This window comes from Artemia sp. Qi Xiang Cuo, chromosome 6 (genome assembly GCF_049724085.1).
Source record: "Artemia sp. Qi Xiang Cuo chromosome 6, ASM4972408v1, whole genome shotgun sequence".
In the NCBI taxonomy this organism is placed as follows: domain Eukaryota; kingdom Metazoa; phylum Arthropoda; class Branchiopoda; order Anostraca; family Artemiidae; genus Artemia; species Artemia sp. Qi Xiang Cuo.
The window spans coordinates 27,133,015-27,205,103 of record NC_142799.1 but is presented as its reverse complement, the minus strand read 5'-3'; the positions used below and the strand labels follow the sequence as shown (position 1 = coordinate 27,205,103).

The window sequence follows — 72,089 nt, the reverse complement described above, 5'->3', positions numbered from 1 at the left end:
GTTATCACGTAAATCACTAAATCCAAGTATCAAAATATCAAAGTAACAATAATTAAGTTCTGTAGCTCAGAGCCATTTCTCCGGGGTGGGGGGGTCAACCCCGGAAGCATAGTTTTTTGGCCTTTGAACTATTTTGAACAAAATGGCTATCTCCAAATTCTTATTGGATGCATTTGGGGGGACTAGTTAACCTCCAATCACTTTTGACTCTTGAGAAGAACACTAGAAATTCTGATTTACAATCGAATAAGCCCCCTCCAAAGCATAAACGACCATCTCTTCCATAAAAACCTTAAATACACCCAGGGCACATTTTACAACACTTGCCCCCAGATTCTGGGGGCAAGTGGGCTGTTTTATCCCTGGAGTTTCTGTAATATTATCTTTGGTCTATTTTTGAACAAAATGGCTATATAAAATATTCGATTGGACGTATTTGAGGAAAAGAAGGTTGGGAGGAAGGGGGGCTAGTCACCATCGGATCACTTTTGACTCTTAAAAGGTGAAATTCCTGTTACATAGATTCACCCTGGCAAGCAGTGGTACAGCGAGGTCCACATTTCCAAACTTGAACGAACATACATAAAACTGAACAAAACAGCAAATTTATAATAGAAAGATACCGAAAAGAGGCTTCAGAACGCCTTTCGTTGGTGTGATACAATCTCTACCTCCTCAGAGCCCGAATTTTGTTTTGCAAAATGATCTCCACGCCTGGGTAACAGATGAAACCACTAAATTATAATACCTGACTGATAGATAATTGAGAATTCTTTGGTTTAGTCACTGCTATTACAACTAGTACTGTTAACTCATCTCAATAGCCAGGCTGCCAGAAGCGAACATAGCTGCTTGCACTCCTCTTTCACTCCAATCTATTCAGAGCGTTATTCTTTGCCCCCTATCATGGAGCTTCTATTTCCTTTAAATTCTTCATTATGACCTTTTCTCGTCGTATTAAAGAAAGTCCTGCTTTTCTTTGGCCCTAGATGGATTACCAAAAGGTAAAATTTTTATCTTACTTACTTGTACATACTCGAGTCAGGATAACGGCTGCGAGCCTTCCCTGGTATCCAATAGTTCGTGAAACATTGAGCTCTATCTCTGGCGGCCTAGGGTTCATTCCTGCGTGCTTTCGAGCCAGTTCTTGTCCCACCGTCGGCCAAAGCGGCTAAAACCCCCTTTGGGTTCGAGATCAGCTTTGACGCAGGCAAGCAACGTTTTGCGTTGACCCATTTGGCGTTTCATCCAGCCGAGGAAAGGCTGGTAGTGAAGAGCTTTTTTAGTCACCGCGTCAGGTGGTCGGCGTTGGATGTACCCGTGCCAGCGCAGATGGCGTTTCTTGATAACTGACCCGATGTCAAGGCACTGGGAGCAAGATCAACGGAGATCTAAAATGCTGACTCTGCCGATTAGTCTGACGCCAAGGATCCTCCGAAAACAAGAATGGTCAAAGACTTTTAGATCATCTACCTCCGATGCTTTAAGCGTCCGAGACTCGCATCCATATAGGAAAATTGATCTGAAGAGTGCATCGTTAAAAAAAGATGTCAATGGAAAACTGTCTAATTTAGAAAACCTTAATGATATTGATGTCCCTCAAGGTTCAGTATTACCTCCACTCTTACTTTTTATTTATATAAACAATTTATATTGTATATAAACAATTTTTATTTATATAAACAATCTTCCGCAAACTTTGCAGGGGAATATCAATCTTCCTATTTTATTTGCAGATGACACAGCTATGTTAAAGCGAGGGATTTAACTAAATTAATTGGAAATTTAATTGCAACTGTTACTTCAGTTAATCGATGGTTTGCTTGCAAAAATCTTGTACCAAATTTCACTAAAACTAAATTTATGGTTTTTGGTCGTTCAAAACGTGCCACTCAATTGATTTCTTGTCGTGATCAATTGATTTCAGGAGCTTCAAGTTGGTGAGAATGAAATTTGTAGGGTTCAATCATATCGTTATTTAGGATTTTTCTTAATCCATTGTTGTCTTTTCGTAATCACATTGATCATTTAAGGGTTAAACTTGCTCAAAATATGGGGCCGATGTACCATATGAAAAATACTTTTCCATTTTCCATACTAAAAATAATTTACCACTCTTTAATTGCTTCTTATTTAAGGTACTGCTCAACTGTTTACCTTAATACCTTTTGGACGCATTTAAAACAATTACAGGTACTACAAAATAGGGAAGTAAGGATACTCGGAAATTTTTTACATCGACCATCAAAACATGAAAATACATCTGAAACAAAAATGATGTTCTTTTTCCTAAAATTAATCAAAAAAAATGTTAGCACAAAACAAGTTTTTCAAAAAAAAAATTAAAGAACTCCATTAAACCATAAATAAACAAAAAAAGAATCAAATAATCTACCAAGCATGCAACTACCACAAATCAGTATCAATAAATAAATTAAACCCAAAACAAACAGAAATTAAAATAAGTCAAACTCAAAACAAGCAGAAATTAATCTGAGTAGGGTTCTAAACCCTATGCTTTCTAAAAGCCAGAAAATAATTTGTACTTTACTGAAAAAAATTCAAACAAATTTACTGAAAAAAATGCACATTGTCAGTTTAATATACATATGTTGATATTTATTCCTCAAAATCTTAATTAATTTTTGATTTCTTAAGTTTAAAAAAGTGAAAATATTTAAAAGAATAGACATAGTCTTTTTCAGGGAGAAAGACTGAGCCTATTCTGAAGTTCAACAACCATCCCTTCCATAAAAACCTTAAATACCCCCTGGGCATAACCTACTATCCTTACCCCCATTCTGAGATGGTTTTTCCAGCCCCTAAAGCCTTGTTATTTGATATTTAGACTATTTTGAATAGAATGGCTTTCTGAAAATTTCTATTGGACGCATTTTGGGACAATACGATATGTGTGTAGGGGGGAGGGGATACCTGCCGTTTGACCAGTTTTACTCTTAAAAAAAGCACTAGAGCGTCTGAAAAAGCACTAGAGCGTCCAATTCATTAAGCCCCTTCCGAAGTTTATATGACCAGAATTTCTATAAATACCCTATATGTCCCCACGGCATAACTTACACCCTTGCCCTGAGGGCAGGGGGGATTTATAATCCTCAAAGGCATAATTTCCAAACCTTTCTGATAGGCTGAACAAAACGACTAAATCCAAATTTTGATTGGAAGCGTTTGGAGAAATTATAGGCGTGGGGGGGGGGGTATTCGCCCTCTGACCAATTCTGACTAATAAAAAAGGCACTAGTCCTCTCAATTTCCAATCGAATAAGCCCTTTTTGAAGCTTCTACGACAAAACGTTCTATAAAAACCTTATATACCCCAAGGGCATACCTTGCAACCCTTGTCCTGAGGGATATGGGGGGGGGGGGGTCGTCATCCTCAAAGACATAATTTCCAGACCTTTCAACTAAGTTAAACAAAATAGCGATATCAAAATGTTGATCAGAAATGTTTGGGAAAATGATGAGTGTGAGAGGGGGGGGGGAATTCTCCCTCCGATTACTTTCGACTATTAGAAAGGGCAATGGCCAGCTTAATTTCCCATCGAAAGAGCCCTTTTTGAAGTATTTATGACAACACTTTCTATAAAAAACATTATATGTCCCCAGGGCAGAGCTTACAACCTTAGTCATCAGGGCTGTGTGAGGGTTGTTACACTCAAAAACATAATGTCCGGACTCTTCAAATACGTTCAACAAAATGGCTATACCAAAATGTTGATCGGAAGTGTTTGGAAAACTGATTGGCGTGGGGGGGGGGCATTCGCCCACCGATCGCGTTTGACTATTAATAAGGGCACTAGCCCTCTCAATTCCTCATTGAATGGGTCCTTTTTGAAGTTTGTACGACAACGCTGGCAAAGACCTAATTTCCAGAACTTTCAACTATGTTGAACAAAATTTCAATATCAAAATTTTGATCTTTGATCAAAAAATCACTTTCGACTATTAAAAAAGTTTGAACATTGGAATGTTTTATTTTAGTTATGCTGACTGTAACGTCTTTATTTAAATTATATTACAAAATTATCATGCCCATTACAGTTACTTCCCATGGGAAAGCTTGGGCTCTCTGACTGGCTTGTACAATTTACAAGCAATATTTGACTAATCTTAACGAGAACAATAAACTGCCCAAACCTCTAAAAAAAATACCAAGATCTTTACCTCTTGGATGGTATGGAAAAGAGGTTTTTTTAAACCTCTAAATTTTGATTGGATATTTTTGGGGGGTATGGTGGGCGTGAAAGAGGGGTTAGTTGCCCTCCAATCACTTTAGACTATTAAAAAGGGCAGTAGCCCTTTCAATTTTAAATCGAATGAGCACTTTTTGAAGTTTCTACGACAAAGCTTACTATAAAAACCTTATATGCCCCCAGGGTATAACTTACAACCCTTGCGCTGAGGGCTGTGGGGGAATTGTCATCCTCAAAGACATAATTTCCGGACTTTTCAACTACGTTGAACAAAACGGCGTTCTCAAAATAATTATTGGATGTGTTTGGGGAAATGGCGGGCATGGGATGGGTTTTAGTTTTCTTCTAATCAGTTTTGACTATTAAAAAGGGCAATAGCCCTTTCAATTTCCACTTGATTGAGCCCTTTTTGAAGTTTCTATGACAACGCTCTCTATAAAAACCTTATATGCCCCAGGGCATAACTTACAACCCTTGCCCTGAGGGGTGTGGGGGGTTTATCATCCTCAAAGACATAATATCCAGAACTTTCAACTACGTTGAAACAAAGGCTAACTCAAAATTTTGATTGCATGTGTTTCGGGAAAAGGTGGGCGTGAGAGGGGGTTTAGTTGCCCTCAAATCAGTTTTGACAATTAAAAATGGGATTAGCCCTTTGAATTTCCAATTGAATGAGCCCATTTTGAAGTTTTTACAACAAAGCTTTCAGTAAAAACCTTATATGCGCCCAGGGCATAACTTATAACCCTTGCCTTGAGGGGGATATCATCCTCAAAGACCAGATTTCCAGAACTTTCAACTAAGTTGAACAAAATGGCTATCTCAAAATTTGGATTAGATGTGTTTGGGTAAATGGTGGGCGTGAGAGGGGGGGGGGGATAGTTGCCCTCCAATCACTTTTGACTATTGAAAAGGGCACTAGCCATTTCAATTTCCAATGGAATGAGCCCTCTTCGAAGTTTCTACAATAACGCTTTCTATAAAAACCTTATATGCCCACAGGGCATAACTTAGAACCCTTGCCATTAGGGATGTGCAGGGGGGGGGGGGGTGGTCTCATTCTCAAAGACAGAATTTTCAGAACTTTCAGCTACGTTAAACAAAATGGTTATCTTAAAATTTTGATTGGATGTGTTTGGGGAAAAGGTGGGCGTGAGAGGGGGGTTAGTGCCCTAAAATCACGTTTGACTATTAAAAAGGGCACTGGCCCTTTTAATTTCCAATTGAATGAGCCCTTTTTGAAGTTCTACAACAAAGCTCTCTATAAAAACCTTATATGCGCCCAGGGCATAACTTAAAATCCTTGCCCTGAGGGCTGTGGGGGGGTGTGTCCTCCTTAAAAACATAATTTCTATCTGGAAATCAACTATGTTGAACAAAATGGCTATCTCAAAATCTAGATTGAATGTGTTTGGGGAAATAGTGGGCGTGGGAGGGGTGTTAGTTGCCTTTCAATCACTTTTGACTATTAAAAAGGGCACTAACCATTCCAGTTTCCGATCGAATGAGCCATTTTCGAAGTTTCTACAACAACTCCTTTGATACAAAGTGCCCTGGTCTAAAAAAAAAAAAAACAACACATTGTGCCATCATTGTTCTTTACTTAGGCAGCGCTATTGCACTGCCTATGATTGTTGGATTTAAAAGGTACATGTGATGTAAATATTTCCTTATGGCATTTTCAAATTCAAAATCCTAAGAATTATGTCTACAATAAATCTCTATTTCTACAATTTTACCCCTCTGTTTGCTCGTCGGTGGGCAGGATTATACTGAATTCCTTTTGTAGGATGTGAAAGGTCAAGGTTTTCACTTAGGTACCTTATGCCATTCATTGCGAATAAATATAAGGTAAATGATAAAACTCAGATTGATCAATCCCAAAAATCTCAGCTGTTTTTAAAGAGGCAATTACTAAAAATTGTTTTTTAATGTTTGTTTATTTACCTTTAATGATGGAATTTTAAAAATTTGTGATACTTATTTTTTTATGTGTTTTGTTTTTTCTCCACAATGGGATGACCTCCCATGCCCCTCCAGCATTTCTTTTCCTCCTTCCTTTCTTTTATTTCTCGTTTTCTAGAATTTTGTTTTTATTGTTTTTTTTTGTTAATCAAGTTAATTTTCCTATTATTACTATTATTATGACAAGTTGTTTTGTTTTGTGTATGTCCCATTATTTACACACTCAACCTTACGAGCTCTGTTCTCTGTTGGGAGTTAATGTTTTTTGTATTTTTAAGTATATTTAATAAAGTATCAAGTATCAACATGAGCAACTAAAAAAAAAGCTTTCATTCAAGTCGGGTTTTTTCTTTTACTTGATATAGATTACGTGTTGTTCTTTTGCATTTTACTCTATTGTTAAAGTTAGGAAAAAAAATCCAGAGTTACTTTTATATATTTAGGATCTTTCACATAAATTTTTGGGTGTATCCCTTAAAAAAGCAAGATAACACTAAAACAAATATTAGTCCACATTTAATTCTAGAGATACGTCAGAAATCAATCTATTGCAGAAACATTAGGGTTGTACTTTATTCCACATAAATTTTTCAGGGATGCAATTTGTTGTGGACACATTCTTCTTAGAATGAGAGCACAACAAAAGAGACATAAGAAGAATAATAAAAAACACAATGTTTTTTTTTTATATTCCTTTTCTATGCTTCTTTTTTACCTTTATCTTTGCATATTTCTTCTTCAGAATTATTTCTTGTTTGTTTCTACTCTTGAAGTAAAAAACAACTTACCAAATATCTAACTAAATTTCCATTAGCATTTGTTTCGTCCTCTCTTCTTTCTTTCCCCCCCCCGTCAATAAAGTTTCACCTCATTTCTTCTTCCAACCCTAAACTGGTTACATCATTCACAATAATAAGAATAGAAATGATAACCTGTAGAAACTGCTTCCCAAGTGTGTATGGTTCATAAAATGCTTTACGCCAGACTGCTTCTTCTATTCTTCCAAGTCCATCCAATTCCTGATTTTTGACAAGTCCTAAAAAGGTGTCAGTCAGTTGCCTTTTTCCATCCAGAAAACCAGGCGATAGTAAATCTTCAATATTTTTCAAATCTTTGTTTCTTGCATCCACTTTCTTGGCAACATCTAATGCATTTCTAGAAAAAATAAGGAAATAGTTTAAAGAAAAAGAAAGATTAAGAGAGTCCAATTAGCAATTGGCTCCAAACTTTGGAACCTGTTTGAAAACAATAAATATAATTATAGTAAACATTAACCAACAAAAACAAAATGCTTTGAACAAAAAGGCTCTCAACTGCACTAAAAAAAAAAAACATATTTTGCAGCATGACCAGTGGTGGTGCATTAGGTTTGATCTCAGCTAAGTAATACAGGATTTAGAATTAAAACCCAGCTGTAGCAAGTCACTGCAGGATACAAAAAAGGTGTGCAAGGCACAGGATGGCTGGCCCTCAGCCCCCCATTATACTTCCTTGCTAAAACAGAGATGGAACAGAGATAGGTACTACCAGTTTGGACTGTAGAGTCTAGAGCTATATTTTGCAACATAAAATGTAGTTGTAAAAACATACACTAAAGCAGTAGTCCAAACACCAGTAACTGAAAGAATATTTTTCCAAAAAGGGGAGGAAGGTTAACACAATTAAGAACTTTTTAAGTATCTTCACCAAACTAAAATTGAAGACAAAAATATTTTCTGCCCCTGCTAGATTTTTAAAACTCATTTTTGTCTTCATAAAAAAGTTTCTTGCTCCTTCCCTTCATATTTCGTAAATTGGCACTGCTTATTGTCCATATGTTTTATTTTAGCCTAAATTTGGACAGCGTGAAGAGGAATACAACCTTAGAAATCACTATATGACCACAATATTTTACTTGCCAAGATAACTAAACCAAAGATGTTCAGCTTTCATAGGCAATAAAACTTTCTGGATGATTACTTTCAATCTGAAATTCATCATGATATTTCAATTCAACATCAAAGTCATTGACACACTAACTATGACACTAAGAATAAAAAAATAAAAACATAAAGTGACCTTTTGGTTCAAACAAATAAAGCTATTTCTAAACGTTGTGCAACCCAGGTACAGAAATAGGTATGAAAAACTATTACCATTGTAATGGTAGTTCACAGAAGTTGTCCCTGCTCAATCAATAAGAACATGTGCTACACAAGGCATAAAAAATCTGTTTATATCCATTTTCGTTACGTTTTTACAAGTCAGACAAACATTTGGGTGGGGGGGGGTTCAAGCCCCTCTACCCCCCTCTCTGGGTACAGCCTTGGCCAGCATATTTTTTGACAATATTTTTCTAGAACCCCTAATTAATTTATTTTAATCAACTTTTAGGCGGATTACAACAAACATAATACTTTACTTATTTATGTTGTGTTTTTCCAGCTTAATATTAAGACAACCTTATTTTGTTTACAGCTATTTAACATTTTTTACAAAATCCAGTTCACCAGAAACTTCCATTCCACAAATATAACCTTTTAGCTCTGCAGAATGTAACCAACCCTAATAATATTACCAAGTTTATCTTGCTTATACTAAACTGCATACCACAACTACTTCTTTAGTAGGAAGCTAAAAATCTAGCCCCTGACTTTTTAAGCATAGACAAACTGCACCTCTTCAGTGGATTCAGTGGTCATTTAAGTAATACTCCAAAACAATTAAACATTACCTGCACAAAAAAAAACCTATATTAATAAATCTTGTTAACATGTGAAATTTGAGGAGACTTAGATCCACAGAAAGTATCTAACTAACTAAATAAAAATTTGCTTTGCTTATGAAAATCTTCTTTTGTCTTAAATTAGATCACAGATTCACCCCCAATAATTTTGCTCACCTATTTCACCAACCATACAAGACAGTAAGCACACACTTGCAAGTGTGGAAACTATTTATTTAAAAATATTTTAGCTTACTACAATTTTGTCTTAATAAACAAAGTCAACACAAAAATGGATATGCATTTGTGACACCTAATTTAGATTTGCTTATTTATATTTGATGTCTATTTTCATCAATTGTTATCCTTTTAAAATTTATTTACTTTTTCCATATCAAAACTACCAGGAATGGATCAATAGCCTAAATTAAGGGTTGAGAGAATGTATTTTAAGTATCCATGAGATATTTACTTGAACTTGAGTGCTTGATATGCCATAAATAGCTTTGATCCTTTATGCATTGAAAAAACAAACAAACAATGATGTGCTACCAAGGCAGTGCCATATCTTTCCTGGCTTGTTTATCAATGATATTTGGAACAATTAAAGTTGTCTTCATTTCAATTTCGTAAGAGGAGAACTGACTTTAAAAATAAGTTCTCAATAATTAAAGGCATGTTTAACGTGGATGCAAGTGTGTTTTTCTTGTTTTGTATTTAATTTAGGCACCACTCGTATGCCTGAAAGTATCAACAGAAAACTTATCATGACAGATATAAAATTGCCAACATTCTTTTGTTGATCAAGTGCAAAAAAAAGTTTAATATTTATCTACTTTTGCTTTTCTTTTTTAAATCGCTTAGTAGATTTGTTCTTTTTATTTTTTATTGCATGTACTTTTCTGTTGCAAGTAATTGGTTTACAAAATTTTTGACTTAATGATCAAAATATCAAACGTTAATGAGAACCCAATTAAAAAAAAAAAAAAATTCAGCCCAATATAACCAGTAAACTTAGAACTTACTCCAGAAAATAATCCAAGCAATAGAGAAGAGAAAAGGATGCAATTCAGCTCAAAGCAGTAATACAAACCAATTAGATATTGACTCTGCTAAGGATAGAGTAAGAATTTCAATAGTTTTTTCGAATCACCAGTTAATTTTCTAACTGAAAGATAAATATAGGCTATATATGATCTACCATTCAATTCTTGTTCTGAAAATAATAACCACTACTACCATAACTGTATGCTACCCCTCTCAATATGCCTGGACATACTTCTGGGTTGTATACAAAAATTTACTAATTTTGCTGTTTAAGTTGGCATTATAACCAATTGTTGATGAGAAACAAATACATAAAGTATACCAAACCAATAAAATTAGTAAAATTTTAAATTAACAAACTGTTATGATAGCTGGTTTAGAAGAGTAACCTTTGCAAAATATTACCTTAAATAGCGACATCCAGCAATCAAGCTTAACCTGTCAGTGTTGAGCTGATCAGGAACAGGAGGAAAATTTCATGCAGTTTGCCATGGTTTTGGGCAGCAGTCTTGATCAACTGTTTAAATCAGATGTTTAAGAAATGGTGTGAGAAGAAGTTGTTTCTCAACTTCATGTTTGCTCTTTTTTGAAATAACCATTAGGTGGTCTTTTTTTCTTGTAGTAGAATCCAACTGGAAGGAAAATCATTCAGAATTCAGTGGCTTGTAGGCAATAACAGCATTTCTAATGTCTCTTTTTCTTCTGTGGCTGAGGGTGAGAAGCTTGAGCATCTCTAGATGCAATGTGTAATTACTGTCTTTCATGTTTTTATTTTCAATTGGTGGTATGTCTTTGTATAGGCTCAAGAGTGCCTGTTGGTCTCCCTTGTTGATGGGAGTGGCAACACACACACCAGACTCTACTTTGAAGCAGATTAAGGTTTTCAAAAGCTTGGTCATAATAAAAGATTACTGACAACTGAAAGCCTGTTTGATTACATCCAGTGGTTTCTTAGCTTTTGCTACAATTGTCAGAGCAAGGCAACCAAATTTGATCTCTTCATCTGCAAGGATACACAGATCCTTCTTAGCCTTGATTGTCAGAAAGAGATGTTCTGATCTATGTGCTGAGGTCATGTAATACTGCTGCACTTTTTTTTTGTTTAATGAATGTGTTCCCTTTTTCTAAAGTATAGTAATAACAAATCTTCCTAATGTTAACTTGGTACTTGTTTGATATACCCTCTGCAGCTCAAGTAGTAAAGTTAGGTTAATCCTAATAAAATATAACTAAGTATGATAAAAATACAATACTTTGGAAACAAATTTGCACATTAGGGGGAGTGGGGGTAAAGTACAGCAGGTATGCATGCAAAATGTGTTAGCTATAATTATTCTGATATTATGAAGTGAGAATTGTTTTCTGACTTCACACTGTCCAAATACATTATGTCTACCCCCCCCCCCCTAATATGGAAACATATAGCCTAAATTATATATTTCCTGTCTATTCTGCAAATTCTCTTTGAGCATCAATGCATGGACAACTTGAGCTGAACAGCATATATCATACAAGTGCTGTTAACTCTTTCCTAATTACTAGGCCTTAGAAGATTGTAATGCTGACAAGTTGGTAAATATTTACCAAATCATATTATTGAGTAACAAATAAAGTGAATATACCATTTGATGTCTTTTTTTTATGCTGATTACAAATATAATAATCATTTCTATTGGAAATGAATTTTAGCCCCCCCCCCCCCGCCCTCCCTATATATGCCAATCCAGGGTATTTATTTCTACATTAAGGGGGGTGGGGGCAAATTTTATTTCTGATGTAAATGGGAGGTAAGTTTAAACTTTACCCCCCCCTAATGTAGAAATATATACTCTGAATTGGCATATATAAGGGGGGGGGCCTAAAATTCATTTCCGATAGAAATGATTGTTATATTTGTAATCAGCATAAAAAAGGGCATTGAATGGTATATTCACTTTAGTTCTTATTCAATAATATGATTTGGTAAATATTTACCAACAATTTTATCTAATGACAGGTTGCTTACCTTAATTTTGGGTGTTAGGCCTTGCCTAGCCTAAGTCTTTTTTCATAGGCTCAGGTTTAAAAAAAAAGTGATTCTAATTATTTCAGCAGGATTATAAGCAAAGGTATGAGGCTCAAAACATTTTCCCTGCACTTGGTAAAAGAAAAAATAGTGGAGCAATTTTAGCAATGATATAAATAGGTAGAGTAGCCTATTTAGTTGTTTTTTTTAAAGTTGTTTTCAGATATTTATGGTGTTTCATTATGAAGAGGAGTAACTGTAAACTGGGACCAAGATTGGTAAAGTTCTACAAAATCATATTATTGAGTTAGGACAAAAGTGAATACACCATTCAATGTCTTTTTTTATGCTGATTACAAATTTAATAATCATTTCCATCAGAAATGAATTTCAGCACCCCCCCCCCTATATATGCCAATTCAGGGTTAGGTTAGGTCTAGCCTATATAGGGGGGGGGGGGGCTGAAATTCATTTCTGATAGAAATGCTTATTATATTCGTAATCAGCATAAAAAAAGGCATTGAATGGTGTATTCACTTTATTCCTAACTCAATAATATGATTTCATAGAACTTTACCCCAAGATTTTATGTAAATATCCAACATATAGCCTAAGGGGACAGACAGTCACAAATACAAAGAAAAGCATTTCAGGCAGCAATTGGTTCAAGATGGTTTCTTTGGTCTAACTTAGGTAATAAGATAACTTAGAAGACAGTCTTGGTAAAATTATAATGTATTTAAATGGTGCGTTCTTTTTATTTGTGTTTTTGTTTTAAATTTAAATGGCATTGTTTTAGGTTAAGTCTAATTGTGTTCATGTTTATTTTAAGTTTATTAAATAAATCAAATCATCCCCCCCCCCCTCTATATACGTTGAACGTCATTAACCTTACGCTTTGCTTTTAACTACAATTTCTTAATTTATAAAAATCTTAGAAAAAGATAACTGCTTACATTACACAACTTCTGCTTTTAACCTTGTTCATTAAAATATATTCCAAAATCCTATTTAAATCCTAAGCCATTTAATTTTCAACCCATGCTGACTTGCTTTATGGTATATGAAACCCGGTTAGTTGTGATGTCACACTTGCCTTATCAGACACCCTTACCCTTAAGGGTAGCAGGCACATGCCAAACAACTCTGTTGATAAGACCATTTAAACTGTATTAATTAGGGAAAGGATTTCACAAGAGAGATCAGTAAAAATAACCTAATCCTTTTTAGAGGACAAATTATGTCATAGGAAGATGTTTAGTAAGCACTAATACATAGAGTGCTAAAAAAATCAGAATCAACTTCAGAGGACACCTTATATCACGGGAAGTGGTTTTGAAAATCCTCCTTCACCCATAACTAAAAAATTTCCAAAATTCTACTTTAAAAGCTTTTTTAAATATATCTAAAGCGATAAGACATAGAGTACTAAAAACATCAGAATCGACTTCAGAGGACACGTTATATCACGGGAAGAGGTTTTTAAAACCCCCTTCTTCCCAAACTCAAAATTTTCTAAAATTCTACTTTAGGAGCTTTTTAAATATTTATAAAGCGCTAAAACATAGCGTGCTTCTTTTATAGTATTTTAAAATACACCTTCTATGTGTTATTAAAATGCAATCTATATGAAGAGTTATTTAAAATCCTCCTTCACCCCAAACTCAAAAGTTTCAAAAATTATACTTTAGAAGGTTTTTGAAATATTTCTAAAGCGCTAAGACATAGAGTGCTACAAATATCGGAATCGACTTCAGAGGACAAATTATGTTATGGGAAGATGTGTTTGAAATCCCCCCTCCCCCAAAATAAAAAATTTACAAAATTTAACTTTTGTAGCTTTTTTCAATAGTTCTAAAGCGCTAAGACATAGAGTGCTAAAAACATCAGAATCGACTTCAGAGGACACGTTATATCACGGGACGTGGTTTTGAAAATCCCCCTTCCTCGCAAACTCAAAATTTTTCAAAATTCTACTTTAGAGGCTTTTTAAATATTTCTAAAGCGCTAAGACATAGAGTGCTAAAAACATCAGAATCAACTTCAGAGGACACGTCATATCACGGGAAGAGGTTTTTAAAATCCCCCTTCCCCCCAATCTCAAAATTTTCTAAAATTCTGCTTTAGTAGCTTTTTAAATATTTCTAAATCACTAATACATTGAGTGCTAAAAACATGAGAATCGACTTCAGAGGACACGTTATATCACGGGAAGAGGTTTTTGAAATCTCCCCTCCCCCCAAACTAAAAAATTTCCAAAATTTTACTTTAGAAGCTTTTTTAAATATTTCTAAAGCACTAATAGATAGAGCGCTACAAATATCAGAATCGACTTCAGAGGACAAATTATTTTACGGGAAGATGTTTTTGAAATCCCCCTTCCCCCCTAACTCAAAATTTTCAAAAATTCTACTTTAGATGCTTTATAAATATTTCTAAAGCTTTAATAGATAGAGTGCTAAAAACATCAGAATCAACTTCAGAGGACACCTTATATCACGGGAAGATGTTTTTGAAATCCCCCTTCCCCCAAACTCAAAATTTTCCAAAAATTTACTTTCGAAGCTTTTTTAAATAGTTCTAAAGCTCTCAGACATAGTGTGATAAAAACATCATAATCTACTTCAGAGGACACGTTATATAACGGGAAGTGGTTTTGAAAATCACCCTTCCTCCCAAAATAAATATTGTCCTATAGTATAAATGTGGATATTTTTTAATAATTCTAAAGTGCTAAGAGTCATAGGTCTAAGAACATCAGAAGTGACTTCAGAGGACACGTTATATAACGGGAAGTGGTTTTTAAAATCCAACTTCACCCCACTCTCCAAAATTTCCAAAAATATACTTTAGTAGATTTATTAATATTTCTAAAGCACTAAGACATTACGTGCTAAAAACATCAGAATCAACTTCAGAGGACACTTTATATCACGGGACGAGGTTTTTAAAATCCCCCTTCCCACCAAACTAAAAATTTTCAAAAAGTCTACGTTATAATATTTTTTAATGATTTTTAAAGCACTAAGAGATAGAGCTCTAAAAATTTCATAACGGACTGCAGAGGAAAAATTATTTTATGGGACGAGGTTTTATTAATCACCCGTCCCCCAAAACTCAAAATTATATTGTAGACGATTTCTCAATATTTCTAAATCTTTAATAGATTGAGTGATAAAAACATCAGACTCAACTTCAGAGGACACGTTATATCACGGGATGATGTTTTTGAAATCCCCCTTCCCCCCAACACAAAATTTTACAAAAAGCTACTTTAGAAGCTTTTAAAATATTTCTAAAGAACTAATAGATAGAGTGCTAAAAACATCAGAATCGACGAGGATATTTACATCTGTTAAGAAGCGACTATTTCAAATGCAGGAAAACCCATACTAAGTTGACCTATCTTTCCAATATATTCATAACCCAATTCACTGTTATCTTTGTTCAACTATTCCCGCCGTTTAACAATGAAAGAATTAATTAAAGCCGCAATAGATATTACGAGTTACAGCTTCAGTCTGTAAATGACAATTATTGAGATATGTCTTGCAATTTTTGTGAAATAAATTTCTGTGGTGGTATGATTCAATTTTCTACTGTTGAGGCAGTCTTAGAGTTGTATTATAACCATGGCATGTTATTGAGAAGCAGGAATTGCGATATTTGTGGCCAGATTTGTGTAAAATATAGAAAATCGTTCCGTTGCCAGAAGTCTAGGCTTATACCTATCCGAGGTGGCCGTGAATATTCTCAGGTAAAGTGTAATTTTTCAAAATCGATCTATGACAAAACATGGATGGCTCGTTCACACCTTTCTGAGCTAGAAAATTTCCGTTTTTTGATGATTTGGCTTCAAATACCGCCTCCAAGGGAGGATTTCATGACCAACAATGTTACTTGCTGTAAACAAACCTTTGTGGATTGGAGCCAGTTCTGCAGAGAGGTTTGTATGTACATATGTCATTCAAACTTTGCTCCTTTGGGAGGAGAAGGAGTCATTGTTGAGATAGATGAAGCCCATTTTGGGAAGCATAAATATAATAGTGGTCGGATTGTCAAGGGTAAATGGGTATTTGGTGGAATAGAGCAAGGAACTGGTAATTCATTCATGGTTTCTGTGCCGGATAGAAGTAGTGCCATGTTGTTGGGAATTATCCAAAACCAAATCCTGCCAGGGACAACAATTATCAGCAACTGTTGGAGGGCCTACGATTGCCTGGCTAGCCAGGGCTATCAGCATTTACGCGTCAACCACAGCATAAATTTTGTTGACCCTGCAACAGGTGCTCACACACAAAACATCGAAAGACACTGGCGTGACGTTCGAGACAATATACCCAGATATGGCAGAAGAGAAGAACATATGGAAGGATATCTGGCAGAGCACTATTTCAAAAAAAAATATTCAATCTCCTCGAGAATGCACCATTTCATGAAATATATATCGGAGCTTTATAACCCCAATTAATTTGTTTTTTATGGGTATTATTTACTAATTAATGTTTAAAACGTTGTAACAGGAAATTTGGCAATTTACAGTATCTAACCCCATTTGTTCTTAAAGCAATTCAAATGTTTTTGTCCAAATAGTTTAGTGTAGCAATCTTCATTCTTGAAGCTACAAGACATTATTAAAGTGTAAATAGAGAGGGGGAGAGAGGGGGCAGAAGTAAATATTTGACTATAGATTATTCGGTACTTGTGAATTATAAATAATCCACCAATATACAAGAAATAAGTTAAGTTTGTTTACTTTTAATTAAATAAAATAAAATAGTATTAAAATATAATATTTTATAAACATTTTTGGTCTATATATTTGCACATGAGGGGGTGGGGGGTAAATCATAGCATATATTAAATACGTAACCTAACCCAGGTACCTTTTTCCCTCCCTAAACCCAAAAAAAACACAGTTTAAATATTGTAAACGCAATAATAAATCACGCTTTGCGATCCATTTGTCTAACAAATACCCGTTTGTCTGGTTTCCTTGTACAGTCTATAGTGGTGGGCTATTTATAATGCACAAGTACCGAATAATATATATTCGTTTTTATTATTTTTTTTGGAAACCCCTTAACATTTTGAGTTGGGTAACCACATAAAAAATATTCAAATAGCTTAATACTATAATGTTGAAAAATTTTGATTTTCTTTTTTACATCCGCGATTTAAAATATGTAAAAAATGTTGGAACTTATATAAAAATTTTCTTTCGAGGGTTTGAAGGTTAGTTGAAAGGAGATTTGATAGAGGGGGGGGGGGGGGGGGGGGGGCGGTGGTCAGCAACCTGCTCGTGGTGCCCCTGCTTATACTAATCTAAGCTGACCATTTCGTTGCAACGTGTTGCACCGGAATAATACTCTAAAATCTGGTTGATAAATTGCCTGTGTAACAAATTTGTCTGAGTTTCCTAAAAGGGGAAACAACCCCTAAAAGTAAAAGATTTTAATAAAACTCATACCATCAAATTTGTGGTTCTTGGCGAATACCCGCCGGAAAATCCCCCCGGAAAATACCTCCCTGCAGAAAATACCCCCCCTCCCCACGAGAAATACCCTCACGGAAAATCCCCCCGCCCCCCAAAAAAATACCCCCGTGGGGAATAAGGCTTTTCAAATTTCAAATTATCAACCAGATTTTAGAGTATGAAGGGGGGATGGGCTGAATGGTAAGGGGGATTTCTAAAACTTTGAGTAACCTTTAAAAATTTGTGAGTTATAGCAACTGAACCTTGCAAAATATATCTTCTGTTTAAATGAAGTACAACAAAATTGTTTTCAGCTTCAAAATTTTTCTCAATCCCAACTTATAAGGTTTTAAATATATGCAAATACATTTCCTAAATTTTGGAAATAAAACATTGATATGGCTTAAGATTCTACTCAAATAACTGAAATTGCATTTTCAGAACTATAGCCAGAGAAAAAGAAACTGATAACTGAAAATTAAGGTAAAATGTTGTTTTGTCAAAATTTCAATGGGTAATGGGTATTTCAAAAACATCTTCCAATGACATAAAAAACATCTTCCCATAACATAAATTGTCTTCTAAAGTTGATTCTGATGTTTGTAGCGCTCTATGTCGTAGCGCTTTAGAAATATTTAAAAAGCTCCTAAAGTAGAATTTTAGAAAATTTTGAGTTTGGGGGGACGGGGGATTTTCAAAACCTCTTCCCGTGATATAACGTGTCCTCTGAAGTCAATTCTGATGTTTTTAGCTCTCTATCTATTAGTGCTTTAGAAATATTAAAAAAGCTACTAAAATAAAATTTTTTAAAATTTTGAGTTTGGGAGGAAGGGGGATTTTAAAAACCTCTTCCCGTGATATAACGTGTCCTCTGACTTAGATGCTGATGTTTTTAGCTCTCAATCTCTTAGAGCTTTAGAAATATTTAAAAAGATAATAAAAAATAATTTTTTAAAATTTTGAGTTAGGGGGGAAGGGGGATTAATAAAACATCTTCCCGTTACATAAGGTGTCCTCTGAAGTCTAGTCTGATCTTTGTAGAGCTCTATCTCTTAGTGCTTTAGAAATATTTAAAAAAGCTTCTAAAGTAAAATTTTGGAAATTTTTGAGTTTGGGGGGAAGGGGGATTTTCAAAACATCTTCCCGTGATATAAAGTGTCAACTGAATTATTTAATGAATTTTTTCTATAAATTTGTATTATTGATTTTTAATTTTATATATAGATACTAAAGCATAATTTTTTAAATTTTTAAGTTTTGGGTGAAGGGGGATTTTAAAAACCTCTTCCGGTGATATAACGTGTCCTCTGAAGTCGATTCTGATGTTTTTAGCACTATAAGTATTAGCGCTTTAGAAATATTTAAAAAGCTTATAAAGTATAATTTTGGAAATTTTTTAGTTTGGGTGGAAGGGGGATTTTCAAAACCACTTCCCGTGATATAACGTGTCCTCTGAAGTCGATTCTGATGTTTTTAGCACTCTATCTATTAGTGCTTTAGAAATATTTAAAAAGCTTTTAAAATAAAATTTTGGAAAATTTTGAGTTAGGGGGAAGGGGGATTTTAAAACCCTCTTCCCGTGATATAACGTGTCCTCTGAAGTCACTTCTGAAACTTGTAGCACTCTATCTATTAGTGCTTTAGAAATATTTAAAAAAGCTTCTAAAGTAAAATTTTGAGTTAGGGGGGAAGGGTGATTTTAAAACCCTCTTCCCATGATATAACGTGTCCTCTGAAGTTGATTCTGATGTTTTTAGCACTCTATCTATTAATGCTTCCTAAACATCTTCCTATTACATAATTTGTCCTCTAAAAAGTATTAGGTTATTTTTACTGTTCTCTCTTGTGAAGTCCTTTCCCTAATTAATACAGTTTAAATGGTCTTATCAACAGAGTTGTTTGGCATGTGCCTGCTACCCTTAAGGGTAAGGGTGTCTGATAAGGCAAGTGTGACATCACAACTAACCGGGTTTCATATACCATAAAGAAAGTCAGCATGTCAGCATGGGTTGAAAATTAAATGGCTTAGGATTTAAATAGGATTTTGGAATATATTTTAATGAACAAGGTTAAAAGCAGAAGTTGTGTAAGGTAAGCAGTGATTTATATTTATGATAGTAATATAGGATGAAATATGAGTTAAAAACAACTAGTAATGTGCAGTAATTTACCATTATATAGAGGGGGGATGAGTGGAGGTAGGTACTTCAAAGTACCTTCCCGGGACAAACCTTAGCATGTACATCCATCCCTGAAAGTTTCATTTTCCTAACCCAACTCCTTTCCAAGATAGCCAAAAGTAACTAAAGTAGAATTTTACCGACAGTCAAAGCTCACCAAACTGTAATAAAAAGTTTGATTATTAAAGATGATATTATCAATTATAGGCCTAGCCTAGTTCTAGAAATGTCTGATTGCAAGACAGTATTCTACCATTCTTTCCTAAAGTTACAAAGTAATATTACTCTACTAACTTAGCTGTTTGAAATGGTAGCCCCAGCCTTGAATCATTTCTTAAGCTACTTGATGGCATTATCTTAATGGCACTGGTGATTTGTACGTCTACCAACAATCTTTAATCTACTTGAGTAACGTGTCTGTTATTTAATTTCTTTGCCAGACTGCCAGTTGAAAGCATCGATTTTTTGCATTTTGGATCGTTCTTCCTGCAAGATTGATTAAAAAAAACTTTCCGAAAAAGAAGTTTTTCCAAGAAAAACAAAGACAATACTAAACTTAAGATTAGAAAAAATAGAAATTTATGTTATTTCAAACTCAAAATGACAAAATTACTACTAAAGTATAAATGAAATCGAAAAAGAACATAAATTAAATAAACAGTCATAGCAAACAAACGTACAACAGGTACCATAATCTTTTACTATTAAAAAATAAATAAAACTCAAACCAATCAGAAATTGAATAAAAAATTAAATCAAACAAACATTCAACAGGCAGGATAAAATTAAATCAAACAAACATTCAACAGGCAGGATACCAATATAAATGAATAAATAAATCTTAGAATGAGTAAAACTTAAATTGAATAGGCAAATCAAGCTCAAAACAAACAAGAATCACAATAAACAAAAGTTTGGCTACTGTCCCCTTCGCTAATTGTAAAACCTCACTGTGTCATTGGCGCTTTACTGGAAACTATATATGTCTTAAATAGTCTTGGAAAGAACTAATAAAATTAAACTGAATGTTTGATATAATGCTATTAATTGCTAAAAGATAAGTAGTTCACGATTTTATTTCATTGTAATTTTAATTTTGTTTCAAGTTGCAACAAGTACAAAGAAAATATTTCTATTATAATTTATTTTAAGTAAAGTGCCAATGACACAGCAGGCTTTGTACTTATATAGTTAGGGAAGGCAGCACTAACCTAAACTCTTGCTTGTAGGGATGTATGTTCGTTTTAAGCTTGCTTTTCATATTTAATTTAAGTTTTACTCGTTTTAACGTTTATTTATTCATTCATATTAGTACCTGTTGTATGTTAGTTTGCTATAATTACTTATTTAACTTATTTTCGTTTTGGATTTTGTTTATTCATTAACAGTAAAAGATTTTTGCTCGTTAAAAGTTTGATTTGCTTATTCAATTTAAGTTTTACTCATCATAAAATTTTTTTATTCATTTATATGGTACCTGTTGCACGCTTGTTTGCTATGACTGTTTATTTAATTTTGCAGAAAAAAGATCAATTAGATTAATTAAAAAAAAGCTCTCTGAAGAAGAAGTTTTCAAAGAAAAATTAAGGCCATATTGAACTTAAGGCCAGTAGAAACAGAAATCTATGATAATTAAAACTAAAAATGACCATAAAGACCATAAATTACAATTAAAGAATAAATTAAACTCAAAACGAACAGAAATTGAATAAACAAATATAGCAAACAAACATACGAAAGGTGCCACATAAATAAATAAATTAATCTTAAAACGAGTAAAACTTTAATTGAATACGCAAATCAAGCTTATAAAAAAAATCTTTTACTATTAAATAGTAAATTCTACTCAAAATGAAAAGAAATTGGATAAAAATTAAAGCAAAACAAACATACAATAGGTAGGCTACTAATATAAATGAATAAATATATCTCAAAACGAGTAAAACTTAAATTGAACCAGCAAATGAAGCTTAATTAATTTACTTATTCTTGGTACCTTTTGTATGTTTGTTTGCTATGACTATTCATCATAGTTTGCTAAGACACTTTTTCTTTAATGGTAATTTTTGGTGGTTGGAGTTTGATTTGTCATAGATTTTTATTTCTCCTGAAAGTTGTTTAATTAATTTCTGTTAATTTTTTATCGCCAATATTTCAAGTTTTTTAAAATTCCCTATTTAAAAATAGTTTTTCTTTAAAATAAAACTTTCAGAAAAGTATCAAAACTAATCACAATTAAAATATCGAAGTAACAAAGCATCAAAGTAAAGAAAGTAACAAAGTAAAGAAAACATCAAAGGAAACGACGTATGAAAGTAATCATAAGCAGCCTGCAGAACTTACAACCCTTCCCCTGTAAGTCAAAGTCCGCACATTATTCACAAGATCAAAGTATCATAAAAGCGCAATCGCAATGCCTAAGTAAAGAACGATGCTGGCACAATGCATTATTTTTTTTTCCTTTTTTTTCCGTACCAGAGCACTTCGTATCGAAAGAGTTGTCGTAGAAACTTGGAAAAGGGTTCATTCGATAGGAAATTGAAATGGCTAGTTCCATTTTTAGTAGTCGAAATTGATTGGGAGGCAACTAACACTCTTTTCGCACCCGCCATTTCCCCAAACACATCCAATAAAAATTTTGAAATAGCCAATTTGTTCTACGACGTTCAAAGTTCAGGAAATTATACCTTTGAGCAGGAAACAGCTCCCACAGTCTTCAGGGCAAGGGTTATAAGTTACGCCCTAGGGGCATATAAGGTTTTACTAAAATCTTTGTCGTAAAAACTTGAAAAATGGCTCATTCGATTTGAAATTCAAAGGGCTAGTGCCCTTTTTAATAGTCGAAAGTGATTGGAGGGCAACTAGCACCCCCACGTCCATCATTCTCCCAGATACATCCAATCAAAATTTTGAGATAGCCATTTTGTTCAGCGTAGTTGATTTCCAGATTGAAAATATGTTTTTGAGGAGGTCACTCCCCCGACACCCTTAGAGCAAGGGTTTTAAATTGTGCCCTGGGGGTATATAAGGACGATATTGGCAAAATGTATTATTTATTATTTTTTCCTTTAGACCAGGGCACTTCGTATCGAAGAAGTTGTCGTAGAAACTTCGAAAAGGGCTCATTCAATTGGAAGTTGGAGTGGCTTGTGCCCTTTTTAATGGTCGAAAGTGATTGGAAGGCAACTAAAACCCCTTCCATGCCCACCATTTCCCGAAACACATCCAATAAAAATGTTGAGATAGCTATTTTGTTCAGCGTAAATGATTTACAAATATAAATTATGTTTTTGAGGAGAACACTCCTCCACAGCCCTCAGGGCAAGGGTTCTAAGTTATGCCCTGGGGGCATAAAAGGTTTTTATAGAAAAAGTTGTCGTAGAAACTTCAAAAAAGGCTCATTCGATTGGAAATTCAAAGGGCTAGTGCCCTTTTTAATCGCCAAAAGTGATTGGAGGGCAACTAACCCTCCTCTCACGACCAACCTTTCCCCCAACGCATTCGATCAAAATTTTAAGAAACCCATATTTTTTGAGGTAGTTAAAAGTTCTGGAAACTAGGCCTTTGAGGATGAAAGCTCCCGGCACAGCCCCCAGGGCAAGGGTTGTAAGTTATGCCCTAGGGGCATATAAGTTTTTATAAAATTAATGAGATTTTATAAATTTTGAAATTGAAATGGCTAGTGCCCTTTTTAATAGTCGAAAGTGATTGGAAGGCAACTAACACCCCTTCCCCGCCCACCATTTCCCTGGACTCATCCAATCAAAATTTTGAGATAGCCTTTTTGTTCCACGCAGTTTAAAGTTCAGGAAATTATACCTTTGAGCAAGACACTCCCCCACAGTCTTCAGGGCAAGGGTTATAAGTTATACCCTGAGGGCATATATGTTTTTATTGAAATTTTTGTCATAGAAACTTGAAAAAGGGCGCATTCGATTGGAAATTCAAAGGGCCAGGACCCTTTTTAATAGTCGAAAGTGATTTGAGGGCAACTAACCCCCCTCTCACGCCCACCTTTTCCCCAAACGCATCTAATCAAAATTTTTGGATAGCCATTTTGTACAGCGTAATTGATTTCCTAACAGAAATTATGTTTTGACGAGGAAACCCCCCCACAGTCCTCTGGGCAAGGGTTGTAAGTTATGCACTGGGGCATATAAGGTTTTTATAGAAATTTTTGTTGTAGAAACTTCAAAAAAGGCTCATTCGATTGGAAATTCAAAGGGCTAATGCCCTTTTTAATAGTTGAAAGTGATTGGAGGGAAACTAACCCCCCTCTCATGCCCACCTTTTCCCCAAACTCATCCAATCAAATAATTAAGATAACCATTTTGTTCAACGTAGTTAAAAGCTCTGGAAATTAGGTCTTTGAGGATGACAACTCCCCCTCCCCACACAGCCCTAAGGGCAAGGGTTTTAAGTTATGCCATGGGGGCATATAAGGTTTTTATAGAACGCGTTGTCGAAGAAACTTCAAAAAGGGCTCATTCTATTGGAAATTGAAATGGTTAGTGCCCTTTTTAATAGTCGAAAGTGACTGGAAGGCAACTAACACCCCTTCCTCGCCCACCATTTCCCCACAAACATCCAATCAAAATTTTGAGATAGTCATTTTGTTCCACGCAGTTTAAAGCTCAGGAAATTATACCTTTGATTAGAACAATCCCCCCACAGTCTTCAGGGCAATGGTTATGAGTTATGCCCTGGGGGCACATAGGTTTTATTAAAATTTTTGTCTTAAAAACTTAAAAAAGGGCGCATTCGATTGGAAATTCAAAGGGCTAGTGCCCTTTTTAATAGTCTCGAAAGTGATTTTAGTGATTTGAACGTCGTAGAACAAATTGGCTATCTCAAAATTTTTATTGGATGTGTTTGGGGAAATGGTGGGTGCGAAAAGGGTGTTAGTTGCCTCCCAATCAATTTCGACTATTAAAAATTGAACTAGCCATTTCAATTTCCAATCGAATGAGCCCTTTTTGAAGTTTCTACGACAACGCTTTCTATAAAAACATCATATGCCCCCAGGGCATAACTTACAACCCTTGCCTTGAGGGCTGTGGGGGGGGGGGTATCATCTTCAAAGACCCAATTTCCAGAACTTAAAACTTTGTTGAATAAAATGGCTATCTCAAAATTTTTATTGGATGTGTTTGGGGAAAAGGTGGGCGTGAGAGAGGGGTTAGTTGCCCTCCAATCATTTCCGACTATTAAAAAGGGCTCTAGCCCTTTGAATTTCCAATCAAAGGAGTCTTTTTTGAAGTTTCTACGACAAAGCCATTTCAATTTCCAGTAGAATGAGCCCTTTTTGAAGTTTCTACGACAACGCGTTCTATAAAAACCTTATATGCCCCCAGAGCGTAAATTACAACCCTTGCCCTGAGGGCTGTGTGGGGGTTGTCATCCTCGAAAACCAAATTTACAGAACTTAAAACTACGGTGAATAAAATGGCTATCTCAAAATTTTGATTGGATGTGTTTGGGAAAAGGTGGGCCTGAGAGATGGGTTAGTTGCCCTCCAATTACTTTCGACTATTAAAAAGGGCATTAGCCTTTTTAATTTCCAATCGAATGAGCCTTTTTTGAAGTTTCTACGACAACGCTTTCTACAAAAACCTTATATGCCCCAGGGCATAACTTATAACCCTTGCCCTGAAGGCTGTTTGCGAGTGTCCTCCTCAAAAATATGATTTCTATCTGGAAATTAACTACGCTGAACAAAATGGCTATTGCAAAATTTTGATTGGATGTGTTTTGGGAAATGGTGGGTGTGGAAGGGGATTTAGTTGCCTTCCAATCTCTTTCGACTATAAAAAAGGGCACAAGCCACTCCAATTTCCAATTGAATGAGCATTTTCGAGGTTTCTACGACAACTTCTTCGATACGAAGTGCCCTGCTCTAAAGGAAAAAAATAATAAATAATACATTGTGCCAACATCGTTCTTATATGCCCCCAGGGCATAACTTAAAACCCTTGCCCTGAGGGTTGTGGGGGAGTGTCCTCCTCAAAAACATATTTTCTATCGGGAAATCAACTACACTGATCAAAATGGCTATATTTCGAAATTACCATTTTGCCATATGGCAAAATGGCAAAATTTCGATTGGATGTGTTTGGGGGAGACGTGAGATGAGATATTTATTTTAAAAAGAAATCGCTATCACAAGCCCACAAAGGGCCGAAATCGGACTTTGGAGTCGACAATATAAATGGTTACACTAAAAATGCAAAGAACAACAACGAAATAGAGAAAACCAAAATTAACTATCATTTAAAAATCAATAATTAAAACTGTAAAAAGTCAGTTAAAAATTAAAAAGATAAAAACTTGTCAAACTACACTTAGAGCTAAACATAAAGGCATTAAAAACTGGTAGAAACTGGTCGAACTAAACTTAGAGCGAGACATCAATGCATTTAATTTACAAGGGATACTAAGAAAATGTCAACAATTCAATTACAGTAAATCAATAAAAAAGTTAAAAACAATAAAAACTGGTCAAGAAAGGGGGGGGGGGCAAGCAAAAGAGTGCAAGAACCTTGGCAGTACCATCAGCTAATAAACAAAAAAGAGGGGGAAAAAGAAACTATTGAGACATTTTATTCATTTTTTCTGTAATGAACGGGATAAAAGTTCTTTCGTATCTTGAAGTAACGCAGCGAATGGGGGACAAAGCAGGGATGGGCTCAGAAACAGCTCAAGGCGGCCGTAATCTGGATGGGGAGTGACGTTTGGGGAAAATACTTGCCGTCCGAGGGTTTGTTATGGCATTTTTTGCAAAACGGAGGAACAACGAAACCCTCCTTTGCTCAAGGGTTTTCAGACTAGCTATTTTTAGGAGCAGAGAGTATGGCACCTTGCTTTCTTTGAAAATTATTCGCAAGGCCCTTTTTTGAATTGATTCGATTTTTTCCGATTCTTCGCGAGAGATACCAGGGTGCCAAACTGGGGAATAATGGGTGTGGGGGGGCTAGTTGCCCTCCAATCACTTTTGGTGATTAAAAAGAGCACTAGCCCTCTCGCGAATTACCAATCGAATGAGTCTTTTTTGAAGTTCCACGACAACGCCTTCTATAAAAACCTTATATGCCCTCAAGGCATAACTTAAAAGCCCTGCCCCGAGAGTTGTGGGGGAGTGTCCTCCTCAAAAAAAATTATATCTGGAAATCCACTACGCTGAACAAAATAGCTATCTCAAAATTTTGATTGGATGTGTTTGGGGTAATGATAGGCGTGGGGGGGGTCTAGTTGCCCTCCAATCACTTTCGACTATTAAAAAGAGCACTAGCCCTTTAAATTTCCAATCGAATGAGCCTTTTCTGAAGTTTCTACGATAACGCCTTTTATAAAAAACCTTATGTGGCCAAAGGGCATAGACTAAATCATTTGCTCCAAGGGCTGTGTGGGACCGCCCTCCTTAAATACATAGTTTATATGCGGAAATTATCTACGCTGGACAAAATGGCTCTATTAAAATTTTAATCGGATGTTTTTGGAGAAATAGGGCGCGTGGAAGGGGTTTTAGTTGCCTTCCAATCACTTTCGACTATTAAAAAGGGCACAAGCCACTCCAATTTCCATTTGAATGAGTCCTTTTCGAAGTTTCTGTGACAACTTCTTCGATACGAAATGCCTTGCTCTAAAGGAAAAAATAATAAATAATACATTGTGCCAACATCGTTCTTATATGCCCTCAGGGCATAACTTAAAACCCTTGCCCCGAGGGTTGTGGGAGAGTGTCCTCCTTAAAAACATATTTTCTATCTGGAAATCAACTACGCTGAACAAAATGGCTATCTCAAAATTTTGATTGTATGTGTTTGGGGGAATGATGGGCTTAGGGGGGGGGGCTAGTTACCCTCCAATGACTTTTGACTATTAAAAAGGGCACTAGCCACTCCAAATTCCAATCGAAGGAGCCGTTTTCGAAGTTTCTACGGCAACTCCGTCGATACGAAGTGCCCGGGTATGGAAACAAAAAAAAAAGAATTTATTGTGCCAACATCGTTCTTTACTTAGGCAGCGCTAGGTTCATTATCATAGACGGCGCATTCTCACTGCATAAGTAAAGGACGATGTTGGCACAATGTAGTTTTTTTTTCCTTAGACCAAGGCACTTCGTATCGAAGGAGTTGTCGTAGAAACTTCGAAAATAGCTCATTCGATTGGAAATTGGAATTTGCTAGTGCCCTTTTCAATAGTCGAAATTGATTGAAAGGCAACTAACACCCCTTCCACGCCCACCATTTCTCCAAACACATCCAATCAAAATTTTTAGATAACCATTTTTTTTCAACGTAGTTGATTTCCAGATATGAATTATGTTTTTGAGGAGGACACACCCCCCACAACCCTCAGGGTAAGGGTTGTAAATTATACCATGGGGGCATATAAGGTTTTTATGGAAAGGTTTGTCATAGAAACTTCAAAAAGGGCTCATTTGATTTGAAATTCAAAGGGCTAGTACCCTTTTAATAGTCGAAATTGATTGGAGGGCAACTAGCCCCCCTCTCATGCCCACCTTTTCCCCAAACACAACAAATAAAAGTTTTGAGATAATGATTTTGATCAGCATAGTTGAAAATTCTGGAAATTAGGTTTGTGAGGATGACAACCACCCCCCCCCCCCCCCCACAGCTCCTCAGGGCAAGGGTCGTAAGTTATTCCCTGGGGCCATATAAAGTTTTTATAGAAAATGTTGTCGTAGAAACTTCAAAGAGGGCTCATTCGATTGGAAATTGAAATGGCTAGTGGCCTTTTTTATAGTCGAAAGTGATTGAAAGGCAACTAACACCCCTTCCATGCCCACAATTTCCCTAAACACATCCAATTAAAATTTTGAGATAGTCATTTTGTTCAATGCAGTAGCAAGTTCTGTAAATCATATCTTTGAGCAGGACACTCCCCCAACAGTCTTCAGGGCAAGGAATATAATGTATGGCCTGGGGGTATATAAGGTTTTTATTGAGAGCTTTGTCGTAGTAACTTGAAAAAGGGCTCATTCGATTGAAATTTCGAAGGGCTAGTGCCCTTTTTAATAGTCGAAAGTAATTTGAGGGCAACTAGCACCCCTCTCACGCCCACCTTTTCCCCAAACACGTTAAATCGAAATTTTTAGATAGCCATTGCTTTCAAGGTAGTTGAAAGTTTTGGAGATAAGGTCTTTAAGGATGACAATCCCCCCCCCCCCCCACAGCCCTTACAGCAAGGGTTTTAAGTTATGCTCTGGGGTATATAAGATTTTTATAAAAAGTGATGTTGTAGAAACGTTAAAAAGAGCTTATTTGATTGGAAATTCAAAGGGCTAGTGCCCTTTTTAATAGCCAAAACTGATTGGAGGGCAACTAGCCCCCCTCTCACGCCCAACTTTTCTCCAACCAGATCCAATCAAAATTTTGAGACAGAGATTTTGTTCAACGTAGTTGATTTCCAGATATGAATTATGTTTTTGAGGATGACACACCCCCACAGCCCTAAGGGTAAGGGTTGTAAATTATACCCTTGGGGCATATAAGGTTTTTAATGAAAGCTTTGTCGTAGAAATTAGCCCCCCTCTCACGTCCAAATTTTCTCCAAACACATCCAATCAAAATTTTGAGATAGCCATTTTTTTTCAACGTAGTTAATTTCCAGATATGAATTGTTTTATAGGAGGACACATCTCCCCACAGCCCTCAGGGCAAGGGTTGTAAGTTATGCCCTGGGGGCATATAAGGTTTTTACAGAAAGCTTTGTCGTAGAAACTTCAAAAAGGGCTCATTCGATTGGAGATTCAAAGGGCTAGTGCCCTTTTTAATAGTCAAAAGTTATTTGAGGACAACTAGCCCCCTCTCACGCCCACCTTTTCCCCAAAAACATCCAATCAAAATTTTGCGATAGCCATTTTGGTCAGAATGGTTGAGAGTTCAGAAAATTAGCTCTTTGAGGATGACAACCACCCTTCCCCCCCCCCTACAGCCCTTAGAGCAAGGGCTTATTTGAAATAAGCAATTCAAAAAGGGCTTATTTGATTGGAAATTCAAAGGGCTAGTAACCTTTTTAATAGCTGAAAGTGATTGGAGGGCAACTAGCCCCCCTCTCACCCCCACCTTTTCTCCAAACACATCCAATCAAAATTTTGAGATAGCCATTTTTTTAACGTAGTTGATTTCCACATATGAATTATATTTTTGAGGAGGACACACCCCCACAGCCCTCAGGGTAAGGGTTGTAAATTGTACCCTGGGGGCATATAAGGTTTTTATTGAAAGCTTTGTCGTAGAAACTTGAAAAAGGGCTCATTCGATTGGAAATTGAAAGGGCTAGTAACCTTTTTAATAGTCGAAAGTGATTGGAGGGCAACGAGCCCCCCTCTCATGCCCACCTTTTCCCCAAACACATCCAATCAACCATTTTGGTCAGAATAGTTGAAAATTCTGGATATTAGATTTTTGAGGATGACAACCACCCAAAATTCAAAGGGCTAGTGCCCTTTTTCATAGTCAAAAGTTATTTGAGGGCAACTAGCCCCCTCTCACGCCCACCTTTTCCCCAAAAACATCTAACCAAAATTTTGAGATAACCATTTTGGTCAGAATAGTTGAAAGTTCTGAAAATTTGCTCTTTTTGGATGACAACCCCCCCCCCCCCCCCCACAGCCCTTAGAGCAAGGGCTTTAAGTTATGCCCTGGGGCATATAAGATTTTTATAGAAAGTGATGTTGTAGAAACTTCAAAAAGGGCTTATTTGATTGGAAATTCAAAGGGCTGAAAGTGATTGGAAGGCAACTAGCCTCCCCCCCTCACACCCTCCATTCCCCCAAACACCTCCAATCAAAATTTTGAGATAGCCATTTTATTCAACGGAGTTGATTTCCAGAAATGTATTATGTTTTTGAGGAGGACACCCCCCCCCCCAGCCCTCAGGGTAAGGATTGTAAATTATACCCTGGGGGCATATAAGGTTTTTATGGAAAGCTTTGTCGTAGACTCTTAAAAAATGTCTTATTCGATAGGAATTTCAACGGACTAGTGCTCTTTTAATAGTCTAAAGTTATTGGAGGGCAACTAGCCCCCCTCTCAGGCCCTCTTTTATTCCAAATATATCCAATCAAAATTTTTACATAGCCATTTTGATCAGCATAGTTGAAAATTCTGGAAATTAGGTTTGTGAGGATGACAACCACCCACCCACCCCCCCCCCCCACAGCCCCTCAAGGCAAGGGTCGTAATTTATGCCCTGGGGAAATATATGGTTCTTATAGAAAATGTTTTCGTAGAAACTTCAAAGAGGGCTCATTCGATTGGAAATTGAAATGGCTTGTGCCCTTTTTAATAGTCGAAAGTAATTGGAAGGCAACTAACACCCCTTCCACGCCCACCATTTCCCAAAACACATCCAATAAAAATTTTGAGATAGTCATTTTGTTCAACGCAATTGAAAGTTCTGTAAATTAAATCTTTGAGCAGGACATTCCCCCCACAGTCTTCAGGGCAAGGGTTATAATCTATGCCCTGGGCTCAAAAAGGGCTCATTCGATTGGAAATTGAAATGGCTAGTGCCCTTTATTATAGTCGAAAGTAATTGGAAGGCAACTAACACCCCTTCCACGCCCACTATTTTCACAAGCACATCCAATCAAAATTTTGAGATAGTCATTTTGTTCAACGCAGTTGAAAGTTCTGGAAATTATATCTTTGAGCAGGACACTCCCCCCACAGTCTTCAGGGCAAGGGTTATAATCTATGCCTTGGGGGGCATATAAGGTTTTTATTGAGAGCTTTGTCGTAGTAACTTGAAAAAGGGCTCGTTCGATTAAAAATTCGAAGGGCTAGTGGCCATTTTAATAGTCGCACGTGATTTGACGGCAACTAACCCCCCTCTCGAGCCCACCTTTTCCCCAAACCCATCAAATCAAAATTTTTAGATAGCCATTTTTAAACCTAGTTAAAAGTTTTGGAAATTAGGTCTTTAAGGATGACAACCCCCCCCCCCCATCCACAGCCCATAGGGTAATGGTTGTCAGTTATGCCCTGGGGGCATATTAGATTTTTATAGAAAGTGATGTTGTAGAAACTTCAAAAAAGGCTTATTCGATTGGAAGTTCAAAGGGCTACTGCCCTTTTTAATAGCCGAAAGTGATTGGAAGATAATTAGCCCCCCTCTCACGTCCACCTTTTCCCAAAACACATCCATCAAAATTTTGAGATAGCCATTTTGTTCAATGTAGTTGATTTTCCGATAAAACTTATGTTTTTGAGGAGGACACACCCCCCACATCCCTCAGGGTAAGGGTTGTAAATTATGCCCTGGGGGAAAAAGCTTTGGCGTAGAAACTTCAAAAAGGGCTCATTTGATTGGAAATTGAAATGGCTAGTGCCTTTTTTAATAGTCGAAAGTTATTATAAGGCAACAAACACTCCTTCCAAGCCCATCATTTCCCCAAACACATCCAATTAAAATTTTGAGATAGTCATTTTGTTCAACGCAGTTGAAAGTTCTGGAAATTAGATCTTTGAGCAGGACACTCCCCCCACAGTCTTCAGGGCAAGGGTTAAAATCTATGCCTTGGGGGCATATAAGGTTTTTATTGAGAGCTTTGTCGTAGTAACTTGAAAAAGGGCTCGTTCGATTGAAAATTCGATGGGCTAATGCCCTTTTTAATAGTCGAAAGTGATTTGAGGGCAACTAACCCCCCTCTCACGCCCACCTTTTCCCCAAACACGTCAAATCAAAATTTTTAGATAGCCATTTCGTTCAACGTAGTTGAAAGTTTTGGAAATGAGGTCTTTAAGGATGACACCCCCCCCCCACAGCCCTTAGGGCAAGGGTTGTAAGTTATGCCCTGGGACATATGAGATTTTTATAGAAAGTGATGTTGTAGGAACTTCAAGAAGGGCTTATTTGATTGGAAATTCAAAGGGCTATTGCCCTTTTTAATAGCCAAAAATGATTGGAGGGCAACCAGCCCCCCTCTCACACCCGCCTTTTCTCCAAACACATCCAATCAAATTTTGAGACAGAGATTTTGTTCAACGTAGTTGATTTCCAGATATTATTATTTTTTGAGGAGGACACACCCCCCACAACCCTTATGACACACACCCCCCCCAACCCCACAACCTTCTTATGGAAAGCTTTGTCGTAGAAACTTCAAAAAGGGATCATTCAATTGGAAATTCAAAGGGCTAGTGCCCTTTTTAATGGTCGAAAGTGATTGGAGGGCCCCTAGCCCCTCTCACGCCAGCCTTTTCACCAAACACATCCATTCAAAATTGTTAGATAACAATATTGGTCAGCGTAGTTGAAAGTTTTGGAAATTATGTCTTTGAGGATGACAACCACCCCCCCCCCCCACACACACATCCCTTAGGCAAAGGGTTATGAGTTATGCCCTGGGGGCATATAAGATTTTTATAGAAAGTAATTTTGTAGAAACTTCAAAAAGGGCTTATTCGATCGGAAATTTAAAGGGCTACTGCCCTTTTTAATAGTCGAAAGTGATTGGAGGGCAAATTGCCCCCCCCCCTCCCATGCCCACCTTTTCCCCAAACATATCCAATAAAAATTTTGAGATAGCCATTTTGTTCAATGTAGTTGATTATCATATATAAATAATGCTTTTGAGGAGGACACACCCCCCACAGCCCTCAGGATAAGGGTTGTAAATTATACCCTGGGGCCATATATGGTTTTTATAGAAAGCTTTATTGTAGAAACTTCAAAAAAGACTAATTTAACTGGAAAGTCAAAGGCCTATTGCCCTTTTTGACAGTTGAAAGTGATTGGAGGGCAACTAACCCCCCTCTCACGCCCACCTTTCCCCAAACACATCCAATCACAATTTGGACATAGCCATTTCTGTCAGCGTAGTCGAAAGTTCTGGAAATTAGGTTTTTGAGGATGACATCCACCCCCCCCCCACAGCCCCTCAGGGCAAGGGTCGTAAGTTATTCCTTGGGGGCATATAAGGTTTTTATAGAAAGTGTTGCCGAAGAAACTTCAAAAAGGGCTCATTCGATTGGAAATTGAAATGTCTATTGCCCTTTATAATAGTCGAAAGTGATTGGAAGGCAACTAACACCCCTTGTACGCCCACCATTTCCCCAAACACATCCAATCAAAATTTTGAGATAACCATTTTGGTCAGTGTAGTTGAAAGTTTAGGAAATTAGGTCTTTGAGGATGACAACCACTCCCCCCCTTCACATCCCTTAGGGAAAGGGTTATAAGTTATGCTCTGGGGCATGTAAGATTTTTATAGAAAGTGATGTTGTAGAAACTTCAAAAAGGGCTTATTCGATTTGAAATTCAAAGGGCTAGTGCCCTTTTAAATAGTCGATAGTGATTGAAGGGCAAATTACCCCCCTCTCACGCCCACCTTTCCCCCAAACACATCCAATAAAAATTTTGAGATAGACATTTTGTTCAATGTTGTTGATTATCAGATATAAATTATGTTTTTGAGGAGGACACACCCCCACAGCCCTCAGGATAAGGGTTGTAAGTTATACCCTGGGGGCATATAAGGTTCTTACGGAAAGTTTTGTCGTAGAAACTTCAAAAACGGCTCATTCGATTGGAAATTCAAAGCGCTAGTGCCCTTTTTAATAGTCGAAAGTGATTGGAGGACAACTAGCCCCCTCTCATGCCCACCTTTTCCCAAACACATCCAATCAAAATTTTTAGATAACTATTTTGGTCAGCGTAGTCGGAAGCTCTGGAAATTAGGCTTTTGAGTTTCATAACTACCCCCCCCCCCCAACAGCCCCTTAGGGAAAAGTTCGTATGTTATGCCCTGGGGGCATATAAGGTTTTTATAGAAAGTGTTGTCGTAGAAACTTCAAACGGAGCTCATTCGATTGGAAATTGAAATGGCTAGTTCCCTTTATAATAGTGGAAAGTGATTGGTAGGCAACTAACACCCCTTCCACGCCCAACATTTCCCCATACACATCCAATAAAAATTTTGAGATAGTCATTTTGTTCAACGCAGTTGAAGGTTCTGGAAATTATATCTTTGAGAAGGACAATCCCTCACAATCTTCAGGGCAAGGGTTATAATCTATGCCCCTGGGGAGCACATAAGGTTTTTATTGACAGCTTTGTCGTAGTAACTTGAAAAAGGGCTCATTCGATTGAAAATTCGAAGGGCTAGTGGCCTTTTTAATAGTCGCAATTGTTTTGAAGGCAACTAACCCCCTCTCACGCCCCCCTTTTCCCCAAACACACCAAATCAAAATTTTTAGATAGCCATTTTTTCAGCCTAGTTGAAAGTTTAGGAAATTAGGTCTTTAAGGATGACAATCCCCCCCCCCGCCCTAAGGGCAATGGTTGTAAGTTATGCCCTGGGGGCATATAAGATTTTTGTAGAAAGTGATGTTGTAAAAACTTCAAAAAACGCTAATTCGATTGGAAATTCAAAGGGCTAGTGCCCTTTTTAATAGCCAAAAGTGATTGGAGGGCAATTAGCCCCCCTCTGACGCCCACCTTTTCCCCAAACACATCCAATCAAAATTTTGAGATAGCCATTTTGTTCAATGTAGGTGATTATCAGATATAAATTATGTTTTTGAGGAGGACAATCCCCCCACACCCCCTAGGGCAAGTTTTTTAAGGTCAGCCCTGGGGGCATATAAGGTTTTTATAGAAAGCTGTGTCATAGAAACTTCAGCAGGGAATCGCTTGATTCACAATTGCCGTGGATAGTGGCATTTCCATTAGTTGAATCTGATTTGAGGGCAACTAGACCACTCTCACGCCAACCTTTTCCCCAAACACATACAATCAAAATTTTTAGATTACCATTTTGGTCAGCGTAGTCGAAATTTCTGGAAATTAGGTTTTTGAGGATGACAACCCCCCCCCCCCCCACACACACAGCCCCTCAGGGCAAGGGTAGTAACTTATGCCCTGGGGGCATATAAGGCTTCTTATAGAAAGCGTTGTCGTAGAAACTTCAAAAAGGGTTCATTCGATTGGAAATTGAAATGGATAGTCCCCTTTATAATTGTCGAAAGTGATTGGAAGGCAACTAACACCCCTTCCACGCCCGCCATTTTCCCAAACACATCCAATCAAAATTTAGTCATTTTGTTCAACACAGTTGAAAGTTCTGGAAATTACGCCCACCTTTTCCCCAAACACATCAAATAAAAATTTTTAGATAGCTATTTTTTCAACCTAGTTAAAAGTTTTGAAAATTAGGTCTTTAAGGATGACAATACTCCCGCCCCCCACCGCCCTTAGGGCAGTGGTTGTGTTATGCCCTGGGGGCATATAAGGTTTTTATAGAAAATGATGTTGTAAAAACTTAAAAAAGGCTTATTCGATTGAAAATTCAAAGGGCTAGTGCTCTTTTTAATTGCCGAAAGTGATTGGAGGGCCATTATACCCCCCTCTCACGCCACCTTTTCCCCAAACACATCCAATCAAAATTTTGAGATGGCCATTTTGTTCAATGTAGGTGATTATCAGATATATATTATGTTTTTGAGGAGGACACACCCCCCAGAACCCTCAGGGTAAGGGTTGTAAGTTATGCCCTAGAGGCATATAAGTTTTTTGTAGAAAGCTTTGTTCTAGAAACTTCACAAAGGGCTCTTTCGATTAGAAATTCAAAGGGCTAGTGCCGTCTTTAATAGTCAAAAGTGATTTGAGGGCAAATAGACCACTCTCACGCCAACGTTTTCCCCAAACACATACAATCAAAATTTTTAGATTACCATTTTGGTCAGCGTAGTCGAAAGTTCTGGAAATTAGGTTTTTGAGGATGACATCCACCCCCCCCCACCGCCCCTCAGGGCAAGGGTCTTAAGTTATGTCCTGGGGTCATATAAGGTTTTCATAGAAAGTGTTGTCGTAGAAACTTCAAAAAGGGCTCATTCGATTGGAAATTGAAATGGCTAGTCCCCTTTATAATAGTCGAAAGTGATTGGAAGGCGACGAACACCCCTTCCACGCCCACCGATACCCCAAACACATCCAGTCAAAACTTTTAGATAACATTTTCGGTCAGCGTAGTTGAAAGTTTTGGAAATTAGGTCTTTGAGGATGACAACCCCCCCCCCCTCACATCCCTTAGGCAAAGGGTTGTAAGTTATGCCCTGGGGGCATGTAAGATTTTTATAGAAAGTGATGTTGTAGAAACTTCAAAAAGGGCTTATTCGATTCGAAATTCAAAGCGCTAGTGCCCTTTTTAATAGTCGAAAGTGATTGGAGGGCAACTTGACCCCCTCTCATACCCACCTTTTCCCAAACACATCCAATCAAAATTTTTAGATAACCAATTTGGTCAGCGTAGTCGAAAGTTCTGGAAATTAGGCTTTTGAGGATGACAACCCCATACCACAGCCCCTAATGGCAAGGTTCTTAAGTTATGCCTGGGGGGCATATAAGGTTTTTATAGAAAGTGTTGTCATAGAAACTTCAAAAAGAGCTCATTTGATTGGAAATTGAAATGTTTAGTGCCCTTTATAATAGTCAAAGTGATTGGAAGGCAACTAACGCCCCTTCCACGCCCACCATTTCCCCAAACACAACCAATCAAAATTTTGAGATAGTCATTTTGTTCAACGCAGTTGAAAGTTCTGGAAATTAGATCTTTGAGCAGGACACTCCCCCCACAGTCTTCAGGGCAAGGGTTATAATCTATGCCCTGGGAGTCATATAAGGTTTTTATTGAAAGCTTTGTCGTAGTAACTTGACAAAGGACTCATTCGATTGAAAATTCGAAGGGCTAGTGGCCTTTTTAATAGTCGCAAGTGATTTGAGGGCAACTAACCCCCCTCTCACGCTCACCTTTTCCCGAAACACATCAAATCAAAATTTTTAGATAGCCATTTTTTCAACCTAGTTAAAAGTTTTGGAAATTAGGTCTTTAAGGATAAAAATCCCCCCCCACAGCCCTTAGGGCAATGTTTATAAGTTATGCCTTGGGGGCATATAAGATTTTTATAGAAAGTTATGTTGTAGAAACTTCAAAAAACGCTTATTCGACTGGAAATTCAAAGGGCTAGTGCCCTTTTTAATAGCCGAAAGTGATTGGAGGGCAATTAGCCCCCCTCTCACACCAACCTTTTCCCCAAACACATCCAATCAAAATTTTGAGATAACCATTTTGGTCAGCGTAGTTGAAATTTTTGGAAATTAGGTCTGTGAGGATGACAACCAGCCCCTCCCCCCACAGCCCTTAGGGCAAGGGTTGTAAGTTATGCCCTTGGGGCATATAAGATTTTTATAGAAAGTGATGTTTTAGGAACATCAAAAAGGGCTTATTCGATTGGAAATTCAAAGGACTAGTGCCCTTTTTAATAGTCGAAAGTGATTGGAGGGCAACTATCCCCCCCCCTCTCACGCCCACCTTTTCCCCTAACACGTCCAAACAAAATTTTGAGATAGCCAATTTGTTCAAAGTAGTTGATTTTCAGATATAAATTATGTTTTTGAGGAGGACACACCCCCACATTCCTCAGGGTAAGGGTTGTAAGTTATGCCCTGGGGGAATATAAGGTTTTTATCGAAAGCTTTGTCGTAGAAACTTCAAAAAACGCTCATTTGACTAGAAATTCAAAGGGGTAGTGCCCTTTTTAATGGTCAAAAGTGATTGGAGGGCAACTAGCCCCCCTCTCACGCCCACCTTTTCCCCAAACACATCCAATCAAAATTTTGAGATAACCATTTTCGTCAGCGTAGTTGAAAGTTCTGAAAAATTAGGTCTTTAAGGATGACAACCCCCCACACCCCTCGGGGCAAGGGTTGTAAGTTATGCCCTGGGGGCATATAAGGTTCTTATAGAAAGCATTGTCGTAGAAACTTCAAAAAGGGCTCATTCGATTGGAAATTTGAATGGTTATTGTCCTTTTTATTAGTTGAAAGTGATTGGGAACACATCCAATCAAAATTTTGAGATATTCATTTTGTTCAACACAGTTGAAGGTTTTGGAAATTATATCTTTGAGCAGGAAAGTCCCCCCACATTCTTCAGGGCAAGGGTTATAAGCTATGCCCTGAGGGGCATATAAGGTTTTTATTGAGAGCTGTGTCGTAGTAACTTGAAAAAGGGCTCATTCGATTGAAAATTCAAAGGGCTAGTGCCCTTTTTAATAGTCAAAAGTGATTTGAAGGCAACTAACCCCCCTCTCACGCCCACCTTTTCCCCAAACACATGAAAAATTTTAGATAGCCATGTTGTTCAAAATAGTTGAAAGTTTTGGAAATTAGGTCTTTAAGGATGACAACTCCCCCCCCCCCGCCACCTACAGCCCTTAGGGCAAGGGTTTTAAGTTATGCCCTGGGGGCATATAAGGTTTTTATAGAAAGTGATGTTGTAGAAACTTCAAAAATGGCTTATTCGATTGACAATTGAAAGGGTTTAGTGCCCTTTCTATTAGATTAAGGGCATGGATTGTAAGTCATGCCCAGGGGATATTTAAGGTTTTTATGGAAGGGATGGTTGTTTAACTTCCGAAGAGGCTCAGTCTTTCTCCCTGAAAAAGACTATGTCAATATAAAACGAAGGAAATCAAAGAAAACTTTTTGCACAAAATAAGTTTTTCAAAAAAAGTAAAGATCTCCATTAAACCAAAAATGAACAAAAATACAATCAAATAATCCACCAAGCATAAAACTACCACAAATCAGCATCAATAAATAAATGAAACCCAAAAGAAACAGAAATCAAAATCAGTCAAACTCAATACGAGCAGAAATCGTTTCTAATTGTTGCCACTTTTTTGTTAAACACGACTTATAAAGACTTAACGTTATATTTAGTTTACATAAACAAATTGAAGTCACAATGATATGATAAAGAGACAAAAAAAAATTATGCTTCTTCTTTCCCAAAACGAATTGATTCAGAGCTTCTTCTGGGTTCTTCTGTAGAGAAAAAAAATGCTACTTCCTATTGCGACACATACTGGGTGTAAGGGTTTGAGACTGTGATTTCTGGGTTTTATTAAACACAACAGCAAGTATCACGGAAGCCCAAATACTTAGGGAAGTGAATGTCTGATGAGATGTGATGCACATCCTAAGAGTTTTTAAGAGCTTTAACTGACCTGTATTCGGGTTTGAACGATATGGCACTAAGCGCGTTTGGAACAAATTTGAAACTCCTCCCTAATGAATAAAAATTGCCGTCAGCCAGCACCACACAACTGGAGAAAAATCAGCTAAGTACTGTGGCACGCCACGGTTTCCGCAAAAAGTCAGCTATTTTTCGCCGAAAAGAAAATCGATATGGCGTCGTAGGCCTAGTCTAACCACATAGATATTAAATTTAGGCTTGTTAAATGGCGATTGCGAAAATTGCACTTTTTCGGTAATCATTATCCTAACAATTCCTCTTACTTGTTAACACTGTTTTATTTCCTTAGAAATTCAGGAAGAAACCAAAGAGGTAATTTTGAATCTTCTTTTGCAGTTATCAAGTAGGCTAGGCTTATATAAGTTCGAGAATTTGTTCTTATTGGGTTAGACAAATCGCGGTATAGTTTTGGTTTAGCTAATTTTTTCGGTCAATATCTACCAAATCATATTATTGAGTTAGGAATAAAGTGAATAGCCTACACCATTTGATGCCTTTTTTTTATGCTGATTACAAATATAATAGGCTAAGCATTTCTACAGGAAATGAATTTCAGCCCCCCCCCCCCTATAAAGGCTATACCCAACCAAACCCTGAATTGGCATATATATTGGGGGGGCTGAAATTCATTTCCGATAAAAATGCTTATTATATTTGTAATCTGCATAAAAAAGGCATTGAATGGTGTACTCACTTTAGTCCTAACTTAATAATATGATTTGGTAGATATTGACCATTTTTTCAATCTTAGAAAGGGGCTAGGTTGGGGAAATGAAGCTTTTAGGGATAGGCCTATGTCCTGGGAAGGTATTTTGAAGTACCTATCTCTTCTCCCTCTAGGGGGTAGTGGGTAAATATAGCCTATACCAAATCATATTATTGAGTTAGGAATAAAGTGAATACACCATTCGATGCCTTTTTTATGCTGATTACAAATATAATAATCATTTCTATTGGAAATTAATTTCAGCTCCCCCCCCCCTATATATGCCAATTCAGGGTATATATTTATACAGTCGGGGGGGGGGGGTGGCAAATTTTGTTTCTGTTGTAAATGGGAGGTCAGTTTAAACTTTACCCCCCCCCCCTAATGTAGAAATATATACCCTGAATTGGCATATGTAGAGGGGGGCTGATATTCATTTCCAATAGAAGTGATTATTATATTTGTAATCAGCATAAAAAAAGACATCAAATGGTGCATTCACTTTAGCCTATTCCTAACTCAATAGTATGATTTGGTATATATTTACTGGGTAGTGACCTTTAAAAATCTTTATGTCATGAGAGTGAAACCTTTCAAAACAGATTTTCTGCATTTATGAAGTAGCCTACAAGAAAACTGTTTTCAGCTTCACAACTTTGCTTAGGCCTAATTCCAATTTATGAGGTTTCAAAGATCTTTAAGTACTTTCCTAAGTTTAGAAAAAAAACATTATTATTGTTTAAGATTCTATTCAAATAATAGGAATTGTGTTTTCAGAACTAAAATCAGAGAAAAAAAAACTGAAAACAGAAATAAACTGATAAATTCATGAATTTCTGGTAAATTTCTATGTGGCAGTATAATTTAGCTAGGATGAAATTGAAAACAACATTTGATGTGTTTTTATGCTTTTTCATAATTCAATAATTGCTTCTGTAAAAAAATTGCATCTTGAGCCCTTAATTGGCCCCAAAGGTAATTCATTTGGTAAATATTTACCAAATCATATTATTGACCTATGAATAAAGTGATTATACCACTCAATGCCTTGTTTTATGCTCTTTCCAAATATAGGCTAATAATCATTTTTGTTGGAAATGAATTTTAACCCCACCCCTATATACCAATTCAGGGTATATATTTGCACATTTGTGGGGTGGGGGTAAAGTTTAAACTTACCTCCCATTTACATCAGAAATAAAATTTGCCCCCCCCCCCCCTAGTGTGCTAATCTATAGCCTACCCTGAATTGGTATAGATAAAGGGGTGGGGGTAAAATTCATTTCCAACAAAAATGATTATTATATTTGGAAAGAGCATAAAAAAAGGCATCAAGTGGTATATTCACTTCATTTGTAAGTCAATAATATGATTTGGTAAATATTTACCTTTCATTTTTATTACCACACAAAGAAGTTATCAACACTAGTTAAGTTATTGAAAAGTGGCTAAAAACATATCAATAGTTTATAAATCATTTGTTCAAGAGTAATATATTCCAAAAATATTTATTTATAACAATTCAAATCTCATTTATTAGGCAACTCAAATATAAACCATCATCCTACTGTTTGAAGTTTCTCAAATGCTATTGACAAAAATAGTGCTGAATTTTGCAATTCAAAACTTTGCTGTTGACAATTCAGGGTATATATTTCCACATTCGGGGGGTGGGGGGTAAAGTTCATGGTAAACTTGCATTGGGCTATGTAACTTAGCTAGTATGAAAGTGAAAACATCATTTGATGCTTTTTTATGCTCTTTATACTTCATATAAAATATCTTTAGGGCCCCTTTAAGGACTCAAGATTCAATTTTTGACAGAAGAAATTATTGAATTATGAAAGAGCATAAAAAATGCATCAAATAATGTTTTCGCTTTCATCCTAGCTAAATTATAGTGCCACCTAGAAATTTATCAAATTTTTTAGAACCCATATATTTACAGAGTATATACCCCCCCCCCCTAATGTACAAATAAATACCCATAATTTCATTCTGAATCTAAATATAACCTTCATTTGCATCACAAATGAACTTTACTCCTACCCCCATGATGTACAAATATATACCCTGATTTGGATATTTTCAGGGGGGGGGGTAAAGTTCATTTGTAATGCAAATGAAGGTTATATTTAGATTCAAAATGCAATTCTGGGTATATTTGCACATTAGGAAGGTGGGGGTATGTACCCTCTTAATATATAGGTTTTAAGAAATCCATGAATTTCTTAGAAAAAATGGAAAAACAAGGAAAGAAGTGAAGATAAAGGTTCTTCTGCTGCAAATATATTAACTAGGATTATTGTGCATACTATGAAGAGAGAATTGTTTTCTTAACATGTCTCTTTATGTAGTGGACTGCTCATACATCTATACCCTAGATTCATTACTGTAAGTTTTGTTTTCCTAACCTAACCCCTTTCCAAGATAGTGAAAATTAGCTAAACTAAAATTTTATGCAAATTCCTATTGCAGCTTTTCAAAAGAAGTTCAATTTCATGATGGTTTGAAATTTGCTACTATACTTAGCTTATGTCTGTGAAACTAGACTAAGTTAAGGCCTATTGTGTTTTCATTAAGATTGATTATGATTATAATTCAACTTCTGGTGAGTTCATGTGGGTATCAATATAATATTTGTTGTCAGTGTTGAGTTAGGGCTGTTGAGAAAGAAACTATAAAATTCTGAAAACAACCTAGCCTTAAAAAAATGTAGGCTAGGCTAAATTACTTACTTCTTTAAAGGTCTAAAATTGAAGATTTTGAGAAAGAGACATGTTAAGAAAACAATTCTTGCTTTATAATATGCTGAATAATTTTATCTAACACATTTTGACTGCACCTCCAGTATACTTCACCTTCTGCCCCCTAATGTGTAAATACACACCCCTAGATTGAGCTGTAGTCAAAACATGCTAACTACAAGTATTCTGCCTATTATGAAGTAAGAATTGTTTTCTTAGCATGATTCTCAATAGCTCCAATTCTAGACCTTTACCCTCACTTACATTTTTCTTAAGAACCAGTTCATTTTACCTTACTCCCAACCTGTCCTAATTTGCAAATATATTGCCCATTCTTTACCATGTATTCTTCAGCATGTATTTAATTATTTTATTTCATTTGAATGAATTTCATTCACTCACCTCACTTTATCTGTCAGTCCTTGTTAAGCTTCATTGAAGTTATGATGCTTGGGCTGCTATTTGTTCTTGTTTTTTTATTTAGTTTTAAAGGTCATATTTTAATGTAAGTTTTTCTTTCATATTTTCATTTGTGTTATGCTGAGGACAGTCTTTGGACATAGGGTCAAAATATAATCAGACATTGAAAAAATTAGCTTTTTATTCCAAAAGTAAATATTTTTTTAAATGCACTTATAGTTTTGAATGTATATCAAATTTTGAAAACAGTAAGGGGAGAGCAGTAATCCCCAAGAATTTCCTGGAAAAATTTGAAAATTGCTGCTTAAACTTTTACTATTTATGTTTGTAACCCCCTCTGCCACAATTCTCTAATATGACTAAGTTTCTGATTTTACATCTTTTTTTTGTTTTAGAAGTTTCAATTCTTTGATGAAAAACAATATTGTATAACAGGTTCAAGTGACATACATAAAATAATTGTAAAAAAAAAAAGAAAAAAGAAAAAAAAAACATGAGAGAATTAATTACCCTACTGCTCAAATCAATTAACTTTTGCCTACTCCCTCTCCCCACAGAAGGGTTTTTATTTCTATGATTTTTGCTAGCATATGCTCTTTCAATAAAGGAAAACACAATTTGGTTAGGATAGTAGATAGAGATAGGCCCAATGCTTTGGAGTTTGGGGGATTATGTGATGTTTTGTCAAAGAGGGAAAATAAATGCATACATAGGCTAAATGTCTTTTTTTCTTAATTTGGGGGGGGGGGTGTCTTCCTGCAGAAGTTGGAGGGATGTTCCCCTTCCCCATACAATGCATGGTTGTCATTATAAATAGGATTGGGGGAGGAGGGATTTCATTGTAAGTTTTTATATAGAACTTGTAAGTTCCAGACAAGCAGTGATATTATAATTTGACTCTGCCTTGAGCCTTCAAAGGATTGAATTTAAATTTTCTGGATAAAAAAGTACTTTGATCTTGCTGTAAATATCTCTGTAAACTTGCCCTTTCCATGGAATATTTCGTTTCTGCCTTTTAAAATTGCAAAATATAATATCCAAAGACTAACATAGGGTCTAAAGCCACCCTCCCCCCCCCCCCCCCAAAAAAAAAAAACTATTTCCATGTATCAATCTTGATGGCTTTTGAGAATAAAAACCAACATATTTTACTATATTTCTTTCAGGTTAGAGTCACCCAGCCATGATGGACCCAGAATCTTTCCTTGATGTAGCAAATCAAGTAACAAAGCTAAAGATGTGGCCCTATTTTGATATAGCTCACTGTGCTATGTGCTGCCTTGCAGTCAGAGAAGATTTGGGTTCAGGTAAAGTTGGTAGCTTCTTTTGAAAAAAATTGATGGAAAGAGATCATCAAATATTACTATTCATATATGCTATTTTCCCAGAAATTATAATTCTTTGACAAACAAAGTGTTTCAGAATGAACAGTACTCTGCCCTTTTATTGAAAGATTTGTAGAGGGGAAGGGGGGAGAATTGCAATCTTACAATGTCCATTGGTGTAACCCTTGCTACTTTTATGGCCTATTTAGTGTTGTGATTATTTTTTTCCAATGGATTTGTGCAAATATAAATATAAACTTAACCCTGGCCAATGGATGATATCTCCTTCCCCTGGACCTGCTAATACCCTTACCCTATTTTAATGGAAAATAACTTTTTTTTTCTTTGTTTTTGGATGTTGTAACTTGTATTGATGCATGTGCATGTAGACCAAATAAAGAAAAGAGAATATTTTTTTAATTAAAGCTAATGATGTATTCATATACTATGTTCTATCTGCTGAAATATAGTCCTATATTCTTCTGCAACTAGTAATAAGTAACTGAAGGGGAAAAAAAGCAGAGAAATAAAAGCGTTGAATAATGGGTTTGTGATCTCCCTATGGCTTAAAGATTTGTGATGTATAAGGTAAAAAAAAAAAAAAAAAACTCTTTAAGGAGAGTAAGTATTTTTTTTTTGTCAATCTTGCTCAAGAAAGAATCAAGGGAAAAAAATTCTAGCTTGTTTGTTCTTCAAATCTAATTTTCTTTGAGTACTTTGGTGAAACCTTTTCAAGTCTGGTCTTTTAGTTTAAGGTATCTATTTCCTTTAATCAGGGATTAAGGAAAATTCTCCATTTTGTACAATTGATGCTATAGATAAGATTTTATTACAAAAGCCTGTGGGCAATAGCAAAACACGAAATACAAGAACCAAAAGAGCCTGATGAAAATTTGTATCCAATGAATAACAACCATAATAAAATTCAGCCCCTAATAAATTAACAAACTATCACCTAAAACATAATACCCTCTATTTAGCCCCTATACAAACGAACTTATGTAACTGTTTTTCAGCACGCGCGTTCTTCTCAGATATCCACTCAATTAACCAACACCAACTCCCAGACACTCTTTCAAAGCATTTATTCCACAACACAGACAGCTCTTCACACTTGGATACAAAGTGAAAAAGGTTCTCATTCACACATTAGTAAAAAGTAGAGGCCAGTCACCAACCTAACTTCCCCGAAGATTTTCTTCTCTCCTAAATCCAAGATATCCCCCCTCAACAACAAGAAATTCTTTAAATTCTCTCTATTAGGCATAGTTTTTTTTTCTATATTCACGACACTCGGTACTTAGAGGTATCCAATATGCAGCTATTTCTTTACTTTGTTCCAAAACCTTGAGGTTTTAATTGTCTATTGAACCTTCTTTTGAAGGAGTCAACAGAGGGATTTGCAGGAACAATATCCCCAGGAAGATCATTCCAGATAGAAGTGCAACGCCAGATGAAGCAGTTCCTCGGGTTCTTGGTTCTTGGCGTACCCTCCTTTAGATGATTGGACCTTGCAGTGTGCCTTCTTGTCTGCCTTGACGGCTCGACAAAGGGGGCACAATGCAAGAGAGCTTGTCTGAGGGAGGCGAATTCATGTACTTGTATAAAACAGCCATTGACTCCATATCAAACCTTTCATTTAGAGCAGTGGTTTCCAACCAATTTGGGGCCATGTTCCGCCTAGACATTTCTAAGATCCTGATGTCCTCCTTGTGAAATTCAAATTTGTATTCACAATTTCACGTGTGTTGAGCTGAAAAAAGCTTAAAAGGTTGTAAACTTGGCCTTTAAAAAAGCTTCCAAACAATACCAGGCTCTATCATGTCTCCTTGTTTAGTGATATCAAGTCGATTTCTTTCCTTTGATAACAAATCATAAACAGCACTAAAGCCACATTCAGCCAAATATCAGGATGGGAAAGGTAACAACAATTTTCTTGCAGATTTGGTTGAATGTGGGTATTTAGTTTCTGTCTCATCACAAAGCTATGCCATCACTCCTTTTATATTGAACAAAGTTTTGATGGACTCCTAATTTACTATTTACAAGAGTTCTTCTTGATCGAAATATAAGATATATCCACTAGCATTGGCTGTGTCATCCTTGATAGAAAATCAATTTTGTTTTTCTAATCAGAAAATCGCTCCTTAAAATACGAGGCCATGATATTCAAAGGATCCATAATGATGAGTACAGCAGCATCAGTCACCTATTATTTTCTTAGCCAATTAAACTGGTCAAAGTTTTCGTGAGAAATATTTTTTGACATGCCTCAGTAAATGTAACAAGGCCAAATATCTCTGTTTTTGCATCCATAAGAGTTTGATTCTTGAAGTTGTTTATTCAGCAGATTTATTTTTTCGGAAATATCTGTTAAATAACTCACGAATGCTTTGCCATTAGGAGTTTTTCAGGTGTTTCATTTCAGGCTTGTCACTTAAAGTCGCTAAGTACATCAAATCCATGAATCTTTTTTAGTAATTCTCCTTTGATAGCCACCTTACCTCAGTGTGAAGTAAAAATCTCACATAGCCTTTATTTTTATTTTCACAAAATTATTTGAAGAGACACTCACATTTTGCAGTAGCTTTGATGTAATTGACACATTCTATAACAGAGTATTGTACATCATTAAGGACAGGAATAATATTTTTGGTCACCAAGTTCTCTCCATGAATCAGTTCTGGATTTTTGTCTTTCATCAATTTTAAGCAGCCTTTTTTACGCATCATAGTAGGGGCACCATCTGCAGCACTAGATGTTATGTTTTCTATCGGTATATTATTGACGTGTAAGTAATTGTTTATCTTACCATATATATCAGCGGCGGAAGTTGTGGTTTCTAATGATTTGCATAATACAATATCTTCAGCACTGGCCTTTATCAATATATCTTGCATATGCTAGCAGACTAACATTACTGTCTCTCAGAGTTGATTCATCCATTTGTAACAAGAAATATCTGGATTTCAACTTTTCAACCAGTTGTGTTTTAATATTCTCACTCATTTCATCTATTCTTCTACCAACAGTAGTGTTACTTAGTGGCATGGTTTTAACAACACTGCCATCCTTTTCCAGGATTGTTTTAAGAAATGCTGATATTGATAGTTTTGCTATATCCTCTCCTATAGTTTTTTTTTCCATATTTGCCCATGAGTAGACATATTGTATCTCATAAGTAGCCCCAAGAGTATGATCAAGGCTAACCGTTTGTGTGTTAAACAGAGACTTTATTGTTGATCTTTTTGTACTTTAAAATGCACCACGACATAGTTTCATTGATTCGTTGGAAAAGAATTGTAGGTATAAGAGGCAGAAAGGTGACCGTTCATCATGTGTAGCGGGTACGAATCCAAATTTTTATTGCACTAAAATAAGTAAAATTATAATAAATTAAAGAAATCAGCTATTCAGGACGAGTGTTTCTGAATTAGAAGTAAGAATATCAACGAGATATTTAAGAAACAGTTCAGTTTTTGCGTTTATGGTATAAATGCAAGATAATTCTAATTTCTATAATTGCTGAGTTCAATTGATATATAGTAAATAAAAATAACAATATATATTCCTATTTTTAGTTTCCCAAATTGTAATATAGCAAGTCAATTCACACATATGTAACATCTTACTATCAAACAGTTTGTGGTAACAAACTGTAAGTAAGGAGCAACCCGGCTCAATAGTAACCGAAACTCTAAAAAACATAATTTTGTTACCAATAGATACATCAAAGGAATCCGATTTTTATACTGATTTTAAATATATAAGTTTCCTTAAGTTTAGTCTAACCCATCAAAAGTTAGGAGCCTGAGAAAATTTGCCTTATTTTCGAAAAAAAGCGGAAACACCCCCTAAAAGTAATAGCATCTTAATGAAAATCACCCCATCAGATTCATTGTATCAGAGAACCCTACTGTAGAAGTTTCAAGCTCCTATCTGCAAAAATGTGGATTTTTTTGTCACAAGAAAGATCACGGATGCGTGTTTATTTGTTGTTTTTTTTCTTTTTCTCAGGGGTGATCGTATTGACCCAGTAGTCCTAGAATGTCGCAAGAGGGCTCATTCGAACGGAAATTTAAAGTTCTAGTACCCTTTTGATGTGACCAAAAAATTGGAGGGCAACTAGGTCCCCTCCCACGCTCATTTTTCCCCCAAGCCTTCAGATCATAATTTTGCGATAGCCATTTTGTTTAGCATAGTCGAAAAATCTAATAACTATGTCTTTGAGGACGATTTAATCCCCTACAGTCCCCGGGGGAAGGTATACAGACATTTTCAGGGGCAATTTTTTCTGGTGGGGGGGGGTCGGGGTTTACGTGGGAGGATCTTTCCATGGGGGAAGAGCATTTTTATGAAGGGGGCGCTGGTCCAACATTCTTTAAAAAACAATCAGAAATTAAATAAAAAAACAGTTTTTTTCAACTGAAAGTAAGGAGCAACATTAAAACTTAAAACGAACAGAAATTACTACGCATATGAGGGGGTTCGTCCCCTCTTCAATACCTCGCTCTTTGCGCTAAAGTATTTTTAGTAGTTTCAAAAGAGCTATATATTCTAATTAAACTGCCTTTGTGATTTAGAGGTCATTCTTAAAGAATTGGAACAAAATTCGAACTTTAGCGTAAAGAGCGAAGTTTTGACGAGGGGGCGAACCTCCTCATATACGTAATAAAAATATAAGACTAGAAATTCGCTATGTAAGTTAATTCGTAAGTAATGCATATTTATTACTAATAAAAACTTTCGTAAATAAAATTAAAAGTTCTAGTGCTCTTTTTAAGTAACCCAAAAAATTGGAGGGCAACTAGGCCCACTCCCCCGCTCCTTTTTTCTCAAAGTCGTCCAATCAAAATTTTGAGAAAGACATATAGCAAAAAAAAGGTAAAATTAATGTGCAAATTTTGGTTAAACAGCTGTTCCAATTGTAAAGGGTAGCACTTCTTTCTAAAGCAGCACTTCTCTTTTGAAGTAGCAGTTTTAAGAAAACGTAGTACTAATACAGCGCTTTTCTTTCAAAAAAGAACAGCTTCTGTAATAAAGGGGAAAAAAACTTTTAAGCACACAAACATCGTCTTCTCTTTGTAGCTATTTTCTTCCATCTCCTTTCCTTTTCCCCCAAAAATGCGTAATTATGCTTATGCAACATTTCCTCAAACTTGTTGGAAATGGATAGCCTACTAGTTATGTCATCAATTTATACAGTCAGTTGAAAACAAATTAGTATTTAAGCAGTGGCTTTAGTTGCGTTGTGGGAATGGGGATGCCTCTCTCCTATGCTAAATTTTTCCCCCTCCCCCCTACTGATGTTCTGACGCCATTTTAAGCAAAAGTATGTAGGAAGAAAAATGCAAGGGAAAAAGACGCTTCTTATTGCTAATTCTAAAATGTTCTTTGTTTTGCAGCTTAAAACAGCCTTTTAAGTTTGATTATTTCCTAACAAACTTGTGTAAGAGACAAATCAGAAGAAAAATACTTCTTTAATAGTAGTTCCCAAATTTTAACGGCGCTTCGCTGCAGAAATTACTGTTCTAGACCATCCATCGAATTCATTCTTAATTACTTTTAGGGGGAAACACCCCCTAAAAGTAATAGCATCTTAATTAAAATCACCCCATCAGATTTCTAGTGTCTGATTGCTTTCCCAGCATCGCAAGTGAGTATTCGATGAAGGCAAATATTAGCATCTAAACATCTTGATGAGAAACGTGTGCTTTCTCATAACTGAAGATATCAGGAACGTCTAAGAATATTGCATGCCCGCTGCTTAGATAACTGTCAATAAAACCGTAAATGGTTGATTTTTCATAGAGAAACAGATTGCTGTTGCTAATGGACAATTTGTCAGGAATTTTCTGAATAAGAAACTGCCTAAAGACCCAGTCTTTGGTATAGTCAGCTAAAGGGTGTACGTACTGCCCATGACCCCCCAAAATATTTCCACGCCTCGCCAAAATATTCCCACGCCCCACCGGTGGGGTGTGTGCCCCATGCTGGGAATCACAGATTTAGAGGCTGGAGCAAGTCTTCCGTGTAGGCGCAGCATGCCCTATTCTTGATCTTCTGGAGTGGTGCCGATCGTGTTTTCGGGGAACCAGCATATAGCAGGTATCTATATTCAGCTGCGGGTTTAAAGCAGGATTTGTAGACTGGGATAATCGAGCTGAATGGAAGAAGGTTTTTGTAGCGAAGAGTAACTCCCAGCTGTCTTGTACAGAAGGTCCTCGCCTGAGCAAGGTGGCTATTCCAAGAGAGACCGGTGGAGAAATAAATTCCCAGTAGGCGAAGCTTGCTGACTCTCTTTATTATTTCATTTTTGAAAATGAAGCTGGGGTGTTCATGTGGCACCTTTGATTTGGTAATAATGTGCTCCTTTTTTTCGATGCATTGAAGTTCATCCATGCATCAGCCCACTTTTTGATTATAAAAAAGATATATCTCTAGGGAAAGGGACGTTTGTGTTGGGTCTTCGTGTTTTGCGATGGCTGAGTGTGTCGTGGTATCGTCGGCAAGGTGATGCAGAGGGCTTGTGACGTTGTCTCCCATGTCATTTATCTAAATGAGGAAAAGTGTAGGTCCTAAGACACTGGCCTGGGGAACTTCAGCTTTCACTGGATGTTCGCGGGAAATAAACCCGTCAAGGACAACCGACAGAGAACGATCAGAAAGAAAGCTCTCGATCACTTCTAGCAGACATCCACGAATACTATATGAATGGAGTTTCTTTAGCAGGCCACGCTACCATACTCTGCCAAAAGCTTTACCATTGCCAAATGACAATAGCATAATGTCGTACCCCGTTGCCAGAAGTTGGATCCACTTCTGATGCTGGGCTACAATGCAGTCTAATGTTGAGCGTTTTGGAGGAATCCACATTAGTGATCGCCTTGAAGGTTGTTTGATTCCAGGAACCGTTGAAATGTTTTATTGGAGACGCTCGTTGGATCGCCATCTGGCTTTGGGGTAGATATAACATGGGCAGACTTTCATGTTTGTGGGAATGTTCTGGCACGAAAGCATGTTCGGAAAAGCAGTGAAAAAGATCCAGCTAGTTTGGCACTGCAGAGTTTGAGGACAGCAGTTGATTTGTTGTCAGGACATTTGGCTTTGGCCACATCAAGCTTCTGCAAAATTTGAAGGATCTTAGGAGCAAAAAGATTCCCACGGTCAAGGATAGTACTGGTTCGGTCGGATAAATTTGGCACTTCTCTGCCGTCGTTGTCGTCCAGATTCGAGAATTCGGCAGAAGTCTTAGTAAGAGCTTCAGCCTTTGCCCATGGATCTTGCACCACAGTCCTGTTAATCTTTAGAGTAGAATTGAAGTCTCCTTGGACAATGGTGACAATTCTCCACCAACTCCTAGCTGAAACATATTGAAGCGAATTTCTTCTTATTCTGCAACCGGGACTGCCGAATCGCATAAACTGCATCTTTGCGCGTGTGAAAAATTCAAATTAAACTTCCTATGTTATCTTACCCGATAGCGTGTTTAAAATGACACCACTTCAATTGATTCCAAACAAGTTAATATTAGGCACACATCCCCCACCCCTAGTTCACTATCTTAATGTAAAATTGTCCCTTCTCAGGGAAATCAACCCTCTGGTTGGGGTTGCAGAAACTCAGAAATGATTAGTGCTACACAGACTTCCCGCTCATAATCTACCAATGAAACATTAGGAAAGGCTTTAGAATCTGAATTTACATGAAAAGGTAAAGTCGATAACCTAATTATTAAGTAACACATTCGGTTTGGGTCAGAAGCAAGGCCATATCCAGAGGGTTTTCGGGTTCACCCCCTTCCCCTTCTCTAAATTCATGTCTGGCTTGTAAAAAGTAACAAAAATGTATATAAACAAATTTTTGATGTGCTTTTTAATTTCTCTTTTGTAAAATCTATGAAAAAAACTGAATGAAAATCCTTGGTCAGAATTGTCAATAACCTAAAATCTTCTGAAGTTTTTCACGTTTCTTCAGTTCCATAGTGATCTTCCCTTGTCCCTCTTACGAAATTTTATTTTATAACTGCTGCCTCTAGGCTTTTTTCTAAACCTTAAATTTCACTGAACTGATATGGTGTTATTTGTAAGTTAATTTTAAATACCTAAGCGATTTCTATTATTCCTTTGACGAAGAAAAACCCACGGGTAAAAATAGGAGTCTGTTCAAGAAGCAATTGAATATAAAATAGTAGCATTAAATGTAAAATAATTAAAACTTTGCGGCTGAGAAAAAATAATCGTGGCAACAAAACTGGATATTACAAGTGTTTTCCCTTGGAAGATGGGTTCGAGAATAGCCTATAAAGAAATATAGTCTCTTTAACAGGATTAATATCTTTAGATCTGCATTTTGCACATTTGCAAAGATACATTATTCCGTTAATACATCTATATAAATTTTGTGATCGGGGGGTCACAGTCCCCCTCAAAATTCTCTTCACCCCGGGGGAGGGGGGGACTGAGCCTCCACAAAAAAACCTTCAAAGGATTCAACAGTGACCATAAATAGTTGCTTTTACCTATCTAAGACTAGGTTAAACTCAAGTTGTTGGGCTCCTGTTCCTTCCGGGTACTTTCTTACTATATGTATACGTGTATGCTGGTAATCTTAAGAATTTTGTAATTTGAAAGGCTTGTGAGAGGTTTTTTAGCATTAGGGGAGAAGTTGGTACGTTGGGACAAGGGTACGTTGAGACATGTGTACTTCCGACAGAAAATATGGGATAAAAAAAGTTTTCTAGGCGTATCGTGTTTGCCACCTATCGCTAAAACCGTGGACGAAACTGAGGCTAAGTATTTTTTATGGTCATGCCTTTCTTTTGGCTGGTGTTTTAGCTTCTTGCACAACGCTTTTTCTCTTTCAATTGTGTCTCCTTCCTTTCTTTTTTCTGTCTCCTTTAAGTTTCTGCAGCATGAATAGCATCTTTCACCGGTATAGATGTAAGTACCTTTGACTGAATAGGTTTTCTGCCTTCTTTCTGATTTGCAGCTTCTCTCTTTGGTAATGGAGCTATATCTTCTGGTTGAACAAGCCTGGACCTGGATAAATTTTGAAACTGGCGAGGCAAGTCACCCCCAACTCCATCCGTCTCTGGTAAATCATCCTCGCATGCAATCGACTGTTCCTCATGTGCAGGAGGAGGTGCTCTACTTGTAGTCTGAAGAGCTGGGAGAAAATCACTCTCTTGCCAGACATCAGTGTCGAAAAGGAAGATACCAGGCTTTGAAAACCAACTGACTTATTCCGTGCTCAGTCACTGCTCTGCCAGGGTGAGATCTCAGCCACTTCTCAGTTGCTTGGCAATTCCAGCTGAACTTATGCTTTCCTCCAACTGAGCATTTTCCATCCTGGAAAATGGGATGGAGATGAAGACTGTCATGACAACGCACGCATACGTTTTTAATAGTATTACCACTAGTGCTTGTTTCGTAGCTCAAATATTGGTCTTTGTCAGCATTCAACACAACGATGATTTTATCGTGTGTAGGCACTGTCTTCGAATAATTAATTTTAAAAATGTGATGCAAGTGTTTATCCTTGCAATGTACAAAAAATACTGATTTAATACATACAATAAACTAGGTGGTGGCGATAACAAACCATAGAGTACCGCTAAGACAATTGCGTTGTTTCGATGAGCGATTATGGAGTACCATTGGTACAGCCAAAAATGGGTGGGGGCCTTGAGAGGGAGGGTTGGGGCCCTTGGTAGGGGGGGGGGGATGGATGGGCCCTGGAGTTGGACAAGTGTCTGTCCAGTATGCATCTCAAATCATCGTGGCATGCATCTCCTCATGTGGACGCCATAAATTATTCCCCGAAACAGATCACTGTTAACACCTACCAATAATCCAATTGATAAATCGAATTTGCAAATAAGTTGTTACGATATTGTGCCGCTTAACATCAGTTGGTCAATGTCCCGGAAACAATACATTGAATGTATTTCCAAAATCATAATATTTTCAATAGTTTGTTGGCTCAGTCGAGTAACGTGTCGTTCTTTTACTAGCGGTAACCATTGTTCTCCCGTTCGATTCCTACATCAAACACAAATTTCATAAAATCAATGGGAAGTTACTTAGAAGCTAAAAAATCATGTCGTTGGATTAAGTATATGGATATATGGGTGCTATTGTATTGATGTATAGTTATTTATGTGTATTGATGTATGGTTTTTACTCGGATGTTTATGTGTATGGATGTTTATTGTATGAATGTTTATGTGTATGGATGTTATTATATTGATGTTGTTGTCTGTTGATATATGGCTGGTTATGTCTGTTGTATGGATGGTGTTGTATATTGATGTAGGGTTGGCTATGTGTGGTGATGTATGGATGGTTATGTGTGTTGATGTATGGTTGGGGTACTGTCTGCTTAGAATATAGGGTCGCTTGTATGGATTGCCTATGGGGCCGCTTGTGTATATTACATTGTTTCACCGACAAATGAATGATTACGCAATATGAGATAATGTATAATTATTGAAATTCGGGAAATTCTGAGACACCTATGTGCAAAAAGGATTTTGCACCGCTCGGAGGTATTACTACAAAAAAGGGGTACTGTCCGCTCTCTTAGATTACCACAAAAGGGTACTGTCCGCTTCTTCTGCATACATGGATCCAGGGGGTACTGTCCCCTTCTTCTGCATACACCCATGCTATTCATATTATCTACAGAAATTTTGAACTTGGTCGGTAACCGCAGCAGTTTTACCGACTTCTGCTGTGATTTTACAGATGGTGCCACAACTTTTCATTTGGTTAAATAATCAGCGTTGAAATAGTGACATGATATGTACCGAAATCTAAATCTCGGTTGGTAAATGCAGCTGTTTTATTGACTCCTGCAGTGATTTTGCATATTATAGTCGAAACGGACATTATGCTAATTATTTACGAAAACAGTCGGTAAAATGACTAGCCAGTCGCTAAAATCTCTTGCCCCCGCCCAAACATTTTGGCTAATAACGACACTGCCTCCAGGTTTTGAGTAAGTTAAAGACTAGATGTTATAGCAGATATTCTGATAGTTGGAAATGTTTATTGTTCAAATGATAGTTGGTCTCCACTGTTTCCGATGGGATGAAAACCCCTCAGATAATTTGGACAATACTAAAATCCTTTCTATTTATATAAAGGAAAAGTGAGAAACATTGTTTTATTTTGGTTTTGACAGTATCTAAAGAGGTCAACCTGAAAAATCTTTCTTGCACTAGTTTAAGCAGACAAAGTGCATGGAGCCGAATTACGAATTATAAGGGTCCCAATTCACATTCTTAAAATAAACATTTTCAAATATCCCCTTTAATATCCTAGCAGAAATTTAGTTCGATTATTTTCCTTATAAACTGTATGTTTATTTTGATGCATGAAAGTAATTTGTAATTTTCCTCATTACGTAATAGGCTAATTTGCTGAGATATTTTCCTCATCTAGTGCAGTATCTTCTGTAGGTTTACTTTTAAATTAAGCCAAAATAATTAGAACCTTGGTGATTTACCGGTTTGATTGCAAGTTTCCAGTGACTTTCTTTGCATCTCCGGTGATAGAAATCTATTTCTGATTCGCTCCCATGTGCCAGAAGTTTCAAGAATTTGAGGCGAAACCGGTACCTTATCGATAGTATTGTTGTTTTTTTGAAGATATATTTTTCCCCGATACTGATAGAGTTTGTTCACAGCTAGAAAATTGTAACTTCAAGTTTGAAGTCCTGGTAGCACGGGCCGTTACGTTCCTCCAATACAAATAGGTAAACGAGAATTGAGAGAGAGAGAGAGAGAGAGAGAGAGAGAGAGGTATTTATTAAACCAAGAAACAACATCAGTATTAACAGCCACCCCGAGAAGTAGAAAAACTTTTCCGAGGCGGGTGGCAAAAATACACTAAAAATAATACAGAATTAGATATATATATTAAAACCCACAAGAGGTCATAATAAGCAATTGTTTATTTACCCTCCCAATCCCCCCCCCCGCAAAAAAAAGCACAACTAAAATTCACACTCACTAAAAAGGATTTCTTTAATTTTTCTCTTAAGCAAAGATAATCACTATTGTTTTTAATGTTCTGATCAAGATGATCCCAACTTCTATTCCCCCTATGAAGCATAGAAAACGTCGACCGGGTCGAAACAATCAATGGAGCATTAATCTCTTCAGATTATAATGTCTTGTTCTATTACTGCGAACAGTGAACTATTATAGGTGGGTTTAATTTATTGTTTTTTCCGCCTTTTTAGCGTTTTGGTCCCCCTTAACATTACCACAGTCTTATATTAAAGAATAGTTTGAGTTTCAAGTTTTATTAGTAGAGTCTAATTTTTTCAGTCGTTATTATTTGATATATGCTTCTTCATTTTAAAGGTTTTATTAAAATATTCGTAAGTAAATTTGGTTGAAATTGGTGTTGGTGAATTAATAAAACGTTATTCTTACACAAAAGTTTATCCCACATTTAGTATAGCGTATTGTAATTAATTGCTATTACTTATTGAATAAATTACCAAATGAACATTCTTCTGTCCGAATGACACTTTTTCGACCATATGAACTGTAACTGTAATAAAATTGTCTTACTGCTTGTCGACTTACCTAAAACTGCAGAAACAGCCTATCAGCTACGGAATTTATGCAAATATTTTTAGCAGCCAAAGTTTTCTCACCGTGTAAAATATAGTCATACGAATGGATGACGTTTAGATAAGTTTGTATTATGATCTTGTTAAAAGAAAAACTGGTACTGGTGCATTATATCTAACCCAGCGCTATAGACTGTACAAGGAAACCAGACAAACGGGTATTTTCTAGATAAATTGAGCGCAAAGCGTAGTTTCTCATTGAGTTCACAATATTTAAAATGTTGTTTTTGGGGTTTCGGGGGGGGGAGATACCTAGGTTAGGTTAGGTTACGTATTTAATATGTGCTACGCTTTAGCCCCCCCCCCTAATCTGCAAATATATACCCCAAATTTGCTTTTAAACTATTATATATTCATCCTATTTTATTTTATTCCATTACCATTAACCAAACTTGACTTCTTTCGTGTGTGGCTTTGGGTTAGATATAATGCATAAGTACCGAAAAACTTAGCCGCGAAGAACTTGATTTAATACCTCCCTATATACATTATTTTTCTGTATACATTAATGCATAAAGGCGTTTTTTACTAAAGAGGAACAACTACATGACAATGACTTGTTGTCACCTGCAATAGTATTCTGCTGCATCAGTGGAACTAGTTATTGCTTTCACTTCTCTTCTTCTCTAGAACGGTAACTTCTATTTTCCTCAAGAAATAGTCAAGCTGCTTGAAAAACTTTTAGTGATCCCCCTATAATAATGGTGACTTTTTTTTGTTCAGGAACTGTCAGGTTCCGTAAAAAAAAAAAAAAAAAAAAAAAAAAAAAAAAAAAAAAAAAACTTCAGGAATAGATATTTACCGCAAGTTAGAAAATGGGAAGGTGGTCCCTAGTTCTAATATCTACTTAGTTTCTTTGGGAAATTGTTTCATGGGGAAGTTTTCTCCATTTATAGTACTGAACAATATGATATAACAGGACATAATATAATTACAGTATAAAATTATAAATAGTGTTTATAATATGTAGAGATTATTTTAATCAAGTTTTTCGGGGCAAACTTTGCTTGTGTGATTTTTCTAGAAAAATTGTCCAAGACGAATATTGTGCAGATATCCCCCCCCCCTCCAGAAAAGAAATTTCAATGAATAAAATTACCTGTTGATAAAAAATGTGTTACCTCATAGTGGTGTCATCTAGGGCCTAGTGATGTTGTGTAGTGGTGTTCCTCCCGGAAATTATGGTCTAGTAGACGGCAGATTACTGCGTCGGCTTTGAACATTAATACTCCGACAAAAAACTAAGGGTGATGTTATTTTGAAACTAAGGTTTTTTTTTCTTGTCGATACATGGATTGCTAATATTTATTAAATATGTATTTCTCTGTACACTTTGCCCGCTGTAAAAAAAATTTGCCGAGTTTTATCACGTCGTCTGGACAATTTCCTCAGTGGCATTGGTGACAACAGAATTTGGTGTCAATACCATTGCTTTTGTTGACGTTCTTATCATTAGTATTGGTATTTAAAAGATGAAACCTAATCTGCGTAGACATGCTGACCAGCAACGTCTTTGAATTTATTAGACAATACAACATTAGAAGTCCCAGTAAAACACGTTCTCCCCATTTTAGCTGCCCTGAAGAGGGGAGATTAATGCAGCTGTTTTTGTATGCTCATGTTGTCTAATAATAATCTTCCGGGGAAATCATTTCCTAGTAAGACACCAATTGAGTTTAAAATTCTTTAGAAAGTCTGAGAAACTTGTTTCTTTTATAATGTCTGGCTGAGAAAATACCACTGTAGAATGCCTCGATGACGAGACATTTTTAGCAACTGTATAATGACCATAGATGTGCCCATGAGACATGTTGAGAGGTCAGAGGGGGGATGGGAGGTACCTGGTGGGGGGATGGATGCAAAGCGATAACAGGTGTAGACATGAAATACAGAATAACTGTACACTAAACATCTACTTTAATTTTTTATTTTCTTTTAGTTCAAAACAATATATTCTTACTTAAATCTTCTGGAGGCTTCCCTCTCTAGAGTGCTTGCGTTCATGGAAAAACTGAAGTTTATTTATGACAATGACTTTGTTTCTGAGCTATTGGCGATTTTATATGGTCTGAAACAAATAAGTGAAGCTCAGCAAGCTTAGTTTTGAATTTTCTATGAAGAAATAATTGAAACGTAACTCCTCAGTTCTAAGGAGATCGAATATCCTTAAAATTAATTTTCGTAAAAGTTATTTTCGTAACTGTCACTGAAAAGTCTAAATCTACTAAATAGTTTGACCATAAAATTTCGACTCGACTGGGCTCCTAAGATTGATCCAGGGGCTGGAATAGGATAAAGGTGAGGATTTTGATCTATGAGCCGACACATTGACGGAGACTCCTCCATCCCACTCTGATTAAACAAGTGACTTTGTCCAAACCAGCCACGTAAGCTAGTAAGAGGCTTCTATCTTTCTTAAAGTGTCAAGAGTTTTTTTTTGTTCTTTTCTTTTGTGAGATTTTGCTGATAATTAACCATTAACCCTTACTCAAGGATCAACCCTTAGATTTACCTTATTTACCGTTTATACAAGATGGGTTAAGACTATCGAATCCAAAACTCTGTCGAATTTCCTTTTTTTTTTGTAAAAAGCAATGTAATAGCCACTGTTTACCAAAAGCGACCTAAAAAAGAAGTTTGTTTATGGGTGTACATAATTACGATACTGTCTTCCTGCAAGAGACCATGATATTGCACTGTGTCTGTGTGCACTGTGTCCCCTTCCCCCCTTTCGACTTTTCTTTTCAAATATTCTGTATGGAACCATATGCGTGATACAGTGTGAATTTTTTGACCACGTCTAGTATTTTAATTACTCCTGCTTTAAAAAAAATACATTTGGTATTTATCAATTTGTGTGGCTTAAAATTAACACTCTTCTTGCAGGATCTCATGGGTTTTCTAGGAAACACCCTTTGGCTTGCTGGGTCTCTACTATGCTTGTCATCTATGCTGGAGGTTTTATTGCAGCTTTGTTGCTTGGCGAACCAATGCTTAGCCCCTTGAAAAATACTCAGAGCGTTCTTCTTGCTACAGCTGTGTGGTGCGTAACATTTAACGCTTATATAAAAATTCTTAATAATTATATAGTTTTATGGACCCTTGAGGGGGGGGGGGGGTTCAACGCCTACCCCCCCCCCCAAAAAAAAAAAGAAGACATCATAAAAATAGGGAAAACGAAGAATGTTTCTGTTGAAATTAAAAACAAAGCTCCTGGTAGGCACTTGCCCTTCTTGGAAATTTTCTTGCAGGGATCATGTACAGACCCAGTGCTTTCCTAAAAAAGGATAATAACAAAAATGAAACAACAACCAAAGTATTGCCTTATATTATTAATGTAACCCTATTTATTATCGCTATGAAAGCGCTTTGAAATCTGACTGTTTTGTTTGCAGAAAGTAGTTTAGAATTTTCTTTTGTTTTCAGTCATCTTCTTGTGGAGGGAGGTATATGAACAGGTCTGTTCATCTCTTTGAACTGGTCTGTAGAACTGCTATTGTGGTCGGTATGAACTATCAAATATTTCGTAGATCATTCTAATGATCAGATCTGCCATTTTCTCCTTGTCTCACTTTCATAAACTTAGTGCTGTCACTTTTTTTAACACTAGGCCATTTAAGAACAAAATGGATGGAGATGCGAAATCTGGATTAAATCCATGGTGCTTAAGAAATTGGTGATTTTATCCATGTTTTTAGGAAAAGACTGAAAATGTGTAATAAATCATTTCTCTTCTGAGAGTTAGTAACCTTGGGTGATATGGACAGATCAAATTTTTTTTTTTTTTCAGATACGGCTACCACGCAATAGATTTATTGAAAGCTTTTCGTCGGATCACTTTAATCTGAACAAAGTTTATACTCAGGGGAAGCTATTAAGTGGGAGGGGGGAGCTAAAAATTCCACGTGGTACAGTTTGAGGTCCAGTATCAAATATGCTAACCCTCCTCCCCCCTACCCTCCGAGATCGAAAAGCGCTTTAAGTACCTAAAAAAAACACCTAAAAATGAGTACAAAGTTGAATTCTCCCCAGTTTTACTCCCCTTCCAAAGAAAGGTTCCTGTCTTTTGACCCCTCCCCTTCCTCCGGAAATAGCGTCAAATCTTCCTTGGTTTCGCAATCGGGTATCAAAAACTGGTTGCTAAAAAACAACTAGTTTTAAGTTGCTCAAATTGGCCCCTAAAAATAATTTGATGTAAAATGGTTAATATGCTCTGTTTTTTTGTGGTATTGGTCTTTATTTTTGGGGCACCTTCATATGAGGCAGCAAAACTAATAGTGAAACGCGCACTTTGAACCTACTCTATGCTGATAAATCTCCTAATGAGGCAGTTTTAAAGCATGTCTTCTTTGGCAGACTACAAATCAGCAATGCATATCTGCACTTTCGATCTCAGCGGAGACTTGCTAACCAATTCCATATTGGCAGTTTACAGACCAGGGACCACAAGAGTTGTAGAATCAGCATGCTGTCAGGTTGGCAGAATCTGCCAAATGGAGATGCGCTTTTACTCCAAGTTGACTTTGTTGTTTTTGTTGATACTTGTCGTTTGGTAGTCCCATTGGTATTTCCAAATCTTTTCTTCTCAGAATTTATCAGTAGAATTTGAATACTTTGGCTGATTCAGCTCTGATATTTTTCGTCCAAGTACTGCACATTTCTAAACTCCAAATGTAGGTAACGAAAAACTCGAGATTATTTAGATTTCCTGTAAATAGGATCGATAGAGGTCGTTTCTATTTACGGGATTTAAGGTGCCAAGTAGTTTTGCTGAATTGTATGATAGTTAATGCATGGGGGGGGGGGGTGAAAAAAGACGCGTCGATATTCCTCAAAAGAGCGTTGCTTCCTGTCTGGTTTTGTCTGATAGATTTTTCCAGTTTTCTCTGCTCGACAGGGAAAGAAGCTCTTTATGAATCGTGTTTGACGCTGTAACACGTGGTGATTTTCTTTAAAAAAAATGATTATCTATTTAGTTTGAATAATAGAAATAAAACCCTCGAATTCCACATCTTTGGCTCTTTTATTACCCTTCTGAACTAACAAAGATAATAGCTTGTTTCACAGCTTTGTTACTTTTCTTTTTTCTTTTTCATGCCTATATGTTTTTGTGAGTTATGCAAATAAGAAGTAAGATTTTCTATCTTCGACTTTTTTCATGCTAGTGGTATTAAAAGGCAGGTTCATTCGACTCACCATAATAGTCCTTGTCCTGTGGTGGTACAGTGCGTTTTAGCTTAGTAACGTGAGACCCAGAGACCGAACCCAGCTTTAGCAACACATGACACTGACCTTAGTAGTCAAAAAATGTCGGTAATCCGATTACTTACTTACCATGATAGGTTGTCATTTTTATCAATGTTATTGCTTAGTGCTTTATTTACTGTTTCGTGTTTATGGTATTTTTATGACAAGTCTTTTGCTCCAGTTTCACTGTGGTAACTGAATAAATAGTGTTTATTTTTTAGGTATATTATTTTTTACTCACCGTTTGATATTGGATACAAATTTGCCAAATTCTTACCTGTGAAAATCCTCATTGCTGCATTGAAAGAAGTTTATCGGTAAGATATCTTTCTATTAATGATTCAAGTTAACGGTAATAATGCATATAGATATCAAAACATGGAGATTTCTTTATTTCCACTATAAAAGCTATAAATTTCAAGGCCAATTGCCATAGATTTGTGGGATCTTTTAGCTTCTTAAAACAGAAATAAATGTTTAAGTTGTCAACTTTATTTTATCTTCGCGTCATTTTATTAACATTTTTTTGCTGTAGAGGCAATGGGCGCCCGTTTGGGGGGGCAGGGGGGCTCCAGTCCCCCCCCTGGCTGTATGATACAGTCTTATTTTTATATATTTGTTCTTAGATTTGTATCATATAGCATCAAAAATGTCAATTAGATGAGGTTTGCCCCCCCCCCCCCCGCCTGGAATTCAGCTTATGGGCGCCCATGGTAGAGGCGGTTGTAACATATAGTTCTACTGAAATGTAGTAGTTGTGAAATACTCCCATAGTAGCTATAAAATTTTCCAGCCATCTAGGTTGAAAGTTAAAAGGCGCTTAAAGTGAAGCGACGCTTACGCGTCCAAAAAACGGTTTTTTAAGAATAAAAATGAAAGCTTGTGCGTAACCTGTGTTTAACCAGGAGCTGAAGCTCCCGTCTCTCCCCTAGGAATGTCTGAAAATTGCTTATTTGAAGTAAACTGGTCCGAAAAGGTGCTTAAAGGGAAACGACGCCTAAATGTCCGATAAGCGGATTCTTCAAAAGCAAAATTGAAAGCGTGTAATTAACTAGAAGTTGATGCTCATTTCCCTCACCCAGAAATGTCTGAAAGGCTTTTATTTAAAGTAAACCGGGCCGAAAAGGCCCATAACGTGAAGCGACGCTTGAAGGTCGAAAATACTGTTTTCTTCAAAAGAAAACAAATGAAAGCAAATGCGTAACCAAGTGTTGAAGTTCCTGCCCCTCTCCCAGAAATGTCTGTAAGGTGTTAATTTAAAGTAAAGCGATACGAAATGGTGCATAAAGTGAAGCAGCGCTGAAAGGTCTGAGAAGTGGTTTTCTTTAAAGGTAAAAAATGAAAGTATGTGCTCAGGAGATGGAGATGGAGCTCCTTTCCTTCCCTCAGAAATGTCTGTAAGGTGTTAATTTAAAGTAAAGCGATACGAAATGGTGCATAAAGTGAAGCAGCGCTGAAAGGTCTGAGAAGTGGTTTTCTTTAAAGGTAAAAAATGAAAGTATGTGCGTAATCAGGAGATGGAGCTCCTTTCCTTCCCTCAGAAATGTCTGTAAGGTGTTAATTTAAAGTAAAGCGATACGAAATGGTGCATAAAGTGAAGCAGCGCTGAAAGGTCTGAGAAGTGGTTTTCTTTAAAGGTAAAAAATGAAAGTATGTGCTCAGGAGATGGAGATGGAGCTCCTTTCCTTCCCTCAGAAATGTCTGTAAGGTGCTTATTTAAAGTAAAGGGGCTCGAAAAAGTGCTTGAAATGAAGCGGTGCTTAAATATTCGAAAAATGGTTTTCTTTAATGGTAAACATGAAAACACCGTGTAACGAGGAGTTGAAGATCCTGTCTCTCCTCTCCGAAAAACGCTTGTTTTTGTCATTAGTTTTTAATTGGATTTTCTAACAAACTTTCGACTATTATGTGCATGCAAACTTAATTTACCTCCTCAAAACCTAAGAAGTTTTGTTAGCCCTTAATTGGGTTACATAATTAATTTCCCTTACGATTACGCCCATGATAGTACTAGAATAATTTGCTATTTTTATCTGCATTTTTATTTTAGAACAAAGAAATTATAGGACGGTTAATCTCATGCTGCCGAATTGTTCCCAAACCCCATAAGTAGGCAGAAATTTATCTTGATATCAGAAATTTAATTTTCGAATATGCATTTACCAGAAAACAGAATAGATCAATATACTTCAAAATGATTCAATGGTCTGTAGTGTTTCTGTCACTTTTTGCAACGCATAAGTCCTCTCTTGGTGGAGAAGGGAGAGCAGTGGCGCTTCTGGCCTCTCTTGTTCCCGGGGCAAAATCTTGATTAGCCCCCCCCCCCTTTATCTCTCACAAAATTTGCATGCCAAATTTTAACAAAGTTATTTTCAATTTATTAAATGAATTAAAATTTATGTTTTAATTTATTGCTCAAATTATTTAATTATTTAATCATTGTTAATTTGACTATTTTAATTATTATTATCTCATTATTTTAGTTATTATTATTTCATTATTTTTTGTTTATTTTTATTTTATTAATTAATTAATATTTATTAATTGTTTTCGTTTATTAACTGCTCATCTATTTTAATAAAAACACAATATCTTAATTATATTATAACTCTTAGATTATATATTTGAAATTTTGCGCCCCTAAAATTTCTGCGCCCGGGGCAAGAGTCTCCTCTATCCCTCCTCTAAAACTGCCTCTGGCGTACTTCATTCCGCTCGACTTTCCCTAGGTGAAAAGGCCCTTGATAATACCACCCTTTCTGTATAGTTGTTTGCTATATTTTACCAGCGTTTCTCTTTTAGAACCAAGAAAGTATATGACGGCGTGTCTCATGCTGCCAAATTGTTCCCCAACTCCTGGTTAATAATGATAGTCATTGGAGTTGTCAAAGGAAACGGCGGTGGATTCATTAAAATTGCTGAGCGGCTCATCAGAGGGGTTTGGACCCCCAATGCTATTGAATTACTTCAACCCACATTGTAAGTATTCTACACTAAGGAAAATATTAAAAAAAAAATCCTTGTTTAGCATTTTTCCCATGTTGCTTGTGGCTGCTACGTCTGGGCTATTAAAAACGTTGGATTTGGCCCCTCCGATACTCTCACATACATGCAGGTTTCCTCTCCGAAAATTCCTTTGCGACAAAATGATCATGAATTGTATTTGCATGGAACATCATTTCTCCTACTTATGAGGACCCTGAGGGGAATCTTCCAAATTTGGCTTGGATGGAATCGTCTATTTTCTCTATGTTACTTTTTGAATTTTGTTAGTTAGATTTGTTAATAATATTATTTTCAGCTAGTGATAGTCATCATCCTAGCAAAGTGGAAGTTTCAAAGCTGGATATTCCCTTCGCTGTTACTTCCGTTGATTGAGCGTAAATAATGATTCTTTCCAAAATCTGGCTATCGGATACAAACGACATGGATCTTTTTTGCTTTTCCTTTGTAACTCTGTGTCTTTTGTTCAGTGTCTCTTTTTTTGTCTCTGCCGTTTGTATCTTCCTTTCGGTATAGATTAATTGATGATTTTCTAATTTTAGCCCAACGAAGGCTTGCATCGCTGCTGCTATTGTGTTTGTGATTGATAAGAAGACGGACTACATCAGCGCACCACATGCCCTTGTCTACTTTGGAATCGTTCTTTTCTTCGTTTATTTCAAGGTGACCTTATAATCTTTTTGATACATTTTTACAGGAGGTAGCTTAAGTATAGAACAGTCGCTCTATAATATTCGAATCTTTGTTTTTTAAGAGGTAGGTATTCTGTTTAAATATCGTAGTGGGTATAACTTGTATTTTATTGCATAAGAAAAGATACTTGATGCACTTCCAAGCCATGTAGAAATTGATCCTAGCACCCAATAATGTCGGCAACTCTCCCCCATGCGGTCAGGATCATGAGCAGGGGGCTCCAGTTGGATTTGACAGTAGCAAGTCAGGTCGCCTTCGGTCTTCTGTTCCTCTTTTTCTGTGGGGGCAAGGGGCTGGCACTGCAAGAATCTCCTACTGGTTGCATCGTCAGTTATGTGTGTAGCATTGCTGAACTGTCTCGAATGCTTTGTTGATGAGTCCAGAGGGCGAAGGGCGCTCCCTCATCTTCTGATGGTAACTTCATTGGATCTTCTGTCGGATTAACCACGTCCTAATATGTGGTCTGTACAACTCTGATGGGAAGTTTTCAGAGATTGTGCCCGAGATGTATCCATTACCCATGTTTTGCAACCGTATAGAGAGTCGATAGGAGTACAACATCGTACTTTGGTGGAATGTACTTCTTCTATAATGTCCTTGCTAAATGAACCCTCGGTATAAACTATTTAAGGGATACTTTTGTTTTGGTCTTTGACAGTAGAATTGACCTTAGCGATACGACTGACCATATGTGCGTCTTCTTTGACAAATTCCCCTTGGATGTCCACGCCATTGAAACAATATCTTTGAAGTGAAAAGGGGGGTTACCACCACACTTCTATTACCAAATGACCTTCAGTATCCACTCAATGATAAAATTAAAAAGGTTGGAAGACGAGATGAATTTTGGTGCATTCTCTTAAATAATTATATTTTTGAGACCTTTTTCGTTTATGCTTACGGTAGTTTTTATTCCAGAATAAGTGGGCTTTAGTTGTCTGAACTTCTAAGAGACTTCGCTTCTCATAAAATTATACATAGTCTATCGATGCTGAGACTCGAAAGCTCCTTTTTTTTTTGGGGGAATCAGATTACTTGTAATACTTCTTCTCAGCTTTGGAAATTGATGTTTCAACTTTCATACACTTCAGTATTAGTTGGATTACATGTAAGCCAATGTTTAGTTTTGTTGTGTTCATTGGAAGTTTGAAGGAACTCTTGGAGGTAGTTACATTAGCGTTTTGTAGAGACCTCTTTTGTTGAAAAGAAGTTCCACCATTACCGATGAAGGTGGGGCACTTGCTGCTTTTCCCCCCAGTTTTTCACTGAGAAGCTGGTAAAGCTTCCTAAAGTCATTATATAAAGTTACCATCTCCATATCATGAACTAAATTTGATCATAATGCTTTTTGTAGACCTGCAGTTTTATTCATGTAAACCATTAGCGTTTTTGATTGGCTGATGAGCTTCTTAATTTTTAGTTGACCGATCCAAAGTCCTCTGGTGGTGGTCTGGTAGCACCGGCGATCTAATTCATCCTTTATCTCTTCATAATTAATTTCATTTTAAATCATGGAGGGAATATTGGTGAATGAAGTTAAATATTTTATTTTTAATGAGTATTTGCATAGTAAAATAAAAAGCTGACTGGTGTCTCTAAGGCTATGTAAAATAAAGGTGGCCCTGAAGAATTTCAGAGAAATAAGATCGAACTGGATCGCGGATCTGAGGTACTTAAGCTTATCAATATCGTGCCTGATCAGATAACGTATCTTATGAACAAAATTGTCTTATTTAAATAGTATTAGAGGGGGCTGAAGTTGTTTAGGTCTTTTACCAAAGATGGGGGTTTAAAATTCAGCAAAGTTGTTATCACTGAAGGTGGAAACTGCTGATATTGGCGTCTGACGGTATTTGATAGAGACATGTGTGCCTCCTTGATTTGTGTTTTCAGAAGAACATGCTGGAGTGATAGGACTGTTATATAGATTCTTTGTTTCAAAGTAGGTAAATTATGAAGTTTAAAAAGCTGGAATGGGTGGGATGTCTTCCTCTATTTATTGTAGCTAGTCATAGGTAAACACGTTGTGAACAACTTCTGATTTTTAGTTTTTAGTGTACCCCCCATTGAATGCTGATATTTGACGTAGTCAAATATTCAAAAAGGGGCGAAGAGGTAGGGCTCTTAACCCATTCACTCGAGATCTCATAAGTTTAACACATTTCCGTAAATTTGTTATAGTTTGTTATTGTTTAGACGAGTCTCCCCTCCCCTATTCGAAAAAAAAGTATAGGTATACTTTTTCCTATTGGAAAAAATATATACAACGGACTTGCACTGCTTTCTCTATTATTTTTCATAGCATAGTTGCACATTGGCTTTTGCGTATGAATGAGATCATAGCTAACTGCATCGAAATGTTAATTTTTAGGGACAAAGGGCCTTTCTCCCTTTTTTTATTGGACCAATTGAGGCTCTACTATTTTTAGTCAGACATAAAAAGGCAAGGAGATGCTTGTACGGAACTTATTTCAGATATTTATCTTTAATGAGGGTAAAGTCCCTTGTATCTCGCTTCTTTGCACAACCAATATGGTCATCCTTGAGGAAAGGAGAAGCAAAATAGAGTAATGAAATTTTCTTATTGTCGATTATGCCCTCCATAACCCCCGGGCATATTCATTTTTCCTTTGTCATTTTCCCCCCTATACCTCAACTCTCTCGTTCTGCCTCAACAAATTCTCCATTTTTACTGCGAAAAAATTTTTCTTCAAAAGATGAAGAACCTCTTTCTCCACATAATTGATGAATATGGTCTATTTTTTACTAAATCATTTTTAATGGGATTTTTTTTAAATCCCCATTTTTTTCTTCTACTTTTTTGTTATTTTTACTATTTTCCTTATTTACCCATCTTTGTGATATTATTAATCGGTTTAATTTCTCTATAAATTGTACTGGTTATTGCTGTTTTTGACATGTTGACTTTATGTATCTGGATTTTTTCGTCTTCTTTTTTAACCAAATTTGTCTTCTTTTTTTGCTTGTTTTTTTTTTTTTTTTTGATTTTAAGTTTGACCGTGAAATGTTAGGTTGTTTTATCTAGTCTTCTGATAGTAATTTTTTTTTTGTAAATCTTATCTTACATGACAACCATGTACTCCACGAATATGACGTCGATTAAATTTGCATCTTTGAGTGAGCTAGTCTATCGATTCCAGTGGGTAAATTAATCAAACTTTTCTTGTACAAATTTCAGCTATCATCACTTCTTCTTGGAATCCATGACCCATTCTTGCCATTTGAAAACTTGTTCTGTGCCGTTTTAATGGGTGGTATTTTCGATGCTATGCAACGCGCCGTAAGTGGAAAAGTAGCTGCCACGGCTGATAAAAACGCTGCTGAAAAGAACGGAAAAGCCGAATTGTCGAAGAAAAACGAATAAAATGTGTCTTTGAGTATGAAAGTGCCATAAACTCTTTTATTGCTAATTCACTCAAAATTTCTGTATTTTAGTTTGTTTGGGACTAGTTGGTATGTTTCATTTTTGTTGTTTGACCCTCTGTATTTTCTTTACCACTTGTGTTACATGTGCAATAAGGGTGTGAACTGTCTTACGTTTCATTGCCAATTTAATATGAATTTACTGAAATTGATTGTGACACCACGAACTGCTATTCTATTCTCCGTCTTGTTCTCTTTTTTGTCTTTATTGCTAATAACATATGTGAAGTGAGTTTTATTTTCGTCATTACAAGGCAAGAAAGGTCGTAAAGAACGTCCTTACATAATATATATATATATATATATATATATATATATATATATATATATATATATATATATATATATATATATATATATATATATATATATATGTATATATGTCTATATATGCTTCAGTTGCATTGAATGATGAACAGCAGTGGCACAATTATCCCTTAAGAAATTATTTTGTTTGATTTGGGCTTTACAAGGGAATTAATATTTGAGTTTCTATTATATCTTAAATCTATTATGTGAAAGATAGTTTGAAAGTCTGAACTTGTGGGTATAGCTTTAAATCAGTCAGCTATTTCGTGGAAATGCTTATGATCAAACTAGTATTTGTATTTATTTTTGTTTGGGGGGTGGCTGGGTGTTAGGTATTCTTTTTTCAGTAGTTTACATAGTTAATTAAAACTATTTCCACTCTTGGTTCACGTTGATGTTCGTACATGAGCAATATTCGCTTGTCATTGCAATTTACAAGCTGAATCAGCAATTTTAGTTGCCTCGCCAAGAAATATTTAGTTGGAGAAATTCTACACTTGTCAGGTTGATGGCACTTTTTTCCTACACAACATTAACAGACATTTCAAAAGATGGTTAGGTATTTTTTTCTAGACAACAGCAACAGCCTTAGGCAAGACAATCCATCTTGTGAACGTAGCACCAGCTAAAATGACTCATGAATGCAATATAAGAACATTTGCTGTTTCATTCTTTTTTCTTTTTTTCTTTTTTTCTGCATGAACCCAAAGTGTCAAAATTGATCATTAATGTGATTCAAGAATATTGCCTATAGAAATAATTCTTTTCTGTGAGAACCAAGGACTACAAAAAGGGAGCACGGCAGTCATGTAATAATGCATGCAATAGTGATATTTACTCGTGTCTTGTCACTATTGATTTAATTTTGAATTAGCAGCACTAAAACTTTCGTCTCCTGCTCTACAAGTTTACCCTAGTCAAAAAGTTATCGTTTTCTTGATACTCAAGTTTTACCGTAGAAGTAATAACGGATTTTCAAAACTAGTCATACATTGTCTATGTTGGTGCACCTAAATTTTTTGAATAAACTATTCAAGTTTCGCTTACCTTTTTTCCTTTTCTTAGGAATTTCCCCCGCCGATTTTTTGTGCGTTTGCGTGTTTGGTGTGCAATTGAGCTCTAAGAATTAATGGTTAGTTTCAAACATAAAAGGATCCTTGTAGGATATTTTCAAACCAGTCATTGTCGATTCGTGGGTTGAGAACAATATATGGGCCATGGTGTCCGTTCTTAAGGATCATCAAATAAAGTAACCCAAAGAACTTTTCCCCGAAAATTACAACAAATTCCAGATCCAAAAATAGGTATACAACTAGACAATGCAACTTCTTTCAAATAAGGCATTTTAGATTAAATATTGCCATAATTAGAAACCATTTTTTCCAGGAATTAATATGCAAACTAATAAATAATCAAAAACTTCCCATTGACTTTTTGGGGCTCAGACGTATTCTCAGAGTTATAGGAAATTGACAATTTTGCTATTTAAATGTAGTTTTATATACGTATCAATCGATACAGAATATAAAGCAAAAGGAAAGTGTTTGCTCACTTTTACGCGTGACAAGTAGTTCCAGAGTCATAACTCTTGAAAAGTTTCATAAAATTGCCATAACCTGTTTAGAATTAAAATTTTCTTCGGGAAACAACACACAAAAATAAACAACGTAGCAATTAATAGAGTACTTTATAGAAACGTTAAGAAAACTGAAATTTTCAAACAGTTGTAACTCTTTACGGTTTAAGTTCCCTGTGCAAGTTTTGCAATGCTATTTCATGCTCTCCCATGGTTTGAATCCACCAATTACAGACGGAAATATTATCTTTACTTCATAGCTGAGATTCAATTTTATCCATATACAGAATTAGATTTTTTGAATTCTAGTAGGCT

At 36.4% G+C, this 72,089-nt stretch overlaps 2 protein-coding genes across 3 annotated transcripts in view; one reads left to right on the top strand and one right to left on the bottom strand.

The window, feature by feature from the left end:
- Smg5 (Smg5 nonsense mediated mRNA decay factor) overlaps window positions 1–20,014 on the bottom strand; it is a 93,580-nt gene extending 73,566 nt beyond the window's left edge. For both annotated transcript variants that reach the window (XM_089090600.1, XM_089090601.1), the window contains exons 1-2: window positions 19,883–20,014; window positions 7,109–7,331 (exon numbers count right to left, since the gene is read on the bottom strand). In XM_089090600.1, coding sequence (XP_088946726.1) covers window positions 7,109–7,331; window positions 19,883–19,941 — 282 coding nt within the window. In that variant the 5' untranslated portion in view covers window positions 19,942–20,014. The remainder of the gene's footprint in view (window positions 1–7,108; window positions 7,332–19,882) is intronic.
- A 20,023-nt stretch (window positions 20,015–40,037) lies between these two features.
- LOC148951061 (trimeric intracellular cation channel type 1B.1) lies at window positions 40,038–71,239 on the top strand. Its single transcript, XM_089090599.1, has 7 exons — window positions 40,038–40,056; window positions 44,696–44,836; window positions 60,389–60,545; window positions 62,971–63,066; window positions 65,552–65,728; window positions 66,295–66,415; window positions 69,645–71,239. Exons 2-7 carry the CDS (start codon window positions 44,713–44,715, stop codon window positions 69,828–69,830), a joined length of 861 nt encoding a protein of 286 aa, XP_088946725.1. The 5' UTR covers window positions 40,038–40,056; window positions 44,696–44,712; the 3' UTR covers window positions 69,831–71,239.
- Window positions 71,240–72,089: the final 850 nt, after the last annotated feature.

What these genes read in the sequence shown, in the direction of transcription:
- LOC148951061 (XM_089090599.1), top strand. Translation starts at nt 44,713, where the DNA reads ATGATGGACCCAGAATCTTTCCTTGATGTAGCAAATCAAGTAACAAAG. An exon ending in CTTCTTGCTACAGCTGTGTG is followed by an intron (nt 60,546 to 62,970) that starts GTGCGTAACATT and finishes TTTATTTTTTAG; the next exon opens with GTATATTATTTTTTACTCAC. An exon ending in GAATTACTTCAACCCACATT is followed by an intron (nt 65,729 to 66,294) that starts GTAAGTATTCTA and finishes TTCTAATTTTAG; the next exon opens with CCCAACGAAGGCTTGCATCG.